The sequence below is a fragment of the Stigmatopora argus genome, chromosome 11 (assembly GCF_051989625.1).
Source record: "Stigmatopora argus isolate UIUO_Sarg chromosome 11, RoL_Sarg_1.0, whole genome shotgun sequence".
NCBI lineage: Eukaryota > Metazoa > Chordata > Actinopteri > Syngnathiformes > Syngnathidae > Stigmatopora > Stigmatopora argus.
Genome location: NC_135397.1, coordinates 8929849 through 9001699, shown reverse-complemented (window position 1 = coordinate 9001699; position 71851 = coordinate 8929849). Strand labels below are relative to the sequence as shown.

General features: G+C 38.8%; 4 protein-coding genes and 1 long non-coding RNA gene across 6 annotated transcripts; 3 read left to right on the top strand and 2 right to left on the bottom strand.

Moving 5' to 3' along the window:
- Positions 1-10403: 10403 nt before the first annotated feature.
- On the bottom strand, positions 10404-16615 carry pwwp2b (PWWP domain containing 2B). Its single transcript, XM_077613674.1, has 3 exons — positions 16190-16615; positions 12747-14481; positions 10404-11928 (listed from the first exon to the last, which is right to left on the bottom strand). The coding sequence occupies exons 1-2, from the start codon at positions 16327-16329 to the stop codon at positions 12747-12749; spliced, it is 1875 nt and encodes a 624-aa protein (XP_077469800.1). The 5' UTR covers positions 16330-16615; the 3' UTR covers positions 10404-11928.
- A 3605-nt stretch (positions 16616-20220) lies between these two features.
- stk32c (serine/threonine kinase 32C) lies at positions 20221-47633 on the top strand. Of its 2 annotated transcripts, none has more exons than XM_077613907.1 (12): positions 20221-20706; positions 28107-28162; positions 32831-32982; positions 37506-37679; positions 39762-39799; positions 40107-40196; positions 40589-40692; positions 40850-40966; positions 42308-42433; positions 42681-42809; positions 43636-43703; positions 44249-47633. In XM_077613907.1, exons 1-12 carry the CDS (start codon positions 20625-20627, stop codon positions 44433-44435), a joined length of 1323 nt encoding a protein of 440 aa, XP_077470033.1. In that variant the 5' UTR covers positions 20221-20624; the 3' UTR covers positions 44436-47633. The 2 variants fall into 2 exon arrangements, with proteins under 2 accessions (XP_077470033.1, XP_077470034.1); XM_077613908.1 differs by lacking the exon at positions 20221-20706 and adding an exon at positions 20723-21289.
- LOC144085000 (uncharacterized) lies at positions 47152-50668 on the bottom strand. The gene is made up of 3 exons (XR_013303979.1): positions 50058-50668; positions 48450-48541; positions 47152-48217 (listed from the first exon to the last, which is right to left on the bottom strand). It is a non-coding gene; the product is annotated as an uncharacterized LOC144085000 (long non-coding RNA).
- Positions 50669-51628: 960 nt separating this feature from the next.
- On the top strand, positions 51629-61800 carry LOC144084997 (L-threonine ammonia-lyase). The gene is made up of 11 exons (XM_077613906.1): positions 51629-51904; positions 54706-55036; positions 55153-55269; positions 55408-55649; positions 56272-56437; positions 57048-57147; positions 57295-57370; positions 58024-58149; positions 58576-58743; positions 58846-58903; positions 59494-61800. Exons 1-11 carry the CDS (start codon positions 51789-51791, stop codon positions 59590-59592), a joined length of 1599 nt encoding a protein of 532 aa, XP_077470032.1. The 5' UTR covers positions 51629-51788; the 3' UTR covers positions 59593-61800.
- A 1103-nt stretch (positions 61801-62903) lies between these two features.
- LOC144084829 (homeobox protein ttx-1-like) lies at positions 62904-69553 on the top strand. The gene is made up of 4 exons (XM_077613604.1): positions 62904-64177; positions 67316-67469; positions 68353-68537; positions 68876-69553. The coding sequence occupies exons 1-4, from the start codon at positions 64109-64111 to the stop codon at positions 69551-69553; spliced, it is 1086 nt and encodes a 361-aa protein (XP_077469730.1). The 5' UTR covers positions 62904-64108.
- Positions 69554-71851: the final 2298 nt, after the last annotated feature.

Below are 71851 nucleotides of genomic sequence, written 5' to 3'. Positions count from 1 at the left end.
GTGCTTTAGCCTGAAAGTATTTTACACCAAGATTCTAATGGCCTATGTGACTGAAATAGTACCAGTTTTGAACTACTTTAGACCTAAAATATACAGAACGGGGACATGATATTGCACCCTCCCTGCAGAGTCTTCAAGGTCACAAAAGTTCCCAAGCTGTGGGCATCACTCGATTTCATGTGCCCTCCTATTTCTGTTGGGTCAGTTCCCAAAGATAGTCTTTTCTGCTTTGATTGGATCCTCAAATTGCTGGCATATTTCTCCACCACTCTTGCAGCCAGCAAGTGAATCCCACTGCGATGAGGCCTATTTTGGAGATTCCACTGGGTGCTTTATAATGTTGCCCTGACTCATTTATCCTCCCTTACCAATTAATTTGGAGCATATTGTTCCTTTTGGTACAAAGGTCAGGTTTTTTCTTTAAGAGTTTGGCAGTGACCCATTTTACGCTGAGGGAGATAACAAGGATTTTCTGTCTTTGACTCATAGTTTATCATTTTACCCTGATCAAATTCTTTGAAAACACCATTCTTTCAGTGAAGCGTGATGTTGGCAACATCATCTTTTGAGGCGGTTTGTTTTTTGGTTGTTTTTTTTTCAGTTGTAACTGGGGCGTTTGCAGAGGAAAAAACTGGTAGAGGGAAAACTGATTTGATACATCACACCCCAACGTGAACATTTCCATGAGGCTGGCCTTCATTTTGTCTCGATGTGTCTCATTTAATCGCCTGTTCATTTAAAGCATAATTGGCAAAAGGCAGTAATCAACCCTGTGAGCCAGCGTGCAATTTGAGGTTTGTACTAAATATAAATTGAGATGATTAGGCCCTTTTTTATCTTCATGTCAAACAGAGAGCTCCCGAAGGTGCTGAAAACAGGCCGGAGTGTATCTAGGAAACGTCTGGTGCCAGAATAAAAAACAACACCGACTCTGTACTTCTGTCCGTACCCGTTTGTAAATGTCTGAACAGAGAAGGGATTTAATTGGCATCAACTGGTGCCAGTCCCAACCTGACCAAAAATAACAACATCATTCCACCTAGGGCTTAGGATATGTTTACTTAAAGAATCATAATGGAATCTTCATTTCCAATGTGTTTATATATATTTCAGCTCACGTCAGTGTGGAAACGGTCTCCTAGTAATGCTTAGTTTTTGTTACAAAACACACATAAAGCATAAAACAATCTTCTTTCAAGTCAAGTAAAACATGTCCCTTGTAATTATACATTCATAGGGATGACTGAAAATTGGCAAAATACTTAAAATCCCAGACTTTCATCTGCAAATGTTTCCAGATATTTGTAGTCCTCCATTAAACCATGTTTTTCATCGGAATAGGACATTTACAAACTTCTGTAACAATGGATAATGTTTGCCTATTTTCTCAGGTGTACTTCACCAGTGATTTGCAATTAAACTCACAATTGGAATAGTACACACGTTTGTGTCTGTGTGTGAGTGTGTGTGTGCGTGACTGTGTGTGAATGTGTGTGTGTGTGTGTTTGTGTGTGTTTGTGTGTGTGAGTGTGTGTGTGAGTGTGTGTGTGAGTGTGTGTGTGAGTGTGTGGTTGAGTGTGTTTGTGTGTGTGAGTGTGTTTGTGTGTGTGAGTGTGTGTGTGCGTGAGTGAGTGTGTGAGTGAGTGAGTGAGTGAGTGTGTGTGTGTTTGTGTGTGTGAGTGAGTTTGTGTGTGTGCGTGAGTGAGTGTGTGAGTGAGTGAGTGAGTGAGTGAGTGAGTGTGTGTGTGTGTGTGTGTGTGAGTGAGTGTGTGTGTGTGAGTGTGTGAGTGAGTGTGTGTGAGTGTGTGTGTGTGTGTGTGTGTGTGTGTGTGTGTGTGTGTGTGTGTGTGTGTGTGTGAGAGAGAGTGTGTGTGTTTTTTATTCATGGAATGTTACTGCTTATCTCAGAATGTAGTCTCTAAGGCATTCTTGCAGTATTGCTTTGTTTCCAGTAGAGGACAGCAGAGTTGAACTTGTTGCAGTTTGTTTGCAGCGCCTATGTATTTAGGTTTTTCTACATATTATTATCTTTATGTTTGAAAGTTGACTGTTGGAAAGGGTAGAAAAAATATATATGAAACGGTCTATACACATCATAAAGATATGAATTAAAAACAATATGAATGTGATGTCCCTTATTAAATAAACCAAACTCAAATCAAACTCAAAGATCCCATTTTATTTTACGTGGTGGGCACAGTATTTTATGCAAAGTGTCATTTTTAGTGAACACCTATAAATCTTTACGTGACATTCACAAATTCTTGATTTGACCGCATCTTTAAAGGCATAATTTTCCATATTAAATATATACTTGCCTGTGCAATGCTGGATGTATGTCAATAAATGTTGTGGAATTGTTCATGAAATTGAGTTGTTTTTAAGAACGGACCTAGGAATGGTTTAATTAAGACATATTTTAAAATCATAACTCGAATTCCTCCAGTCTAGCTGTACCCCTGAATGGCTTCTTCTGCACAGGTCCTCCTTCAATACCATCTTGATCATAATTAAAGCTTCAAACGGTCGGCTAACTCATAACATCAGTTATTCCACTAGGTGACGGTATTGGATTAATTTTCCTCTTGCTAATTGCCATTTGCACAAATTTATCTAAGCATCACTAGGCTGGTTATTTTATCTGTAAAGCCTCAATAAAGTCAAATTATTATTGTGCCTTCTAATTTACATTTCGGATCAATCACTTATTAGTAATATTACACTACTTTGTTCCCTATGATCAAGCTACAACAAGTAGTAGGCCTAGGGGCAATAGATAATAAACATAAATATTATTGAATTCAGGATGAAATTCACAGTATCCCAGCTGAGATGTTGCAGATGTCAATGAGGAATCTCAAAACTACAGTTGAAGAATGCATTTGGCCAGGAAACATGATCAGGATTAAAAACAAAAATATATATTAAAGAGTAGGCATAAAAATCAGCATCTTATATACCAGAACATGTGAAACCATGGGGGTGGGAGTGAGAACCCAAAACGTATCCTGCTGAAGGTCCAATAAAGGCTTGGACCAGCACTAGTTGTGTCTAATGGCAGCAGTGTTCTCTGGCCCATTAAACAGTCCAGATGAGCCAGCATGATAACACATGAGTGACAGCTCTGCAGCAGCTGTGTGCTTCTGCCCATAGTTGGCTGGCATAGGCTGCAGCACCCCCCACGTCCCTTGCGAGGATAAGCCTTTTGGAAAATGAATGAATATATAAAGCATGCTTTTATCTTTATTTGTTTTCAAATGACACATTTTAAAGTGGCAAATACACTGGCACCACACAAACTGCTTTTTGGGGGCTGTCATAAAGCATCAACCAGTAGGAAAATTGAAATACGTATGTAATTATGAAATCTAAAAAAAAAAAGTCCATGAAGTAGTGTGCAAGGTCTTTATACAGCTTGCTTTGCATTTAAACAGGTGCAGCTTTTGAGTACAAAATGCGTCACACACAAGCCTACTGACTCATCATTTCCTCTGAATGCCAAATGCACTGGTTTGCCTCAATATTGTAATCTTTGATAAACACTCTTTCACAGAGCTGTGGCCAGCATTCTTACTCGTGTAACGTGGAATTCATTAGTTTTGTTTGCATTCATTAATAAACATCGGCTCACATATTTACAGTTCATGTTTATTTTACGAACCGTCATCATTTTGTTTCAAGTTTATGAGAGTCAGCAACGAGATTGTTTTACGATTGTCTAAATGCATCCACCAGAGGCTGTTACAGCTCTGTGGGAGTCTTTCCCGTAAATGGACAATGTCTTTGCCTAATTGCAAACATAGAATGCTCCTGCCCTCCACGTACACAGAATCTATCCATTCATTTCAAACTCTTAAAGAAAGCTGTCACTATTTAATTGAACACAGATTTATCCAACCCCACAGAGGACTTGTCCCTAAGGCTCCCAAAAACCTACAAATAAGTTCAATAGTAAAATGCAGATACCATCAAATGATTCTAAACACACAAACACACCCACACACATATTTTGTATCACTCATAAAATGAGTGATGAATAGAAAATTGTAAGATTCCACAATAAAATATCAGCATTTTAGTGGATTAAATTTGGCACAAAGGGTGCAAAGAAAAAAAGACCATTTATTTTTTCCATCTTTAGAGGAAGAAAATGTAGGCCGGACCAAAGAATAAAACAAGCATCACCGTGCACTTTGGAAATGAAGGCAATATATAGTATTATGAATACTCTGTTGGGGCATTTCTCTAGGGATATTGCAGTGGCCTCCAGAGGCCTTAACAGTCTCCACTTATTATCATTCTCCTGTGGAGCAACATCTGATGGCGATCTACCCTACAAGGCGAAAGAATGTCAAATATGAGGGTGGGCAGGAATTGCAAAAAGTGAGCTTCTCCTTCTTTTGCTTGACTAAATGGACACATTCACTGTGCATAGCTGTGTGAGTTGAAGGATGAAAACAAAAACCCGCATGCTCCAGCACACAAAGGACACACATAGTGAAATATTGACAAATGAACAGTTCCCAAGCCTCGGGAGGTGGAAGCTGTGCTAGCTCAGCTGCTCCTGACTTAGACCCAGCAAGTAAACCCATTCGTGGAACAACAACTCCTGCCCAAATCTGTTTTCTTTTCTTTCTGTAATACGAGCAAAAATCATTTGCTTAGGATTTGCTTTGAATTCCTTAGCTAATGTTTCAACTGAAAACAACAAAATGCCAATTTGAAAATGCCTACACAGTTGAACACTGTCATTGCAAGGCAAACATTGTAGACACACTAACTGAAGGAGAAAATTTACAATATAGAGATACCATATGAAAAACATGTTTTGATAAAAACGGTACCCTTCCTACAGTCCTGAAACATATTTGACACACCGACATCACAGGTGCTGCTGGTGTTTAAACTTAACAATAACAATCTGGATGGTTCATTTCCTCTTTTTCCCAATGGAACCAAAATTTACACCACTTCAGTTGGACTGTTTTTGTTCATTTAAAAGTATAATGTTCAGGTAACAATATTTTCATAATTGTATATGAAGAGAATGTCCAATGACTTAAAGCCAATATCTAACACAATATACAAACATATTATCTCTACTTTGTGTGAAAAATGCATGCCGACACCATTTCCCCCAAATTTCTTGCGGCATGGCTTATCAATAAAATGATGTCTTCAAATCCAGTTTATCTTAAAATGATAGCCACAGATGACGCAGAATAAAGATGGAATGTTTTTGTGTTTTCACTATTTCAAATAGCTAAAGCAAATTGAGTGTTCCCAAACTATCATGGCTGTGATTTATTTCAGTTTGCTGAGTTGAATAAGTAAATTGGATCCAGATAGCAATTTCCTGCTGCCACTATGTAAAACAGCGATGGCAGATGGTGGTAGAATGTTTTTGGGGTACGAGGTATCGCCTCATTGCACCAGACTGGAATCACATTTTATTACATCAGTGGATGAAATCTTGAATCTGATGATTCACGTTAAGTTCGTTAGGCATGTATTGTGTGATGGCATAAAATGTAAAGTATGTACAAACCTGAATGTGACTCGAATGAGGCAAATTCAATTTTGGCCTCACTGTCAGCCCAGAGTGCACCCACCCCATTATGAGCAGGCATTAATCCACTAGATCCTGTTAACTTCACACACATGCATCCCTTATGCCTCCTCCCAATTCCTTATGAAGTAACTAGATTACAGTCCATTTGGTGGTGAAAGTTTCTGAAGCTTTTATAAGTTCCAAGATTGAATCATAGTTGTGATGCAATGTTAAAAGTCCAGGATTAGTGAGACATAGGTGGTGGTTATGAAATCATGCTGTGCAGAGCAAAGTTCGCCGATTGGATGAGCATTGCGACAAGCCTGCATCCACACACAACTAATACATTTTGCACGATTCATTTCTAGAAGAAAAAAATATTGCAAGACCTTTGGGAATGTGTAGTCGTTCAAAATGAGATTCCAGAAGCTACATGAGATACAAGCAACAAAAAAGAAGTCTCAAAATACCTGAAGAAAACAACAGAAAAAACAAGTGCAGCAAGCACTATAGTTTCTCAACCAAAGTTAAAACTATCAATGTCAGAAATCCCACAACTAGTGCTGGGCAAAAGATGCTGCTTTTTTAAAATGTAGCTACAAATGAATTATATCATCTAGTGTAAACACGTTCAACTCTACCCCTGTCTCTACACATCCCTACGTGATTGAACAAAGATGTGTTATTTTTAGGTCATAATAATTCTAGGACCAAATGACCGACTTTAAACAATTTCCAAATCATAGGCACTCTAGTTGGTCATATATTCATGTAAAAATCCACACAATGAGCCAGATTAAATATGTGCCAGAAGTCATCTCCACAATGTAAACAACACCTTCAAACTCATTAACATTTAATCCATGGCAACCTGTTACACTACTGATACAGCTCTCTTGAGAAATATTAAATTTGCCCAAACACTTCAAAGGGAGCTGTAAGGGAAATTCAAAATCATTGAAGGCTATCTTTTGCTTGATTGTGGATTTGGAAGAAAAAAACATCTCCAGTATGATGACAATTCAGGAACTCTATAAGAGAAGCAAACAAGAATTTGGGGAAATAGAAACACACACAATCAGAAAACTGAAACAAAACCACTTGTGTTACATTCCTTGGCATCAACCACTGATTCGGCATACTGCCTGCACATTCCTTGTAAATAAAATGCATTTTCCAAGAAGTTACCCTCTGTGTTACTGCATGTTATATGCCTCCACAAGGAAGCCCATCCCCCTTTAGGCCTCACAGAAGTGAGAGCAGGCAGGCTGGTGAGGTTGGGGGCAGGGCGATTCTCTTTAGGGTCTCCAGAGCCCACTGACAGCTGCTCAAGGAGGCCTGAGGCTGCAGCTTGCTGGGCCGAGGCACAACCACATCCTGAGGGAGGACTCATGCATGCTCACGGCCACATTCATAGCAAAGCAATTGAAATGAAGGCATCAGCAATGTTGACTCAATCTGTCCACAAAAGGAAATATTTGAGGAGTCACCAAAGGGAGGAGAATCACTAGATAAACACTCTTTAAAGGTTTTCTGGAGCATTGTGACTAGAGGTCGGTTCTTGTAGGAGTCCATTCTCATGATAGAGACCACACGCCTTACTAATGGTCCGTCGTCTACTGTAAATTGTCCGAAGTCAAATTCTTGAAAAATGCATCACGTCTACTCGATTTGTTCCCAAAAGATCACAAGTTTATAGGAAAAAAAAGTCAGAGATGAAAAATATTACACAATAGCATAACGCAAAATAGATTGTCTACTTTTAAATACTAGTAATACGAATGCTTTCATTGTAATACAAGTCTTTGCCAAATTTGGTGTTACTATGTTAAATCCTTCAAAAATGTGGGTTACAGTTGCAATCAGAATAATAACAAAGAACAAACAAAGCAATTGAACATGCTTATAGTATAAGAATTACTGTTCAGCAAGGCTGGTAAATTTTGTCTAGCACATTCCATAAGAATGCATGACACACATGAGGGAAATTGAATTATTGGCTGCCTGCTTTAGTATTCTGACCTCTAACCCGTATTTACAAAATAGGTCAATAAGACAGTCATTAACAGGATGCTAACAAGTCAATAAGCACATGATGTAGGAAGAGGAAGTAGCAAGATAGTTTTACTGTTAGATACAGTATCAATTCTAAAAGGTTAATTTTCCAAATCTGCACACTTGCTATATATATTTTTACGAATTTAGTATTTGTGGTCTTACATTTTGTATTTTCTGTATTGAGAGAAGCTTCTATTTCTTCCTATCTGTTGTAAAATGGCAAAAAAAGGAAATTCTGATTCTGACCAGGGATGTCAGGCGTGTGAGGCATTCCACCATCAGGGAGCTTTCTAGATATGTACTAGAATTTATATACTAGGTGTACTATAACCCTCCTTTTTAGTGTTTTGTTTCGGGTATCTCACATGAGGCCATCAGCATTCGATAGTTGAGCTTTGTAGTTCTTGTATGTACATCATTCCTTTGCCAAAAGTATTTCCACACCTTTAATATGAGCATATGTTACATCAGATCATCTATCGTGTCTAATTTAAGGATGCAGCCATGTCTTGAATATTATCCAAGGTTTGTTTCCTCGCTTTTGCCTTTCAGACTTTTCTTGCTGCAATCTTTACATACAGGATGGGCTTCCACTGAAATTAATTATTGCCACAGCTTGCATAGAGGCATATCATTAGCCGTAATTGCGCATGGCATCCCTCTGCCATTTGCCTCGGCTGTTTGTCCCAGATTTATGCTGTGCTCATCTGTGAAGGAGTGACTGCAATTCTCATGGAGGGAATATAGCACAGGATCGGATCTGTCTTCAAGTGTGTGCTGCTATAAGACAGGATTACTGCGTTTATGTACGTATAAGCATACTCATATGTTTTCAGTAAAAACAGGGTAGGAGCAGCTTTTTAGAAAATGGAAAAACCGGTTCGTTCCTGCTGAATCATGATCCGTGGCTTTTTAAATTCCAAACGGTAAACATTGTGGCTGTAGTACATTAACACAGCACCTGTACGGAAATAGCGCTGTGCCAGGAAGTAAAGCCTTAACATTAAAATGACCCTGAAATGTTCTCGGTAGCTACATTATTTAAACGGAAATTAGACTCTACAATAATGATGTGGTTGGTGGCTTTTTATTACTCATTTTGAAAGAATTCTAGTAATCAACAAGCATTCTCACAGCTCAAATATATTATTAAAGATGAATTCCTGACATTAGCGAAGCAGACTTAAAAAAAAAAAAAGAATAACAAAGAGCCCCAGCTATAACAGCTATTTCTTTGCAGGAATTTTATCCCCAGCTATGAATATAATCTAATCTATCAATCTCAGTGTGTCAGACAGAGATGGAATGTTTGCCTCAAATCCCACAGGGAATAAACTGCAGCTGCCATTTTGCTCTTAAACATTGGGCAAATTAAGAGAACGAAAATGGAAAGTGATTAGTTGCTCGTTGCTCACCATCACTGCTGTTCCAAGTGTGCAAAGTCTCAATGCACTTCACACATTTCAATGAGTGGAACTGCAGCTCGTCTCTCTGCTCTACTATGCCCCCCTTTCACCTGCACAGGGTTTCCTAAACCAATCAACCTACTCAGAAAGCGAGGCATTGCCTGGGGGAGGCTTGGCACAAATGCTGCAACTAAAACATACAGACAAAATAAAAAAGGAGCCCAAATTGAGGTTTTCTTTTCAATGTAGACATCTTAATGCACTGTAAGTGCAGTTGCTAGTTTATTCTAATCAAAAGCTACCCTCATGCGACTAACGAGACAAATTTGCTGTGGCGTCAGATGAAAATAGACTTGAATCGAAATCTTTTGTGTCGTAGCCAGAGAAGGTCCTATAGTGATTGAATCTCTAAAGCTAAATACTAAACCCATAATCTGAAACTTTGCTCTGTTTCAAAATGTAATTGCTTCAAGCTTTTGGGCCCATATAACAAAACTGGTAGCAGTCTTCCTGTTTTCCTACTAATGGGGACATTAGTGGATGTAATAAAACGCTAAAATCACTCAATGCTTGCTAAGGAGACATTGCGCCTGCAGAAAGAAAGTGTTGTGAAATATGTGACAAGAGACGGAGTCAGATACGAAATAAGAGTAGGCATGCAAAGAGGCCTTTTTGTACAGCTGAAATGTTGCAAAATGTGGATATCAAGTGATAGCAGGACAGAGGCATGAGGCACAGCTCACCTTGAATAGTACGTCCACTGAGCTACCACTGTGCAAACAGATCTTATGAAACCTGAAGACCACAACTATTTGTGGCGTAGCTGGGAAAGGCCTGGAGGAAGGCTGATGGAAGATGAGAAAAAAAGACAGTGCCTCAAGCAAAAATGAACAAAAATGCAGTCCAAATTCTGTGCTGCAAATATAATCGATAGGTCTTCATTAGAAATTTGTGCCCAACGGTCATTGATGTTTCACATCAACAAACAAAAATGGTACTCCTGTTTAAACATTTTTAAATTTAAAGTGAACCAAGAGTATTGTGCATAACTCTGTGTACTACGATTCGATGAACTTGAAATCAGATTTTTTTTAAATCTTAATCTGTTTTGGCCATCACCCCTGCATGGGAAGTTCCTAGTATAACCAGAAATGTTAATTCAGATGTTATGCTCACAAAAACAAGTCTAATTTTGTTTTATGGCTACACTTAAATCCCAAAGCCAGTCTGTTAGCATTGTAAGAAACTGCCAGGCACTAGTAAAATATACCTGTTTAACACAAAATGATATATTTTTTTGCATTTAAACAAATGTTTTCCCATGAAAAGCAAGTTTATACCAAATGTTAACAAAGCGATGATATAGCCACACCAAGCCACAAAAGCACTGATATTGCTTGTATATTTTATTTTATGCACTGTACATGTACAAAAAAAGAAGACAAAGTAGCCAATAACATTGACCAATATGGGCAACAGTTGATAGCCATGTTGCACATACATGGGCCACGTTTCCCCTCTCAGGCATACATACATTTATATCTTGTGTAAGGCTGCCTGGAAAACTAGCCGGGCTTGATGGCAGTCAAAGCACAGAGCATCACAATGGTGGTTGTCTGCTCCCCTTAAAAAGAAATAGAAAAAAACTTCCCTCGTTGGCAATCAATGAACCGTTTTTCCGCTTTGATCACAGCTAAGCTTTTGGAGCAAAGCGGAAATTAGAAAGACTGTGTGCAGTTTTAGGGACTGTGCTTAACAGCAGCCCTCTCTGCTTTACTCTGCCCCCTCCCTTACTCAAACAATGCTAATTTCAACACTACGGACAGATGAATTCACAGTTTTCTTACAGCATGTTATTCTAGCCTTCCCAAATTCAATCATAAAGCTTTTACTGTTACTGCATAGGGAGTGTTGACACATACAGTATTTTACCCATGTCTGTCCAGTGGAAATGTCACGTCTGGATTGTTGTAGTGTGTGTGGTAGATGAGCAAACAATACAGTGTACACAACCATCCAAAAACAGGAAAAACTGTTGATGAGACTACAATAAAGATTTTTCCTCCCCTATCTCCAAGGCCATGGATAGTCAACCACAAATATTTCCTAACGCCCCTGCTGCCTATCAAGGCTGTAACTCACAATAGCGTTTCAAACCGTGAGCTTACAGCAGGCCACCAAGGTACAGATAAAGTGCTTTTTTTCTTAATGCTTTAAATAATTACAAGGGATGGAAACATTTTCAAGGAAAGCAAGGAGGGCTTGACACATAAAGTTCGAAGTGAAATGTAAGGGTGACATAAAAAGGATGACCGTCAGTATAAACATGCACTAATCCAAGTAATGTCGGATGGAACACTGGTCACTTGAGAGTAAGAACAGGTAAAACTGTCACAGGCGTGAAGCTGTTCACATTTTGAAGATGTTAGGTTGTAGAAAAGGAAAAACAAAAAAAGGGATAAGACTTTCTGAACCCTTCCTTCCGTTAAATTTCCTAGTATTAACGGCGGGTGGGCGGCGCTCAAAGGTGAGTCATGACAGCAGCACACTGGGATGTTTTTTTCCAGATAGAAAGATGGATTTTGAAAATATAACATAATAAATACATTCTGGTTCTTGTTATGCCGCTCCTTGTTCGATTGAAATAGGGGAGGGGAGTTTGGGGGGGGCAGGTAATTGTCTCAACAGACCATGAGGTTGCATGGCCCTGATTTGCTCCCATGTCCTGAACATCCCTCCATCTTGGCAGCCATTTTACAACAGCCTTGTGAAAAATAACTGAAAGAAGGGGGTGGGGGAAACAGCATATAAATAGTCGCCGAGGCAACCGCACATACTCCCTCCTGGGTCTTGATGACAGGGTCTGAGAATTCACAAAAAAACCTCAGAGACCTCCCGTCAGCGCTCAGCCTCCTGCGCAAGATGGAAACAAGAACAATCACAAAGTCAAGACAGTGAGCAAACAAGGCAGGTTTAATATTTACAACAATGATGTCAAAGACTGCAGACTAGATCTGCAAAGGAAATAATAGCTTCGCATATACTGGCCTTTTAGATGTCGCAGAATAAGACAAGAAAAAACAAGAAGTTACAATGAAGGAACAGCGTAGGTCATTACTAAGAAGTTAAGAGTTAATGGTTGAAAGGACTGGTTTACTTTCAACTACTACTTGAAGTGAGTTTTGAAGGTTTGTAATGTGGGACAGTCCCTGATAACGAGTGGAAGACTGTTCCAGATCCTACTGACTTTTACAGAAAGAGCATTTTGTCCAAACACTAACGCCAGCACAATGCCTCACAGTTCTAAGATCAAGGGTTCAGTACTGTACTCAATTTTCTTCCCACACACACCCCAAAAAGGAACGCTAGGTTGATTGAATACTCTAAATTCTCCGACAGTATGATTACAAGTCTGCAAGGTTGTTTGCATATTTTTGCTCTACGATTGGCTGATAACCAGTTCAGGGTGTACTCTTCCACCTGCCCTTTGTCACCTGGAATAGGCTCCAGCACTCCTAATACTCTCGTAAGGATAATATATTAAACAAATATATGAACGTATTATTAACGCCTGACACTACCGACCAGTTTCATTAGAATGGTCTTTTTGCAAAAAGTTCAGTTCTATATGTTTATAAAAAATAATAATTTCTTGTCAATAATTTTGCACTAAAAATACAAGCATTAGTTTATTCAACCAGCTTTATAAACTCAGCGTATTGTCAACTAACCTATGTATCGCTGTGAGAAAGTAGCGATGTAATCTCTGGGCTCATGTGTCCAACAGCCTTGGCTGCCTCCAAGATGGCTCTCCGGTACATCCCTTTCTTTTTGCGGTTAAAACGGGACCTGAAGAACTCTCTGAAAGGTGAAAGTTTGGCAACAGAGAGCTGAGATGTGGTAGGGGAACCAAACCAGGCCACCTTTGCCTGGGGCCACTGAGCCTCACAGGTGGCAGTCTCCTCTTTGCGGGTGCCACTGATGCTGAGGACACGGGCCGGCCACCAAGGGAAGCCATGGATTTTGCCCCACACTATGTCTCCCACAGCCACAGCGTGACCTTCTTCTGTCACACATTTGGTCATGCTGCGAGTGTGTAGCCGCACAGTGATTGGGGGCACCGTCTTGCAATCGTCCCGTGAAGGTATAGAAGACGAAGTTACAGAAAGGTCTTCACCGGGGGCCAAATCGCAGAGCTCGGGTGACGTGCCATCAGAACTGAAGGATTTGGACTCGTCCAGGCTGTCACTGCTGCAAACCGACAAGCTGGAGGAATCTGCTTTTCGCTTGCGGAAATTGATGAGAAGGGTTAGGTCGTTGTGGCCACGCTCCGCTTCCTCCCCAGAACTTCCGGACCACAACTCCATAGCGTTCTTGCCTTCGCCCGAGTCCTCAGAGTGGGTGAGGCAGGGTCCGGGTGCCCTTGGACTTCGCCTCCTTGCATTTCCTACAAGTTCCGCCTCGTACTCAACCATGCGCTCATCGTGCTCCCCCCTCTTTGGGTGTCTCAGGAGGATATTTGGAGACGGTATATCCTGACACACGGTGGTGAACGGCCTTGTCAGTTTGAGTTTGGGAATAGATACAGTAAGACCAGACCGTCGAGCATCTAAAATGTGTCTTTGCTCCTTCGTAGCATTAGAAGGTATCTTGCCGTTCTCTGTCAAGCCATTATGCGTTAGCTGCTTTGGACAGAATGGTTTTATTGAACCGTGGACTCGTGAAGGGATCTTCATTACCTCCCCTTTGCCCTGTGGTGTGCTGTATGAAATCTTTATGACAGGACTGTGGGGGATAACGTCACTTCCAGGGAACTTTTCCCCTTCCGCTTCACTCCTTTTGTCTTTCCTGAGGCGCTTGCTGTCAATGCTGGTGCCATTTTCCCGTCTTTTATTGTCCTTGGCTACAACTCCATCAGTTTTCTTTGAGAGCTTATTAGGTGTGTCTTTGTCATCTCCGTCATCGTCACTATGTAGTGTGTTTTCTTTTCTGGAGTTTTTTGCATTGTTTAAACCATCTTTGCTGTCCTCCTCACTATTCACGGTGTTTTTACACTTTTCACAAAGTACCTGCCGTGGCCGCAAACGGATAGTACTCATCGTCATGCGACCAGGCTCTCGTGTCCGCCTCTTCTTTCTTTTGATGGGCCTCGGAGGGGGCTGTGGTACCCATTGGCTGTAGCTGTGACGTACCCATAAAGGCTGGGGGAATGGTGCTCCTTCAAAATAAGGAGGGTATGGCGTCTGCCCAGCTGGCACTGGAGTGGGAATAGGGCAAAGTGGAGGTGCAGTAGCTATACTACTGCTTTTGGAGAGAGTGTTTTCATCCTTTGGTCTTTGTGATTCCAGGCTGGGAGAGTTGGAATCCTGCTCTTCACCTTGAACATCTGGCATTTCACATGTTGTATTAGATACCACAAAGTCGACTGGTTTTCTTGTGAATTCAGGTAAACAGAACAGCCCGGTCCTGAAATGATGAACAGAAGGGGTGGGGGGAAGAAACGACAATCAATCACCACTGCAGCAGCATATCACAATAAATTATATTCAAATATTCCAAATACATGGTTCCTTTGTGAGTTTTAACAAGCAATTAAATACATATACAATTAGCTGGTTCTAGATCTTTTCCCCCCATTTGTTTAACTTTGAGTGGACAAACTGTGGGATGCTTCTATTTTAGATTGAAAATTAATGATTTATGGGAGTTCGGTCACAAACGTGTAATATGGTAATATGAATATGCAATAAAAGAAGGTTGTCAATCTTATCTAAAAAACCCAAAAGCCTTTGAGATAGCTGTTATTTCGGTCACTTTCATTACAGAACAAAGGATAGTAAAGGGACGCCACGGATGCTCTTTATCCCTAAATCTCGTGAATGCAAAAAATAATTCCATGAATCACTTGGGATTCTGAGCTATACTCTTGATAAGGAGTCAGGGGATGTTTTTTTCTGTTCTAAATTACTTACACAACCCCTCTTCTACTTTGGTGTTATATGTGGTAATTCATTAGCGTACGATTAGGGAGCTGATCAGCCCCTGGAGAAAAAACATTCACTGCTGAAGCCAAGTCTCTTGATGCTTTCGCCTCCATTGATATGACACTAAGGAACCAGAAAAGTCATTGGCTTTTACAGAGACTTTACAGCACACTCTCCTTGCCTGTGACAGAGATCCAGGGGGGCTGGTCAAGCATAATACAAGGATATAATAATTAATACAATGTATGTTCATATAATATACCGTGTAAGTAAAGGTTTAAAGAAAGACAAGGTGAAATAGTCTTTGTGAAATTAACAACAACGTATGTTATTAGGACAGAGTCAATAGTTTGTGACCTTACGATGAGGCCTATTTGACTGAAGGGTCACATTAAAAGCAATCTAAGCAGACACTTGAGTGGAATTCTGTTCTATTAATAGTAAAAAGTCAGAAGCTTTGGGAAAAAGGTGCCCAACGTTTACAAGAGGGCTTACAAGTGACATACACAGACAGGCAAAGAAGACATTATTACACATTGATACATGCCTACAATGTAGGCCTTTATGGCCCCTCTTTCTCAGGTGGACTGTCACAGAGAAGCCAGTGTTTTTGGAAATCATCTAAAGTCAAACTGTAATCAACCATGTTCACGTTAAATCATAATACGACTCTAGCTATAGAATGAACAAAAATATGGCTAATTACCTGCCCTGCTAAAACCCCTGTTTATGTCAAGAGACAACACTTTAGACGATCATTCACATTAAATGAAGGCACGTTTTAACACGTCATAGTTACTGAATGCCGTAAAGTCAATTCTTTATTTTCCCCAGAATACGTGGGATCTGATCTATATGATTAGGGCTAACAATAAGCTATGGATGAACCTACTGACATTAGCTATTGTTCATCTTAACTCATTCTCCATCTCAGAATATTGGCCGCCCACCTTGACATACATGACAGCCATGGGGTGAAATGACGCGATTAACTATGTTATTAAAAGCAATTATGAAAACATGGTTGTTAGCTCTGATGCTAACAAGCTATCTGCCCTGTCAGCTACAATAACCCACAAGCCTTTCGTATCGCGGCCCGGGCTGCTAACTAGCTAGCGTTACTAGTTAGCATCTAAGTCAAATTAATTTGAGCCATGAATGATCAAGTGAAGCAAATAAATGACACTCACTTTTTGTTGCAATCAAGTAATATCCCCGTGTAGCTCCTTTCTCGGTAGGTCAGCGTCACCAATAGCGTATCGTTAACTATTTGATCGATAGTGACAGGTAGCCGAGAGCCGGCCAGCAGCTCCTCGGCCGCAGCCTCCATGTTTCCCGTGGTGAGGTGTCCGACTTGGCGGTGCTCGACCCGGGCTAAGGGAGCCACCGTCGTGTCGGTTAAAGCTCCGTCTCCCCTGCGCTATTGAAGCAGGAGGCTACAGCGGGGCATAAAATGACGCCATCACCCCTACCAAGTCAATTACACAAGTACTGCCACCGCTGACATCACACTGCCTGAGCAAGCAGGAGAAGCAACAATCTCTCAAGACAAGGCCTTCCCTTTCGCTGCCTCACTTTGACTTGAAAGTCATGATTGGCAACCCTTCGCCTCGAAAATGTCGGGCTTTTTATGCTATATTCGTTTGCACAATCATTGAAATGAAGATTCGCTGGAGTAAATAAAATACACTGTGCAAAAACAACACTAGCATTTGTTTTTGTTTTTTTGCAATACCAATCACAATTTGATCTAAAATCACCTTTTATTGTGTGTTTTGGAAGGTTCATTTTATAAAGTCACACACTGGAGTTAAATTGAATTTATTTTGCTCTGGATTAAAAATCACAATGTGTTATGCCCTCTGATCTGCAGTAAATGTTAAATACGTATTGCCATTTTAGTTAATGCATTTGTTAAATGTACAGCAGTCACTTGTAAAGAGATTTGTAGTTGGCTACAAAGTTTTGGTTATTCATTATTATTATTTTCATTGGTAATTGATATTTAATATGATTATTTGGCTAGTATACTGTATATCTAATGATCAAAAAATAATTTTCATAATTTCTACCCCTACATGCAATTTCCTAAATGTTATGAAGAAAAAGGAGTCAAAGCCATTAAATTAATATCTAATAATACCAACTTGCTTATACTAATGAAATCAGTCAAACCACCTCCACATCTTGAAGTACCACTGCTGCAATGCTCAACAGCTGCAGCATCTTTTATTCTGTATTACCATGGCCCCCATGCTGCCATTTTAAATCTTTCTCAGCTGATGTAGAAAGGCCTTTTAAAGGTAGATTCTATGCCATGATTAATTTTGGAGTGATTCCCAACCAGGATGCCATCTCACACTCATAAGCCATGATAAATTATTTGTGGTTCCAGGGTAAATAGTCTAGTTTCACCATATATTTCAGAAAATGTGATTTATTGATTTTAAAAGACGAATCTCTCTTATCTATCAACGGCAGCAACATATTTTAATGCAAAACCCCTTCCTTTGTATAATATAATATGCAATTAGGCTTTATCCATGTGATATTTGTGCCATTTTTATGGTGATATTGTGAGATCTTTGATAAAATAGGTGTTCTCGTACAATAAACTTAAGAAAACACAGCATTTTGTGTACATATCTGGACCATGTTCTCAGGACGTTTGGAACATTTTCTTTCATGTCACTGATTCAACAACGGGTAAAATATTGTCTTTTATTGAAACTAGAACTGTGTAACTGGTTACATATTTTTTTAATGCTTAAAAACAGTGGAACAAAGAGCATTGCTGATATGCTTTTGCAGGTTTAAAAAAACTCCACTAGATGGCTCTAGTTTACCAGTGGCACTGAAAAAACAAGGGTCGAGGTTTTCTCATCTCATTTTCTGAACTGCTTTATGTATTCTCATTAGGGTCGCGGGGGTGCTGGAGCCCATCCCAGCTGACTCCAGGCCAAAGGCGGGGACACCCTGAATTGGTGGCTAGCCGAGGCTTAAGGTTTTGCTGGTATAAATTGTATATACCAGAGGTCTCCAAGGTCCACAGTTTTTGCTTGTAAAGTCCAGCAATCCAGTACAAGAACCGTATGATAAAATCTCTAATTGGAAATATATACTAATTACACTGTATGCCAATAAAAGAAGGTACTGGCATACTTAAGTAGTTCCTAATATTTTAGTTACCATACGCAAAGGTCAAAGCAGATGTTTGATATACATTATACAAATACACCCCCCCCCCCACACACACACTTACACACACGCTCTCATATGAATAATGAAAAATTACCAGTGTTTTCAACTTTACGTTGCTCTTTTGAAACTCAAATTTTGACATAGTATTATTAAAAAGTGGTTGTTATAATTACTTTTATATGGTATGGCAAGCATTAAGTAGTATTCACTGTGTGTATGGTTGTCCGTCTCCTTGTGGCTTGTGATTGGCTGGCCACCGATTCAGGGTGTCCCCCGCCTCTGGCCCGGAGTCATCTGGGATAGGCTCCAGGACCCCCTGCGACCCTAAGGATAAAGCGGTTCAGAAAATGAGAGAGAGAGAGATGAGAGAGATTTATCCTCCTGCATTGGCCTTCCAGGCCATGTCAGTAGAGCAGTCGTTTCTCCATGGATAATTACTAATACTTATCAGCTTCAGCAAGAATTTTGACATATTTTGTTTTCAGGTTGTCTATAATTTTTTGAACATATTAAACAGACACCTTCATGCATCAGGAAATTGCTCCAGAGGATGAATCAGACTTTTCGAAAGTCTTCAATTATAGTGACATTTACTATTCTGTGATTGTGAGGAATTTGGTTGGACCTAGATGTAGTGCTTGGCTGCCCCCTTGTGGTATGTAGTTAACAGCAACACAAAACTGCATTTTGCATTTCATATTTTAACAATAGATCACGAGCCAGTGTTTTTTTCCCTCTCTCCCTGCATCTGAACGTGTAAAAATGTTTCAATGGTTCGCTTATGCACAATAATTGTGATGATAACGCTGTACATGTTAAAGCTTAGGTGTGCCACACACTCATTTCATAAAGATCAAATCAAAGACAATTAAAGTAGCAGATTTCCCCCAGGAGATTGCAGACCTGTCTTTTTCAATAACCTTGACGGTAGTGAGATGAGCAATGGTTATGGTCATCTTGCAGCAGCAGGCTCTCCCGCGGAGGGCTGTCTTGGCCTCCTCACAGTGATTAGCCACAGACAGCTCTTGGCGAGGGTGTTTCCGTTTTGCACCCGCGGGTTATCGATCTTTTTTCAACTGGCTAAAAATATTACAGCGTTTTAACTGCGAGGACTCAACTGTGTGGCACATGACATCTCCAAGGGAACAGAGGTGACACTGGAGAAGCAGGCCGGCCAGCTATTTCAGTGGACAGCCTCTGTTTCATTGAACAGGGAGCAGATGGCAAGGATGCACGTACATAGTGAGCGAATCTTTTCTCAAAGTAAAGGTGCCTTTGGTTCACCTGGATGTCTCCAACCCACTGCTTGCTTAGCCAGCAGGCCTGTCTGTTAATGAAGCACTCATGCACAATGTCAGGTGAAGGGGAAAATCCCCATCACCCAAGTTAACTGCTTGTAAAACTGTATTTAGCTCCTCTAAACAGTATTCCAAATTCCAATAAATAAATCCATCATTAAAAGCTGTAAATAAATGTGTTTGTTAATACGGAAGATATATATTTTTTAAAAATCAATTCATTCTATTTATAGGCAATCCGGAGCTTCAATCGAACATCTAATCTCATCTCATTTCATCTCATCGAATTTTCTGAACCGCCCTATCGTCATTAGGGTCGCGTGGGGTGCTGGAGCCTATCCCAGCTGACTTCGGGCCAGAGGCAAGGGACAGCCTGAATTGGTGGCCAGCCAATCACAGGGCACAAGGAGACAAACAACTATTCACGCTCACACTCATACCTAAGGGCAATTTAGAGTGTCCAATAAGCCTACCATGCATGTCTTTGGAATGTGGGTGGAAACCAGAGTATACCTAGAGAAAACCCCCGCGGGCCCGCCATTCATACATTTAATCCAAAATATTTGATCAAATATAAAACGACCATCTATGACTATGACATTGTTCTGTTCAAACTGCCCAGTACAATCAACAATTTAACAGTTGTTTCATTTATGTATTGATGTATTTAGTTTAGTTTAAATATACGCTCCTCCTGTTTGTGTTAGTTTGAAAGGGCTGCATTTAACAATTTCCGGTTTGGTAACCACGTTCCCTTCACTAGGAGCCTGAGAGGCTGCACGAGAGAAGTCCGTGTGTTTCTTTCTCTGACACTGCCAAAGACAGCCGACCATCATCGACACCGAGAGGCGATCTTATCGTTCCCGTGGAACTTGCTTTAAAAGATTTCACGTCACAGCCGTGACTCTTTTTTTTGTGGACTGTCGTGACAAAAAAGGACTTCCAACTCGCTCTGCCCTTACATCCGCCTCAATAAATAACTAACACGAGCGCGATATGAAACAAACAAACCACGGACACGTTTTTGCGTGAAATGTGTGGCGAGTTGTTACAGTTTACCACTTGGAGACTTCCACTTTGAGGTATACTTTCTCTTCAAGAGGCGAGGAATGCTATCTGAGCATCCATGTTTCACTGGGGAAAGTGGAAGAAGAGAATGGGAGCAAATAGTTCTTCAAAAAGACCCGTTTTTGACGAGAAGGAAGATGGTAAGTGACTGCAAAGTGTCACAACACTCATTTTGCAGCTTTTGTGCGGGTGTCATTCTTTCCAGTCACATCGATTGTCATCCATTTGCAATAATTCTCATTAGTTTGGAAGATTATTGAATACTACACTGAGTTCACCAAGTTTGTTTTTACTAAAACTAATAATAGTTTTCTTTCAGAATAACAATGCTCAAAATCCTCTTGTGCATACACAGTGGAAACTGGAAAGTACATTATTACTACCCAGTCACTGTGAAAAATATGCCCACGCTTGAATGAACCCTTTGAGACAGGAAGTAGTGGAAGAGCAAGAGTTAATTGCATAATTAAGGCAAGATTACTGTCTTGCATGGAAGTAATGGTAATCCATGATGGCTTGTCAGTGGAATGGAAATAAGCCTCTCTTAAGTCTGCTGCTGAATCTTGTTGATAAAGTCTAAGAGGTCCAGTGTTCAAAGGAATTCATGGGAAAACTTGAGGAAATCGGGTCATTTTACCTCTGGGATATGGTCATTTTGGTTCCAGAACACCATCCCTTCAACCTGAAATAAACCATTTGAACCTCTTCCCTCTTGATTGTAAGGTAATGTCCAATTTTAATATTCTATACTCCTAACTGTAATTACCTCTGTTATAAATTTGTAACACCAACAGTGGCATTTGTAACATTTGTTTATTGTTTGATTTATTTGCCTAATTCACTGCTGACAATTTTTTTTCCCACAATAAAATATCTGACTGACTCTTATGTCCTGTCTCATGAAGTCTGAAATAAAGAAAATGTAACTGTTTGCTGATCCGTATTGAGTAAAAACAACCACATTATTTTCATCTTCCAAGCCACTTATCTTGACGGTAGTTCCAGCGGTGCTAAAGTTTATCCCAGTTAACTATAGGCAGTACAGGGTGATGAACTACGCACGTCCATACGCAGAGACCATTTGGAGTCTTCAAACAGCATATCATGCATGTTTTTGGAATGTGGGAGGAAACCGCAGTACCTGGAGAAAACCCACACAGGCACAGGGAGAACATGCAAACTCCACACAAGAAGGTCGGAGCCGGCGATTGAACCCCCTGATCACAAAATTGTGAGGTGGGCGTGCTAACCACTCTTCCTTCGAGCCGCCACCAAAATATAAGCACATTTTATTTAGACCATGTACACGTCTAAATATGTGTCTCTTGGTTCTGCTTTATATGTTTGTCAACTACCAAAGTTGCTAACCAGCAATTTGGCCTGTCAGACTTATTTGTCTGACGTTTTCTTGGCAATTCATTCTCTTAATTAAGAAGGGATATATCGACATTGAATCCAATTTACTGTTAATGGCAATCTGTTCCCCTTGAAAACATTACAAGTGTGGATTTTGCAGTAAAGCAGTGTGTTCGCTTTTATTATGTTTTTTTTCCAGAGCACTGACACAGAAACGGTTTGACATTGATGAAGTGTAATCGATGCACAAGTAACCACAACAGTAGTCAGATGATGACTTGCATTTCCCCCACTAGTTGGATTTTTTTGGGGGGGATTTGCAGCGATATACAAACCATTACCCTCCATACCCTCCAGTTCTTGAGCTTCTAACTACTGCCACCTTAGTTTTTCTGTATTTTTACCAAATGTAGCCCACACGTACAATAGATTTCCAACAGATATAGTATATGGCACCCACAGATGACAGCATCTACAACACTGCACCACTCTGAGATTTCTAGTTCCGAGCCTGTATGTGTGTGCCTTAGAGCTCTGCTGTGAGTAACAAATAAACAGCACATTAGGGCTTTTGACACCAAATATTTTTAGAATCATGGACTGTGTCACTTTTTCATTAATTAATTGCATAATAATGGATTCTGCATAAAAATGCATCTTAACATCAATTGTTAACTCTTGGCAAATCTAATTATTGGTACCTTTTTGGTCTACTTCACTTATGTTGTCCTTGCCACAAAAAGTGAACACTTTTCTTGTTTGACTAGTCATCTTTGAAAATATGTTTCATTAGATATCTTTATTTCTTTTCATTTTTATTTAGAATACTTCAATTGTCGGTTTTGAATTGGTATTTGTGTTGGGTTGCTTCAAGAAAAGGCCTGATTCACATACACTTTATTGTTAATATCCATGTGATGTGTGACGTATTATATTTTAGTTGTGTATTTGCAATGGTCCTTGTTAAAGCCAGAGGCAAATTTCCGCTAATGTGGACAATAAGCTTCCATTCTTGTTATGTGCTCTTCTACGCCTGTGTGTCTGCCTGAATGTCTGAGTGTGCGTGACTGCTCTTCCTGTCAAGGATAAGTATATGAGGCAATGAAAGCAAATTTTGGTGTGGATAAAGATAGCTGCAGAGAGATGGCTGATTACTTGCACTGAATGCTGAGGCACCCACTTGCTTTCATCTCAGTTACAAACTCCCAGTTTCACTGCTTTTATTCGACTCCACTCCATGGCTGCCTGAAGCTATTGGCCTCATAAATAGACCACCATAATTGCCCTTAGCGGAGAACAGCAATAACGTGAGTACTACGGTTACCGTCTTATGCTGCGTTCACACTAAACTTAATCTATAGTGCGAAAAGGCATCACCAAAAGCAATTTCACACGGTTTCACAGTGTTCAGACAGAATCGATGCTGCCAAAAGTCAACGTCTACGCAGTCTAAACAACTTCTTGTTCACATAATGTAGGAATAATTAATAGAATGATTTTAATCTCATTCTCACAACTTTCTTCTTAATTTCACTCTCACCTAATATTACGCCAAAGCGAGTTTTGTGTTCATGCATACCTTGTGATTAACACACATTTAGCAAAAAGGACCTAAATCTTTCACGCTTGTAGATAATATTTAGACATCACAGAAATGTTTAGAAGCAAGATAAAAACTCGTACACTGGTGTTTATTTTTGTGTAGAGGAAGGACAAGTTCATAAAATTGGGTTAAGAAAGGGTATTATAGTGCACCTCCGTATAAAATACGATAACAAGGTTAATGTAAGTGCCATGTTTACATGTTGTAAGGCAGTAATAACATTTTCGTTCTACCCTAACTCTATTTTGCCTTCCCTTCTCAGGGCTTCAAATTTGATTATTTCACACAAGGATATTTTACACAAGGCACAAACACAAACACAAGCACAAGTAATACTTTTTGATGCAAGTCGCCGCTGAAAAGCTCCACTCTTAAGACCTCTGGCTTGTGTCTGCTGTGACCATTTTTATTTTTCACATGATGGGTTTCCCGTTAGGGCGGCCCAGTGGAGCGAGTGGTTAGCGCGTCGGCCTCACAGCTGGGGTCCTGGGTTCAAATCCAGGTCATGTCCATCTGTGTGGAGTTTGCATGTTCTCCCTGGGCCTGCGTGGGTTTCCTCAGGGTACTCTGGTTTCCTCCCACATTCCAAAAACATGCATGGTAGGCTGATTGGACACTCTAAAATTGCCCCTAGGTATGGGTGTGAGCGTGCATGGTTGTCCATATCCTTGTGCCCTGTGATCGGCTGGCGACCAATTCAAGGTGTGGTCCCCTGCCTCTGGCCTGTAGACAGCTGGGATTGGCTCCAGCACCCCCCGCGACCCTAACGAGGATAAAGCGGTTCAGAAAATGAGATGAGGTGAGATGGGTTTCCCGTTACCATTTCAATTCATTTCTGACTAATATCAGCTGGAATAAGCTACAGAACACCCGTGTGTCTGAACAGGATAATAGGTGTTGATGAGATGGTATTGAAGGAAGGCTAAGTGTGGTAATATGTAAGGGTTCTGGAAGGTGCTCTTTCACCTAATTGAGAATTTAGAATTGATGGTCATAATTCATTTGAGATCAATAACAGTTACATGTATCTGGGTCAGAAAATGTGTGGGGGCAGAAGTAGCCCCTTGATTGCAGTGATACACTACTGTTTCACAATTATGGAGCCTTTTTCAGGATTTCCCGCTGTTATTTCATAGTTTAACTGCTAATTTTGCTTGATTAAAATGTTGTTAAATAGAGTTGTGGATGATTCACTGATGGTGTTGTGGAACATTCGCCAGACCCAATTTCCAGTGAGTGACGATCTGAATGGGAGTGTGAAAGTTAACCCTGCGGCTGAATGGCTACCAAACCGTCTTTTGCCCAAAGCCAGCTGTCAAATGCCCAAGAATAGAAAATACGCTGATGGAGTTCAGAATTAATTCATATAATGTGCATCTGAAATAGACTGTTAATTATCGCACTGAGAGGCTTCTCCCGAACATCACCTCTCATGGTCAATATTTAAAACAAATATAATATATGCTGTCATTAACAAATAAAATGAAATAAATAATAGAATAATATTATCCATTCACACAACCATACAAGGAATGAATACAAAAGTACTGTGGCTCACAAGTTCAGCCTATTTTTTATTTGTTGGTTTATGAAATAAGAAATGTGATGACTAAACAATGGAAGTTACCTTCTGTTTTGCATGTTAACAATCAATGAATTGTCAAGCTCTATCTGTAATCCAATATACCTGGTAGAACTCAGATAATTATACTTTTTAAATAGTCATTTAAATTACATTTGTCCAGCAGAGAATATAAACCATGTAGGCCCTACCTGTATTTATATCCCCATACATTGTGGTAAATTACAAATGCACATGTAATATTGCACCATTAAGATACAAATACCTTCAGGCATTCTCCCCTCATGGGTGACTCAATACTCTAAATTTGAGTAATGTTGCTCGGATTGAAGCATAATGTGGATGTAAACATATTTTTGTCCAATTATCTCTTGAAATTCATAACAGCAACTGTTGCACTCCAATGATAAGCTTTGTAGTGCTGATGAATATTTATGAGCACTGTAAAGAGAGCCAAGTGACTACATTACGGTAGTATTAAAGTCAAGCACAGGATTGTGGCTACTAATTGATACAAAAAATTCTAGTGAACAGAATAGTCAAAGGTGCATTTCAGCATTTTCACTGGCATTTTGTGATTAAGTCAATGGTGATTGCTTGTTTTTGTAAGCGTAAATGTTTAATGCAAAATGATCTCCTTAATGCGGAAATATCACAACAACATGATTTATAAGAAGCACTTCAGAAAGGAATATCAGCCTTTCAAAGAGGGCTGCCCCTAAATGTAAAGTATTTCAAGCTACACTATACTTCATTACCATTCAAAACATGTATAGCTGAGTAGTCCAAGGATTCAGGATGCAGTGAAGATCAAAGATCAGTGGAAGGTCACAGTGCTCATTTTTTTCCAGTTTTTACATTATCTTTCAAGGAGCAGGAAAATCCCTGAGGCAAATTGAATTTGAAAGTTAAAATGTTACCAATACCGCATGTACATCTACTGTTTAGAATTGAGCTCCAGTGGTGGAGTGACTATGTGACAGGATAATAAATATTGCTTCGCAGTACAATAAAATGTCACCACAGAGAAAATAGTATGTAAAATGTGTCTTCATTTTAAGAAGGCTATATGTTTTCGCAGCCAGATGTGTGTTTCTCTTGTGGGTTGATAACACATTGGCTAGAGGGCACAATCTCCAAAGGCAGAGCAGCAGCAAGGTATTGATTTCAAGAGGGGTTTTGATCCCACCCCAAAGACACAACTGCAGTATCAAGTTAGTTTGCTCTACAGTCATACGACATCTGGTCTACAATTCTATGGTACGTTAACAATTCGAAGCTGACTTTAGTTACTTTCAAGCAGCATTCCCTGCAAATTGCCACATCAGTGACATGACACACAAGCTAAGATTTATTGCCTAGTCTGTTACAGGTAGGACCTACTGAAGCATCTTATTGCCAAAGCCTAGGCAAAATCCCATTTTCAGATCATTAAATGCTCGGCAATGTCAGAGCGACATTGACAGTTCTGTTCAAAACAAAAGAGATAGGGTTGTTTTTATGAACCCATGGGCTCTTACCATTACATTTTGGTTATGTTATTCCTTATTTGGGAGAGTGAGAGAGTAGGTCAGAGAAACAGAACGATGTTAGAGTGACAACAAGTTCAATTTGAAAAATAGTTTCAATTTTTGGCTCACAGAGTGAGCTTTTTCAGGTGGCTGTGCATATTCCTTGTGTCAGGATTACTTTGTTTTTGTTAGACAGTTCTTGCGTTAGACATTTCCTTCCTCATTCATTTATAATTGAAGTATATTCCAATGCATTTTGTTAGACTCTCAATCACAAGTGAATCAGGAGTTGCATGATAGTACTCTTAAATGTAAGAATGCATTGCTCCGTCCTAATGACAACGGTATCAAGTTACCCCCATTAGATGATGGTTTGCCTGCTTTACAGTCTTTGGTATCATTGGTACACAGCTTGATGCATTCATTCCAGCTGATGGGGGAACTGTATACCTTTTTCAGGTTATTGATCATGTTAGGATTCTCTTTTAGCAGTAGTCTCCTGAGTGTGAAACTGGAAGCCTTGTAATGGAGAATATAATATGGACAGAAATTTAACTTGCTCAATGCAACTTGGTAATTTCTCTCAAAGCAAACTCAAGCCTAGTTTCTTTTTTTGTTCAAATTATACACAGATTCTTCCAGTCTGGTATTCATTTGTACTTCTTTGAAGAACCTGCCTTTTGTTTCCTTGCTTTAGCAAAAAAAAAAATTACCAGGTAACGTTGAATGAGTCATTTAAAAAAATAACCTCAGTAGCAATTTTTGTGTTGCAAAGTGAACACTACACAATAGCCACATCCACATTTTTCTAACATTGCCCCTTTAGAAACAGGTTTTCAAGCACTTTCCATCTAAAAAATATTCTGAAAACATTCACATGAACTAGAAAGTGTTTTTTAAACTATTTTTTAAAAGAACTTTAATGTCGACTCTTAGTTTTAGAATAAATAGCACGTAGTGTACCACGATATGGGCTTCTTGCCAGTAGCAGCTCCTCCACAGGAGCCAATCTCCCACTGCGGACGCCTGTGGAGTCCTCTCAACATATCAGCCTGGTGTGTCAGCAGCTTTCTGACCCAATGAGCGAAGGAGTTGTTCTTTCACATTTTCTTCCTCGTTCTTGATCGATGAAATCCTGTTACCCTGCATAATGCAAGGTTCATCATAGTCCTTCTAAAACATCCACTCAAACCTGCAATGATCTTTCCCTGAATTTCTATTATTTTTAGGTACATTTCAAGTAATATAGATACTGTTTGAACTAATAAGAATCTTCAAACGTCCAAAAGAGAAATTCATTCAACACTTTAGGGCAATAATTGAAAAAAGCTCACGTTAGGGTTGAATAGCATCCTGATTTTGGGGAGAAAAAAGCAGAAACAAATTGGTAAAAATGCCGCCATTATGTAAAATGTCAGTGATGTATGTTCATTGCAATGTAATATGACAAATTTCTTTTTGATCACATGCTTTTTCTTCTTTTTGCAGTGAACTTTGACCACTTTCAGATATTGCGAGCAATTGGGAAGGGCAGCTTTGGAAAGGTAATGCATCCTCTAGCTTTTTAGTAGTACCGGTATCATGTGCACCCTTGATTTTTAGAAGTTTGTTGTGTGCATGCCATTGGCCATCACAGGCTTTATCTCTGCCAAAGAGTGAAAGAACTCTTGATTGCATTGGACTTCTCATCACATTAAGCTTAAAGCTTACAAGATATACTGCTTTCTGAATTTTAAAGACTAATTAATAAGAGTCACTTAGAGGTGAGTCAATTTGCTTTTCAGCGTATGCCAACAAACTTGCTGTTTTTTAACACATCTAAATCTACATTTAATGACAGAGAGCAGTACAATACTGTCTGGTTGGGCTAAATAAAGTAGAACATTGAGACAATGTTACTGTGTCAACAGAATCGAGCTCAAGAGATTATGGTAGTTTGTCTTCATTTTGTATCATAAATATGGTGGTTAATATTTGTTAAGCCTTTCGTCGCTGCATGTTTTTGCGAATTCATTCTGTTTTGCTCCTCTCTTAAAGACCCCCCTCCGAATATGTCCCTTTGTTGTGAAAAGTCATCCCCAGTGCTGAATACATTTCCATGCAAGATTATGTTAATGTGATGTATTGCTTTGTTCCACCAAGATGCTGTCACTTTCCTTGTGATACAGAAAGGAATACACTACGTGCATCCAAGTGGGGTCTTCCAAATTCCTATAAATCATGATACATCTAACATAGTGGTTCAGTTGTTTATTTAATAGTGTGTACAAAACACCAGAAGTTGGTAAAAAAATCATAGACTAACTTAATAAATAAAAAGAGCACTGTATTATTTAACCAATACACTTAAAGATAAATACAAAATAAGACCAAGTGATTTAATAAAGAAAAAAATAGACCAGAAGTAAACTGTAGTATTATATGTGCACCCTTAAGGAGTTTGGCCAAGCGAGTGAAGTTTCAGTGTGCTTGCCTCAATTTGTCAATTTATAGTCTGTGTTTCAGCATCTGTGTCTTATGGCCGGCTATAGATCGTTGTGAATTTTAGTTAATATGGCCGTATGTTCTTCACTCAAATGTTAGTAAATTGGGTTTAATGTTTATTAGAATAAGAAGTTTGAGTGTTAGCAATATAGAACTAACATTAATGTCACTGTGTTTTACTATGCTGGAAATGAGAGGTGCTCTGTCCTCTACACAAGATGTGTGTACAGTTTGCTTACACAATGTTTTCTTTGTTCTTCAACACTCTTTTACTTGCAACTCCCTCATCCACTTACTTTATTATCACGGTTCATCTCAACACCCACTTTCCAGCCTCCGCAGGCTATAAAGATTCCAGATTTTTTGTTTAATTTGATGGTTTCTAAGGAGATATGCAATTAGTCTTGAGGCTACACTTTACGACCATGCTGTTGATTCCCCACAAATATACCTAGATCCTCAATGACAGAAGTATCAAACTGAACTTTTCTTTAGTGTATTCAGCAAAAAAAAGTACAGCTACTCAAAAAGTTGCAACTAATCATCATTAATAAAACATTTCAAGATTCAGATTATGACTTTGTAGTTGAAAATCTCATCTTTATTATCTGCCCCCTTCCCTGGATCATTTTTTTTCCTCCAAGATGGTACAATGCTGCAATTGTAACCACAGGAGTGGTTGGTATATTGCAGCTCATTTGTAACACACCTGCCATAGGGCTTGATGGCCATGCAGTGCTTCGAAGAGATAATTGCCTGCAGCCACCATCTTCCCCCTTTCCGCATGTGTATTAGCCCCCTCAGTAGTTGGTTTCTAGGAGGTGTTGGAGACAGCTATCTCCACCAAAGTGCTCATTAAGACCTTCAGATGGAGACTAAAACCTGAGAGACATGACAGTCCACTCACACTCACATGAGTTTTGTGAAAGCTTTTCAATACCAACAGTCGGATGGAAAAAAAAATAACACAGGGAGGCTTTTGATGGACAAAGACAAGGAAAGTCAGAAATACTACTCCAAGAGCTCAGCTACTGGTTCCTTTTCTCCGAACACGCACTCACCAATAATAGCAAGTGCTCATTAGACTGAAGTGTCAAACAGTCATACAGGTATAGACCGGGGATGAGATCTGGATGAGCAGAAGACAGCGATATAGGCTTTATGTCAGTAGACACAATTTTTTTTTTTTGCAAAGGGCAGATGTTGAATAAGTTGTTTGTTTTTCCTTTATTGCTTTTAAGGGAACCTGGCAGGATTTTTAACTGTTTTTATGCCTTTAAAAACGAAGACAGTTTTATAATTCAAATTCAGGGACATGTTCAGAAATATGAAAGCAATAACATGAGTGGTGATTTTTGTTGTAGAACTTTGGGAAATAAATGAATGACTCAGGAATTTAATTCTTGACTTGGCTGACGTTACGTAATAATACCATGAATCAGTCAGCGTTGAAATGAGAAAATTATTTCCTCTGCTCACTGAATGATATATTAACTAGACTCTGAAGGTCTGTTTGCCTTTTCTCCTTCAGAGTCCTTACAAAGTCAGGATTAGTCTGATAGTGCCTGTGTTGATGAGTGGTTGGTTGAATTGGTGAGGGTTTAAGCTAACACAATCACATTTCAACAGGCCAGCCTCTCCCTACCCAATTCTTTTTTAGTTACTCCTCACAAACATTGTAATTTAAACCAATTGTCCTAACACTGATTTACTAGGGATGCTATTATTCCAGTTTAGTTGAATAGGACTGAGATGCCTGCATGTAGAGTCTTCTCTGGGAATATATCTGACCTGTAAAACAGAAAATCTCAAACTTTTGATATCCTATTTCCCCTCCTTTAAGATCTATTTTCTCATTTTGAATGCTTTGTTGTCCACGGAGCTTATACCTCTCTGCCAACCAAATCATACTTTATAGCAGAAATTCCTAACCACTGTGTTGTGGCACTGTTGTCTCCCGTGAAGGATTATAAAACCTGAAGATAAACACAGAGGTGCTCCAATTTCTAAATTACATTAGATCTTTGTTAAAACAGTGATACATCAGAACGTTAATGCTTGAACTGTGACAGAACTAGTTAAATTACACATGTCAATATTCATGTCTGATATACTTCACTAAGATTTGCTGCAATCTTTCAACTGTTCTATATTTCAGGTTTGGGTGAAAATGACTCCATTTATATGCAAATAGCTTTGAAGACATTCAAGAAAATCTGCCTCACATTTCTGGACTCTAAATTAATGTTTTTCTTTGCCAGACTAAGCTAGTTTAATGCATTCAATTGCTTATATTTTCATGAATATATGAATGAATCCTTTTGAATTGAGGTATTCCAGGTAATCCAAAGATACTTTTACTTGCCTGACTGTAATACCCTGACCATAAATCTATTTTAAAAGGCTGGTGCAGAAACCTCAGCATATGAAGAATATAATAAACCATACATAAAGATGTTGATCAGCACGTCATGTTTATGATTTGAATTTGAATTAAGACTGCACCATTTTGACCCAAAGAAGCTAATTTTTTAATTTCTGTTTTTCATGCCATAATTTAGAGCAATTTTGTTTCTACTGATAATCATCACGTCGCTATAATTTATTCCACTGATTACTACTGTAAGTGCGTGTCAAACGTGTAGAGAGTGAGTTTATAGCACAAGGTAGAGCTGCCTGTGTTTAGCATCTAGTACAGTGCAGACAAACGTCTTTCCTTCCATTACCATTTCTGTTTGGCCACTAAAACCGGGAACGGGAGGCCCAATGCTAATTGGTAAATATGTCACTCAAATGCGAGAGTGGCAAATTAAAAAAAAAAGGATAATTATAATAATTCATGAGATTAAACAATGGCAGCAGTGAAAACTGAATCGTCATTCATTCAGCTGTAATTTGAATTATTTTCCTTTATTTGAATGTTGTTATTGACTTTCAATATCATGTTTCACATTTCATCTCAGTGCAGATGGCCTTGCTTAGAGCTAAGAGAAACTGGGTCTGTGATGAGTGCAATGATCATTTTACTATAAGGGATGGCCTAGAGCTGTGAGTTGTAAAAAGCATTGTGAAAAAACTAATGTAAAAAAATGAAACAGTAGATTTTTATCAATTTAGAACTCATTCTTTTGAAGGCAGATTTTATTCCAAGTACAATTAGCGATCTCACAATAAATTGCTAAATTGCTGTTCAGCATCCTGGAAAGGACATCCATGATTTAAGGTGTTTTTCTTCCAAATATGTCACATTACAGTTACATTACAAGTTATCAGTGCTCTACTGGGCCTGGTTTATTTTCTACTGAAGCTTTTATATACAGTCTTGTTAATGTATAGTCTTTTTTATACCGTATGTTATTTTCACAAATTGCCAAGCAATAGCCCTATTGAGGCTGTCACGCTACAGGTTGTTTACTTTTGACTGAAGCGTTTCAAATGGGAAATGTTTTTACTGCCCTGCAGCCTCTACTGCAGCATTGGTTTTGAAAGACTGATAGTGGTGTCTCTGAAGATAATGTTAGACCCGTTTTCTTGAGCATAAACATTTATCTTAGGGACCTCATTAGCCGTATTTAGGCAATTCATTCCAACTCTGCACCCGATACTGTATGTATTGTCATTTTCTTTCAAATTGATTACTTACCAGTGAATTTTCTCTCTCTCCCTCTCTCTCTTCCCAACACCCCTTCCCTATTCCCTTAACACATCGTTCTGTCACTATACTCCAGGTATGCATCGTGCAAAAAAGAGACACAGAGAAGATGTACGCCATGAAGTACATGAACAAACAACAATGTATAGAAAGAGATGAGGTCCGAAACGTCTTTAGAGAGCTTGAGATTCTACAGGAAATCGAACATGTGTTTTTAGTAAATCTCTGGTGATTATCTCGTGTTTTTCACTTTCAATGTGTTATGCAAAGCTTTGTCTGTTGTCTGCATGTTTGTCCAGCCAAAGGACTTCTCATGGGACACATGTTAAGTCTGAAGCCTGAAATAGCTATATTCTTTTCGGAGATAACGCACCTGATATTGCAAACACTGGGGAAGAAAAGCTTTACAAGTACTTTGCAGAGATCACGAGTAATACCTTTGAAAATTCACACAAGACATTTTGGACTCAAGAAGCACGCATACACATCTGATAATTAGTGAGCTTTTAAATGACCTCAGTTCTCCCTAGAGTTGGATAAGCCTGTGAGTGGCGGCTGCTTTCATTATTCAAAGCTCATCTCCGAGAGGGACACATTTCTAAATGTAATTGGGGACCTGGCACGCCATTCATGGCATATTGCACAAAGCACTTTACTCTCTTGTAATTGGTAGCATGATATTGCATGCATCCATCTTTTCCAGACACCTATAGCGAGAACACTTTGTCTCTCACACATCATGCATGATGACCCAATAATGTGCTGTTTGTAACTAAACATCTGGCGACAAAGCATATACAGTTGTCTCATGATGAGAGGTTATAGACCCCTTCAGAGCCCCTCTATATTGCAATAGATCAAACTGAGTACATTTTAATAAGGGTAAATTATCAAGCCTTGACCAAAATTGCGTTCTAGTTTGCCATGTGCCATGATCATCTGCTTACTCCCTCAGCTGCAGATACAGAATTAGCCTAAACACCTTCCAGTGGTCCACTTACATAGCCACTTGGGGGTTGGAGGTTATATCAATCTGGATCGATATATCGATTTATTTTGCATTAGCAAATTAACATCCCATATGCCAAGTTGTTAAAAACGTTCTTTATGAGATGATGTTGAGTCTTGTTTAATCTGCATACCGTTTTAATCTACTTAAGTTAGTTGCTGCTTGACGGCTTCTTTATCGTACAGGTACTGTACAATAGACAGGACTAATGCAGCCGATGCGTCATCATACGGATGTCTCTTTTGTTTTAATAACGGCTAGAAATTTAACCAATTCAGTGAGTGTGAATGTAAGCACACTGCATCTAATACATTCCATCTCCATAGGCTTACCCTTTAGTATTGTCCTTTCTGTTGCTTAGCAATTGGGAAAGCCAGTAATTGTTCATGGATGTAAAAGAGAGAGCCCCTAGGGAATTGGGAATCTCTATACTTAAAGGGAAACATGCAAAAAGACACCAGTTCTGATATCATTTTAGAAGTGTTTTTCTTGAGACCATGCCAGGAGAGAACCACATAAACAGCTGCAGGCATCGTGAAGTTAGGAATACACTGAACAGCTGTCACCGGAAATAATGATTTCTACAGTAGTGGAGAAAGGTATAACAGGAAGGTTCTTGAAGCCATTTTGGGAAAGTATTTTTCGTATCGGATGTACAGTATCAAGACCAGATACCTAGATTCCCCCATCTTTAACAAACACACATGCAGTTAATGGTGCTATTTGTTTAAAATCTTTTGGACTGCAGTATACTTCAAATTCATTTAGAGGTTGCCTTGTAAATTCAAATCAGTTAAATAAAGGCTTCCCAAAGAAGAGTTAATATTGAGTGTACAGCACACTGGGACTGTTACAACCAGTTTCTTACTGCATATCTATGTGTAGGAGTCGAGGTCACATTAAAAGAATTACCTTGTAGAAGTCAAAATTAAATGTATTGTACATGTCAATTGCACAAATCCCTCCAAGGTTTGGGATATGGAAAGAATGACTTCATTCTTTTCATATAGTCAAACCTAGAGTTCAGCAGTCATATGATGTGTTGGTCATTGATTGATTAATAAACATTATTTTGCCCAGAGAATAACCACAAATCCCTCAAACACGAACAATGTGACAAAAGTGAGGGTAGCTTTTTCCCCTCGTTTCTCATTCTTTTATCAGAATCCAATTGACCGAGAGGAGTGGAGAGGATTGATGTGCTGTGTCCTGCACAGACTCCATTAGGAATATTGATTTCAGGCTGAATCAAGGCCTGATTGTCGAACAAAGTAACCCTTTACTCATCCAGTTGGGATTCATTGGAGGTTGACATTTCACAACTTTGATGTCTTTTTCCTCAAAAGTCACCTCTCTCATATAGTACTATTATAATCACCTGTGTTAAGTCAGTGATACTCTGTTGCTGGTTTTAGACTACTGTCTATAAATCACAGCATTACAGTAGTATTTTTAACTGGAGAAAGTCCATGTGAAACAGAGTGATGGAAGCTTCAGTAGCTAGTACCTTTTCAAGCCCTGAGAGCAGGAATAGTGAAAGAAGAAATTTCTTGTGATGGAATGATGCAGCCATTTTGAACTTGCCCATTGTCAACTTTATATAGGTCACCCAAACTTTGCAGATGGCTCACCACCAACAGGATAGCATATTTGTGTTTTTCATTTGCTCAAAACTGTTCTCCTATTCTCTCTCTCTTGTACTTCCCTACCTCCCTGCGCTCATTTGTCACACTGGCCCGATTACTTCAGCCATTTCCTTGTTCTCTTTGTAGCCAGATAACCCGCTTTTCATTGCTATGCCTATATTAGCAGTTCTGTCCTAACCTTTTACCAAGTTCTTCTCGAATTTGGATACCTCAGGTTTTTGCTGAGCAGTCATTTCTTCACAAAGACTTTAATGATGATAGAAAATTATAACAGGATTCCCCTATAAAAGTTTGCAAAGCCTATAAAGTAGAGAAACCCACAGGTGGTCCACTGTTTTTAGAAACAAGTAAAAATGTTAAGTTGACAGGAATTTTGAACTCATGACCACTATGAGCTATTACAACTCATGTAATAGCAATGCTTAAATTAAGACTAAAACAAAAAAAACAGTATTGAAATAGTTTTAACCAAAATGCAATGAAATGGTAGCAAGCTGGCACAGCTTTTGCACATATTGAGCACAAGATGCCACTATTGTGTTTTTAAGTGCATCACCCAAAGTGGTTAAAATTTGTTGTTGCTTGATCACTACAGCCTAAAAAACACCATAACAGGCTGTCGGTGGTTAGAGAAAGAGAAAAAAAAACATATCTAAATTGCACTTCAGTGTTAGTCGCAGGCTCAGCCAAACTATGAGTGCGACTTATAGTCCGGTATATACGGTATGTATTGGGTATGCAAGCAGGGCGTTGAATGTGGGATAACGAGATGGAAAGTGCCACGGCAGGGGAGGCTGTCTTCTCAAGTGCCTCCTGTGAGTCATATAGTGACCATGAGGTGATAAAAAGGTGACAGTGAAGAATGCTGTATCCTGGGGCCAGCCATCTGCTTGGAGCCTCTTGTAGGGTGAAGATATTTACATTTTTAGCCTTGCTAGCCTTCATTTTTTTCATACAAAGACTGGCCAACCATTTGTATGCATGAGAAAATGTAATTTTGAATTATTTAATAGCAACATAAAAGCAGCAGTACCCATTATCTGTCCTCTCACATGAAAGTCAAGGAGAAGTCAAACGCTTTCAGAAGATGCAACAAACAGACCTTCAAAAACTGTTTCTCTTTCCTTTTAAGCCAAGACATGTTTTTGTCCTTGGATTAATTTTCACTTTCTGAAAAAAAAACCCACACATTTTCTTGTTTATTGATGCAGGGCATTGCAAACGAAGACAGTATACTAGTAATTATGTAAATAGGCGCTACAAAAGAAGGCTTCATCAGAAAAATTCAAATGGAAAATAAGAAATATAACAACATCACGTCCCTGCAAATTTTTGACTGAAAACATTTAGCTTGCTTTTTTGAATATATATATATATATATATATATATATATATATATATATATATATATATATATATATATATATATATATATATATATATATATATATATATATATATGTATATATGTGTGTATGTATATAGTATATATACTATATATGTATATATATATACACTATCTATATATATGTTTTACTGAAAACATTGATATTTATAATATATTTATATTGGAATTTTTTTACACAGTTTGTTCATCCATGTGCTTAATGGATTGGCCCATTTACGGAGCACAATTCATGTTTTCAAACCCCCTCCTTCTCACTGAGAGCCAGAGTTTTAATTTGATGTGAATGGTTCAGTAAGCCCGATTAACAAAACTGTCAAACGTGGAGCAAAAGCGGCTTTCAATTAAGGCACATCAAGCAAAGATGGGGTCCATGCTAGCTTTCACTCAACAAGCGTCTCAGCTCCTTGCATGCCCTCAAATAAATATATCCAAGCATATTGTAGTGTTTATTTACCCCCTTCCAATGGAAGCTAAGATGCATGCATCTACAGATGTGAAATAGGCTAATGTGTCAATGCACATTTTTAAATCAATTCATTACTGGTTTTTAAACATGTTTTTTATGCGTTGCACTTGTGATGCATGCTTTGCTATAATGTCATTGCATTGTGTGCATCTTTGCTTTTTTGTGGGCTGCTTGTGTAAAAACCCATGTGTAACTTGGAACTGTAACCTCCTCCCTCCCCAGGTATTCATTCCAGGATGAGGAAGACATGTTTATGGTGGTGGATCTCCTGCTTGGAGGAGACCTTCGTTACCACCTGCAGCAGAATGTCTCATTCAGCGAGGACGCTGTTAAACTTTACCTTTGTGAAATGACACTAGCACTAAACTACCTGCAAAGCCAACACATCATTCATAGGTATGGGGTCAATCTATTTTATATTATTTACTCATTTTTTAAACACATTTTTATAGACATTGTTTATTTTGATCATGTCTGCAATAAGCAGCTTTACCATAACGAGGTAGTCATCTCAACATTTTTTACATTGTGGATGTAGCTTTTTACCAAAACTGCACAGATGGCAGTCAGGAACAATGTTTTGACACGAGCCGTTCGGCATGTCAGTAGAATGAAAAGAGCGATAACACTCAAATTAACTGCTGGCAAATTGAGGTAGGCAGGCATGGAGTTCAACTAATCCTTGCTTAAAGCAACTGACAGAGGTGTTGAACGCTGTGTGCTATCTCAGTAACCCAAGCCTGGGATTTTTCTATGGGAACTGTCAAGCGATAACTATGCGCTATCTCGTCCTATAATGTTGTCTGGCTGAGGGAGTTTAAAGTTGTTGGAGGGAAACCATGGATTAAGAGTAAAATTTACTCTCCCACAAACAACCAGATTCATATCAATATAAAAACATTTTTTTCCAGCATGGATATCTATCTTAAAATGTGCAGGTATTTAGTTTTATTATAAGACCATATCATCAATTGTTGGTGTAAATGGGACATCTGTTTCAAAATGATAATGCAACTTTCCAATGCGCTTATCTGCTTTCAATGTTCAGTGCAATGGATGATTTCATGTGTTTTAATTTCATTTCTATGAATATAAGTTCACTGAAAGGTCTCATATGGAAGACTCAGTTAAGCGTTTGTCATCTTCAGCCATGGTGCATTTTCAGTCTGCAGCCTTTGTTCAAATGTGCTGAGCATACTATAAATTGTTAGCCAGTGAAAGCACTAGGTCCCTGCAGACATGGATTTAGAACCGAGAGAGACAGAAAAAGAGTTTGAACCCTGTTCAAAACACTCATTTGGGCTGCAATGGAGGGAAAGAGGGGTGGTGGGTGCACCAAATACTATTCTCTTGTGTCTCTGCTAGAAATGTGTTTATGTCCAGCCCTTTTTTATTTGAATTGAAATTCCACATCAGTATATGAGTTGTATTGGTTTGTTTCTTCCTTTTTGCTTCATGACAGTTGACACTTTAGAGCGTACTGAGCTAATCAAGAAAATACCCAACTGCTTTTACTTTACCTTTTTTACAATTTACTCTGATAGCCTTAATCCAAAACCTTGACCACCCTTAGCTTCTCAATTTTGTTCCACCCTGCAAGTTTTTGAGAGGAGAATACCACACAATTATTTTGTTGCACTAGCTGAAGGAAGAAGGTCTCTGGTCTCCTAGCAACAGTCAGCTGCTGCCACTATGCCCGAGGAGGCAAAATTAGTTCTTTTAGCAAGGAAGAAAAGGGGGTGAGTCCCTCTTGTGTAGCTTCTATCAGAATTTTTGTGCACCAACAACCTAACCCAGAGTATTTCTGGTTCAACAAAAGAAGTAATGTCTTGCCTTCTTGATTGATATGGAACTCCTTAAATGTAAAGGGAGTTTTATTTGTTAAATCCATAAATAACAGTGTGTGAAAAAGCCTCTCCACCTTGCATCATGCCAGCCCTCCTTCCTTTGACAGACAAAGTTAGCATTTGGTTCTGATAACACTGGAAATATTGGTCCATAAATGCTTTGTGTATGTGGTATAATTCATTTGGCATTCAAGACAATGACAGGCTCGGCTGTGATGGGAACTGCTAAAATATCATGCTTGAATATGTGTCAGCATTGTCGATGATGATGATGATGAGCCTGTGCTAAAAACCTGCATGAGCTTTTCTAGGGTCTTCTGATCTGTTCTGCAAGTATTTTAATTTAAGAAGGACAATGAGTCTCCCTGATATCCTCAGCTGGTCACATTTATACACACACACTTTAATCTGTTGCAACAACGTGGAATTCAAGCTTGCAAATAGGCCTTGAAACACCCACAGATTTTCACATATAATTCATATTCTGTAATATAATCTGTGTTTACTGGACCAATACCAGTAATGAAAACAATGCTGTATGCAAGCATACTGTATGCATATCTATCACAGCATTGGTTTTATGTTTTGAATAAAGCTATTTTCTTGTTCTATTTTCGTTTTTCTCCTTTAGAGATATCAAACCAGACAACATTCTTTTGGATGAGCAAGGTAGGAATGGATTTTTTTAAAAGCATTTTGGTTGTTTTCGCTCCAGTTATTTGCTGCAGGGCACTAATCCTTTTTCGTTACATTATGTTGGAGTACATGAGAGGAATGATAATATTTAAATAAATAAGAGTTTCTTATTGAATTATGTATAGCACAGAAGCATTGCTCTCTCCGATTTTTGTTTGTTTGTTTGTTTTTACAAATAGATGGAATACAGTAGACTTTATGAATACCTTTTGTGTAAAATCCCCCAGGATGACAAGAAATAAAAATGTCTTGTTTTTTCTGCTTTGGATAATTTGGACAGGCCATGCTCATTTGACAGACTTCAACATTGCGACAATAATAAAGGATGGAGAGCGAGCAACAGCCTTAGCTGGAACCAAGCCGTACATGGGTAATGTTGCTTGCTGTATTATGTCAGTTGAACCACCGCACTCTGAATGCTTAAACTATAAAATGGCATGCTTGACATGCCTGCCTTTCAACATCAGAATACAATTAGAAGGCGGTTCCTTTTCTTTTCTGCCAAGATTGTGTAATGCCTCTGCCCTATCAATAATTAACATGCAAATATTCATTACGCAGTTTTGGCTTCCGGAATTGCTAGCATGGTGTTTGGCAGATTACAGACGAGTGCATATACAACTGAAAACCCTCCACTAATGTGACAAAGACACTGTATTAAGCCTCTGCGTGTCTAAGTCAAATGCCTGTTTGTTTAGAAACACTTATAGTCCATGTGCTTGGTGTGTATTTGTGAACAGAACTGTCTGTGTTCCCTTTCAGCGCCCGAGATCTTTCACTCTTTTATGAACGGCGGGATGGGCTATGCCTTTGAGGTTGACTGGTGGTCATTAGGGGTGACCATCTTCGAAGTTCTGCGGGGATGGGTAAGTCTTGGAGAGAGTCGGAGACGCATTTTTTTTTTCCATGGCTCAAAAAGGTTTCTTCAACTATTAAATTTGAATAAAATTACTGTATAAGTACTGTGCTGTACTGAAAGATTTACTTTAGTTGGTAGTCAATGTCCTCCTTTCCTCCTTCTAGAGACCCTATGACATTCATGCCAATAACTCGCTAGAGTCTCTCATCCAGCTTTTCAGCACAGTCAGTGTGCAGTACAGCCCGGCCTGGCCTAAAGACCTTGTGTCTCTCTTGAGAAAGGTGAGTGGGAAATGTCAGTCAATCTTTGTGAGTGACTAGTATGTTGCAGGTTCACATGCAATTATAATTTTAACATGGATTTTCTTTTAGTTTTTCTTAAGTAACTAGTTAACCTTTTTTTAAACAATGTTCAGATGCTTTCACATAAATTTAATAAGCTTTTTTATGTTTTTTTTGTGTGCAAGCATATTGGTTTGGGGCTTTGGATAATGAACCATCATAAACAAGCAGAATGTAAGACATTAAGCTTTGTAAAATCGAAACATAATGAAATCAATGTCAAGTGAAGGGAAGGCTGAAAGGAGAAGAGGAAAACAGGCATATAAAAGGGTTATATATCAGAGGTTGTGTTGTGGTCGGGTAGAAGGTCGATGTGAAATGGGTAGGCTCGAGCTTCGGGGAGGATAAGTACAAACCCTCAGGACAAAAGAGAAGAGACACAGTAGGTGAGGAATATCTGAGATTAAGGCAGAAAAACTGAATGTGAACATCCATTTGTGTGGATTTTTGTGTGTTTTGAAGAGGACCCTTACCTAAATAAAACTTCAATTTAGCTTTGCTAATGAAAATATCCAATTTGACTTCTCTACAATTTGAATTCAGTTTGTTGAAGTGCTGGAATAGTACTTTTTATCCGAAAACAATTATTTATGGTCATTAACTGTATTGTTCAATAATAAGACTTGAAAATTACTTAGCTAAACAGTGTGAAAATGCACTTCATTTTGTTGAATGTTGTGGACAGTGTTGATCTTTTCCACCCTCTCGCTAATCGATTACTCTATCAGGACGCCAACGGGGCAAAATAATCTGGCCCTGGAAACTGTACAATATTGTTTCAGACAGCACAAGAGTGTTGCTATGACAACCAAAGCTACACACCATTGTCCAAAATTCTCCCATCAAGTGATTCATGGGGAGCAATATCCGCTAATATTTCCACTATGTTCCACTGTTTGTGATCCAATTTCAGATCCTGTGAAGCAAATGACTCATTGGATTAATACTACCCCCTGTTGGTTCATTCTTTAAAAGATCCCTGAAAGCATTTCAGACACTTTTGAAATAGAGATGGGATCCCAAATAACATGCAAGCATCTTTGTGGTTAACTTATTTCACATTTCACATGAAAAAAATATTTGTCATACATTATATTGTTACATGTAAGCTTGAAATGTATATACACAGTATGAAAAAATATCCTTTCTGAAAACTGATATATTTTTGACTTGTAATTATTTTCACTTTGAGTAAAGCAACAACAATCATTAGTCTTTATTTGGAGACTGCTTTGTCAAAAATGCCTTTGTTGTACACATGTCTGTCTCTGCCTCCACCAGTTACTTACGGTGAACCCCGAGCATCGTTACTCCAGCCTGTCTGACATGCAGACCTCACCCTACCTCGCTGGCATCAACTGGGACATAATTTACGAAAAGAAGATGAATGCTGGATTTGTTCCGAATGTTAGTTTCGAGCAACTCAATGCCAATACACTCGCAATGCATTTTACAGCCCCTAAAAATCAGTTGTCACCACCAATTATTCAAGGATATCCAATCATAATGACTTTTTTTACCTCCTATTGGTATTTCTCTGTATTGGGTTTGCATTGTAGATCCCTTGGAGGTCTATATATATCACTGCTGTTTTCCATGCTTTTATTATTTCGTTTGTAATCGTCTCCTTTGGATTCCTGCTCTGGTTGTGCAGAAGGGCCGCCTCCACTGTGACCCCACCTTTGAGCTGGAGGAGATGATCTTGGAATCACGTCCCCTGCACAAGAAGAAGAAAAGACTGGCAAAGAGCCGATCTCGAGACAACAGCAAAGATTCACAGTCTGTGAGTAAAATTCATGTCTAATTTCAACTCGTCGATTCAAGCACTTCAAACAGTATTTCATTCTGCACAGGGAAGCAAATTCCTTTTATCCTTCTACTGATATCTGCCAGTTTTAAATTTTTCAAAAATGTAATGTATTCATTCATTTTTTTGTTCCGCTTATCCTCACAAGGGTCGGGGAAGGGGTGCTTCAGCCTGCCCACTATGTTATATCCTGTTTAGACTCCCCAGCTTACATCTAACTGCATAGTTGTGTGATGTCTTCTCTTTGAGTCATGCGTAACAAAAACACACAAAGTGGAAATAAAATTTCCCCCTGTGTATTGAATACTTTACATTAAAAACAAAAGAAAAGAAAGGAGCTGTTTTCCATTCAAAGTAATTTCAGTGTTTGCGGTTTTACAACCTCCTTTTTCTATAAAGTCTACAGTCCAAGATTAAACTAGTAATTCAAACTATACTTTTCACCCTTATCTTGCATTTTTTATTTATGAGGTCTCACACAGCTTCCTCTAGAATACCAGTCTTATGCAACTTTTTCACAATGATGCTGTGCAAGCGTAGCCCTCATTGAATTTTCATTATGTTTTTTGGGTTATTAAATTATTTGAGTGATGCACCATTTTAGACTTGAGATTTTTGTTCAGCATTTGTAAAATGACGTGGCATTCTCTGGAAAGAAAACAAAACTCATCTCAGTGGTTGTTTTTGGATACCAACTGATTCAAATTGTCATTTGTATGAGGGTAATGATTCTGGTCATTTTACTGCGTGAGATGAAAATTGATTCACACTGATTCGTTTGATTTTTTTTCCCCCTCACCAGGAGAATGATTATCTACAGGAGTGCCTTGAAGCAGTACAGCAAGAGTTCATGATCTTCAACCGTGAGCGGTAAGGAAAAGCTGCACCAACTGAGGCTTGCTTTGCGCTACTTGGTGTACATGACACACGTCTGATTCACTGCTGCCAAGTGGCATAATTTAAATGTGGGTCATGGACAGTGATGTCAGTAACAGGTTACTTTGTTGCATGCTATTCATTTTTGATACTCTTGGCAGCAGTGAGTAATCTGATTTTTATGGTTACTTGAAAGGGTCAAAGGGATTCACATATCGGTACAGTATGTTGTGGTTCCATCATTTATGGGTTCGTCTCCTCCCTCATCGGTTCAGCCCCTCTTTAAGACATTGCCTCATTTATCATGGACCCAGGTCTGACATTGTAGCAATACTTTAACAGAAATGAGGCGTTTTATCCTAATTTGGTGAATATTGATGAGTGCTATTTATAATGTGGTGCATAATATCACAGCAGAAGTGCTCTCATTAAACTTTCAAGGATATGTCTGATATTCTACATAACCTATTACGTTCTTGACCTTAAAATAAAGAAAAAATTTATCATGTTTCATTCAAGGTGTATTTTTTTTCTCTCAGGCTGAAAAAGCGTCAAGAAGGTCATAGTGAGGCTGGAGGTGAGGTCAGAGACGAAGAGGCGGAAACGGGCATCACCGACGACGATGCGGCCGAGCCTGAACCGGAACCAGAACCTGAGCCCGAGCCCAAGTTCTCTTCCAAATTGGGCATGTGTGGTTCTGTGTGCTCCTCCCCTGGCAGCTGCTAGTGTCACATCTGGGTTAAAAAATGGTCTCTCAGTGCCATACCAATAGATATATATTCTTCTCTCCACTCTCATTTGCAGTAGCCAGGAAGGGAGGAAGCACACAACAGGGGGACTGACACACTGGCGGACCCAATTAGTTTTTCTCTGTAGCAGCCTTTCCTGGTAAGGCAAAAATGAAGCAGATTCACCACCTCCGTTCTCCGCCCTTCACATTGCTCCAACTTCTATGCAACGTTATACTTCCTTCACAGCATGACAAACAGTGAGTGTCACACACTAGGAGATGAAGCAGAATGCTCGGCCATGATGATGACATCCTGAGCAATGGCTTGTTTGTGATATTTTCGTAGCTTTGGTGGTTTTAGTAGAAATGCCTCGCTCCCCTTCTTCAGAATGAGCCTGGGATGACTGAATTATTCAACATGCAGAGGCAGTTTTACAGTTTTAGCCTGTCTCTACTTTACTCTCCCTCAGCTTCTCTTATGCCAGCAATGCCCTAATTCAGAGCAATTGTTTTTCTGCATAGTACTTTTAATCCCGCACCTTCAAAAGGTCGCTCACAATGATCAAATCGTGAAAAACAAATATTCTTTTGGTTGACATATATTTGCATTATTTTTATTCAAACTAACAATTACGAAGGTCAATAAGACACCTGACTATCATTTACATGCTCATTAATTAATGAAATAAAATCTCCATAATTAGTGCATCCATGGACATGGTCAGTGTCGCCAATGTCAATATGAAGTAAGTTTTTCTTGGCAAAGTTCTTTGGTGGTATACGGTGAAGATCAACTTCCTGCAGTTTTCCTTCGGAGGATTAAAGTGACTCGCTGGCTGTATTTCCAATTCTTTTCAAAATCTACTACAGTGGTACAATTAAGTTAGGACCCTTTTCATTTTAAGCATGTTGGAACATGTAGCAATGATCCCCCTTAAATTCCGTCCGTAAATGAAGAATATGTATATAGTACACATTGTAGGTAAATAACTTCACCACAGTTTTATGTGGGATTGAGAAAGTCGATATATTTCAACTCAACTAAAAGAAGCATGTGAAGTCAACCCTTCACGTTGCTTCATTCTGCTATCTGCTCCAAGTGTGCAGGCACATCTTGTAGGCAAAATAGGCCAAAGCTTTTTCTACCATTTGCATAACCATTTCTGAATGTGTGAATGTACGTCTTTCCTCTTTCTCTATATGTCCAATATCCAATCTTTAACAATATGTAGAAACAGTCATGAATCAGGTATGGAACGAATTTAATAACATGCAGAACAGCTGAAAGAATTAAAATAGTAATTAAAAGTAGCGATGTTGAGAAATGACCTTACAGTTAAACCCAAATTGGATTTATACTGTGACATAAGAGTTTAAAATGATCTTGGCAGCATATCGTGGCAACAATGTAGTTGTCTTTACTATTTTCAGCACACAGGTACATTTATTAACGTAATAATAAAGAAATCTGTTATATTCTGATAATTAACTAAGCTAAACATCTGATCTCACAGGATGTTTGTTTAGGGTTTTGTATGGGAAACAATTTATTAAAACTCGTGAAACTAAATGTATTCTTATCAATTTACACTATTGTGGGAATAGGGTAACCACTCTATGGTATAGCGCCAATATGCTTTATTCATCTCATTTCTGACCATTACTCCTGCATTGGCTCTGATCCTAACATATAACGTTTAGGTTTTTTACAATGTCAAAAAGTCTTGCTCAAATACCACCGTATTAGCTGATTTTCTTTGGATTGTTTTCTATTTTTGTCCCCAAAGTGATTCTTGTACAAGGATTTACTGTGTAATGTAGTTTATTATGCACTAGGTCACTTTGTGCTTCCGACACACCTCCGTGCATGTCCAATCAACATTAAATATTTAAATTGTTTGGAGCCAGCCACATTGAGAATCCAGCTGTTTGCAGGGGCAAGAAAACAAATAAAGCCAAGATAGCATACATTTTCTTGCCAACCTAATCAAATCAAAGATAATGAAATATTTATATGCACATGCAAACTCATATTTACGGTATATGTTAGGCAAAACGTAGCTTCATCTAAATATTTCACATGGAGTATATTTGAATTTGAAAAAAAATCATTTTTTAAATAAAATATTTTACTTTTTAAACTTTTTAAAATTCTATTGTTTTGAATAGGCCTTTGCCGAATAAGCCTGATTTTGCCTAAGCCTGGTGCTTGAGCTTTATGGCTAATTTGTGGCATGTAGAAGATGATAAAATTATACCTCACTCCTTATACTATTGTTGACCATGCTTGACTCTAAGTGCATCTTCCCTGCGTGGTTGATCCTGAACATTTAATTGTAGAGAGCCGCATGAACCCGCAGTTATATAGACGGCATAGTATTGTTATACAGAATGAATTATACCTTATAGGAGCCGATGGGATGTCTTGATACACCTCCTTTTTACGTAAAAGTGAGAATGTGGGTCCCCCTACATTTGATGGCCTGTGATTATGGTCCAGTATTAGACCTTTAATTTTAGTGAGCATCATATTTGTCGTTAAAGACACATTTTGTTATTATCAAACTGATTCATCAAAATAGCTGTTATTTTAGCATTAATTTACGGCTTGTTGCAGGGTGGCCCTTTCACATGATGAAAACATTACATAGTTGTGGAAGATCTTTAAAACACCATCTCAATCAATTCAAGCCTTTGTGTATTATGCTGTATTTCTTTTTTTCGATAAATCGTGAGAACTGATTTGGAGGATTAAATGTATCTTTGAGTGCTTTTTTGAGGGGGATAGCAGTGATTTCCCAGAAAGACATTGCTTGCTTACACTCCTGATATGTTCCTTTAAATTGTTAAGATTTTGGATGCTCTTAGGTGTTTTCAAAGCAATCTGTGCTTGTACGTGACCAGAAAAGCATGTATCCTAAACGGCCGTGGTCCAGTCGATGCCAACAAGGTATGCAAAATTGTATGTGTTGTAATGCTGTTGATTGCAGTTTGAAAGTTGGTGCAGTTATTATTTGGTACTGATGATGCAATTTCTGTTGCTCTTTCCCCCCATATTGTCCTACAGTGCATTTGGTGCTATAGGATTTTTATGATGGGTTTGGTGCGAGGCCTTGTACTTAAACTGCTTGTGTGTTCAAAACATCCAGCTTGAACTGCTTTCATATGGAAATAAAAGTCTTTCTTGAAAGGTGTCATTTTGGTGTTTGTCCTCGGGAGCAAGACTGATGAAGAGATCAAAACAGGTGAATCTGAAGTATCGTATATTCTAAGGCTTAGAATATAATAAGCAGTTCCATGTTAATATGTGTCATTTTAATTTTAATCTGTTCTTCTAATGTTTCAGATTTTAGCATCCAGCGTCACTTTGTTGCGAGTTTATGACCAAATTATTTGTCACAGAGTTTCTATTTCAGTTCAGTTAATTCATGATTTAGTTGGGTGGCGATTACTTTTTTTCACACAGAGTTAGGTACTTTTGAATAAGTTCCTTTAAATGAAATATACCACCAGTGGTCACTGCAATGGAGGAGTTATAAAAACACTTGAGAAAATAATCAAGTTATATGTCTACTTGGGTTATCTCTTATCATGACTGCTGTTTTTTTATGGTTAAAATTCTCTAATGTCTAATATGTGACTTTATGTTCCTGGGATCCTCCAAGATGTCAACTGTTGTTCCTGCATTATCCAATTGGAGGCTCCACTTTGTGTCTTCAATGTTCTCCAGAAGAGCCTTCACCTCAGCCTCCAACTTACCCACTGCGTCCTCCACTTTCTGCAAAATACAGAGGGTATGTTTTTGTGCCTGGAGACTAAATAATACATTAATAAGATGTTTAATGAATAATGGAATCATCATTCATACATTATACAATTCTTGATGCATATAAATAATACAGTTGCCATACTGGTTAGTTAAGGAAGGTCAAATGAAGTAAAATAAAATCGCAAAGAGAAACCGAATGCTGTGGTGAGCCTCACACTTTGAGAAGAAGAAAAAAAATCACCTTTTCCACAACATCCAAGCGCTTATGAAGACTTGTATGCTCTTGACATGGACTTGAAGGCACGGCTCGAGGTAACCGCTTGGAATCCACTGCTGTGAATGAAATAGAATTTAAACTGTTTTGTTTCAAATTTATTAATTAATATAAATTATTTCCCTATTGTGTTTTGTTAAGTTCAACAGCTCTTTTCCGATGCAACTGATATTATTGGACCAATTTGGATGCTGTTTGGCACATCCTAGCACTTAAATGTTGGTGGAGTACTGACAATAATGCTTGACATCTTTGAAGATACTAGCTCCTCATATGAGCCTCCATCTGGCTGTCAGGTACAGGAGATACTCGCTTCTTGTTTAGACCGCTTAATGAAGCTTCTGGTTTAGACCGCTTAATGAAGGTTCTTGTTTAGACAGCTCAGTGAAGCATTAGCTGTGTGCTCGCTCCCTGGTGGTTGGCTGGCATAGAAAAAGCTGCCTCATTAGATGTGCAGCAGAGCTGGCTTTTTTTATTTCAAAGATCATTAACAATCAGGTTGATTTTATTGTGGCTTGTGAAATTGTGATCTGATTAAGAGCCAAAAAACTGCTCCTCTCTGCAAATACAACTGTAGGCTCGCTGTGCTCCTACATTGGAGTGCTTGTGGTATCAGCACGCAGAAAAGCAGTTTGTAGTAGAAAAAAATGCCACTGTAAGCAGGATGCTTATGTTCAAGATGAACTACGCATACACTGTTTTTCACAAGGACACAAAGTTGTTGCAAAATAGCTAACAAGATGTTCCATTACATCATTCAGCTGTCTCTAAGATTTCATGCATTTTTGTTTGTGTTGGCTGATGTTTTTGTAAAGCTGGATGAAGAGTTTTGTTTATTATTATCAAAAATGAACATTGTGATTCCGCCAGAGGTCGTGGGTGAATGAGATTCAGTGTGTATGTGTTTGTATGTTCCGCCCTACAGGCACAAGGGAGATGAGCCAACTTCCATTTGAGAAGATGAGGCAAAGCAGCAGTTTGAGTTTGTCCAGCATATATACTGTATATACTAAACGGTAAGCTACTAAAAGGCTCCCATCCCTAAACATATCTATTTAATAAAAGCTCAAAACTCAACTTAAAAGTTAATGTCCCCTTAATTTTGACAATTTAACTGGAAACTTACTATTCCAGTGTTGGCTTACTTAAATTATTGTTCAGTAATGTATACCGTCATTGAAGTTGTCAATTGAGCATAATGTTATGATTCTTTCATGGCATTTAGGTCAAATGAATGCACACTCAAAACGCATGAAATACTTTCCAATTGTACTTTTGTGAAATAAAGCTACACAATCTGGTTAGAGTCAAATAACTGAACACGACAGAGGAAAGGAAGAATTGTTTTTACAACATGAATTTAAGGAAACTACAGCTGCAGTCAATTACAACCATGTGTGCTGTAATACATGCAGACTTTTTAAAAGTGCACTCACTGTGTTATTTTGTACAATTTGTAACATAGTTACGATTATGTAAGAATCGTACACCTCCCACCAATGTGTAAATATTCACAAAATAACTCCCACCTCCTGTCAACACTGCCACCGCCCCTCTGCAAGCTACTTTTCTTACCTGCCACAGTGCAGCCAATCAAGAAGATGAGTCCAATTGCGCTTGATGGGCGGATCATAGTTTTTTTTTAAGGAAGAAATTAGTAAACAAATCTTTTTCAGAGAAATTCTTCCTTCACTATCGCCACAATCTTTCCTCCAATCTGGTTGCACCAAGTTTCCGAATGAAAACATGGAATGCCGAGCAGAAAGCTCAGTATCTGGGAAGGGGTGGAATGTTTGTACTGGGGAGGGGAATGACATATTGGTCGGCCTTACTAAACATGAATAGACTTTTAAAGAGAGAGCCTCAACACAACTTTATTTCACTCAGACTTCCTAGTCCCCTTTTCAGTCATGGATTGAGGATTTGGTGCATTTGTGATTATAAATCTTATACCAAGTTGGTATCAGTCGACTCTCTGTTCCATTTTTAGTGTGACTTGATAAAATCAAGAGAATAAAAGTTCAAGGAAGGTGCCTTTTTTTCAGAGAAATTCTCTTTCCTGCGGGAAGTCTGTCCAATCAAATCAATTCCGCTGCAACGAAAGCTCTCTGTAGTTATATTGATTGCTTCCTTTTTTTCACTCTGAATTTTGTTTTTTTCTTTCTAACTCACACATCCACACACACACACACTTGCCAGTGCACACAACCTGGTCGTAGTAAGCATGGTGATCTTCTTTAAGCCAGACTGTCTTCAGCCGCATGTACTGCACACTTGTCTGGCCTCTTAAGCAGATCTACAGGTTAAGCAGTGGAAAAAACAAAAGTGGGGGAAAAGTGAAACCGAAACAGGCTGTGGTATTAATGTGTTTCAGTTCACGTGACAGATGAACAATATAGTTGCTCAATATCCCTGGGCGCATAGCTTTCCACATGAGTTCAAGGCAAGAGGATGACTCCATCTCGTAGTTGTGTTCATGTTTCAAAGTGACAAACTGCTAAAGGCAAAGGCCACCTTCTCTATCTATTTCAGTGCACTTTTCTACTTTGTCCTGTATGTCAACATGCAAAAAATATTACACCCACTTGATAGGACAGTCTTAAAGTTCAAGGTTCAGAGTTGCGTTTGGAGGCAAGATTGAGAAAAGGATTACCTCTGAGTGCAGGTCATACTAGAGGTTGATTCAAGTTGATTTAGGGTTTAAAGAAGGGTAATGTCTACTTTGTGTACACAGAGGTCACTGATTACCGTATTTGTCCTTGCATTTGTGGTGTTATAACACTCTTGGCATCAAAGTCACCTGGAGATGTCCCTGAGAACAGGAAAGTACCCAAAATCCCGGTTTGAAAAAATTCAGGCGTGGAGTACTAAAGTCAACTTCTCCTTTTAGGGTCTCCTTCACATATTCTTTAATTCATGTTCTACTCCTATTCTCACTTTACCCCTATGTGGTTGAGTCTTTGGATGACTCCTTCTTAGATAAACCGTACTGTAAGTCTGCAACGATCCCTTTAGACCGTCTGATTTGTTCTACGTCACTGAAAGTGGACGTAATCCTGGTCTGGACCAGGAATAGAATGCTGGGAGTGGCCAAGCCACCGGAGAGACTCACCCGAGTCACCGTGCATGTGTCCCTAGATAATCCCTTCTTAAACAGCTTCTGAGCTGGGTAAGAGTTTGGGGACTCGCTCTGCAGACATTTGACCGTGGGAGCTGCACTGGATAGTAATCCCACACCTCAATACCTGAGGACCATACACAAATAGGGAACTGTTTGGATTTTAGAAGGAATCTGCTCCAACCAGGATGAACTTTGCTGCCCAGTTATTCTACTCAAGCTACTTGAATGAGCGACTGGAGCGATTGTTTTCACCAAAGCCTGCAATTAAAGCAACTGAAGAAAATGACCCCTTTTGGCACAGGTGGGAAACATGTAGTCACCCCAACCCATCAGAACTCCCTTCTACCCAAATCAGACCAGTAGTGATGCATTGTCTTTGTGACAAAAAATTACAACCATCAGCGCAGAAAAAAGATGATACTTCCAGTGTAAGAACAGTTCCTACCCCGGTCCTTCCTCACGTTTCTGCTCAAGCTGTAACAAATATCCTTCACCCCAGAAGAGATTTGTTTTCACAACCTTCCCTTCTTGAAGACAGCGAAAAAAAATATACCTTTTGGCAGATGTGGGATGCATCATGTGAGCCAGAATCTACAAAGGTCTCTACAGTCCTTCCCAAACTAGAAATGATGCCTGCTCTTTCTGACAAATCTCAACTGCTAGTCAAAAAGTCTTCTAGAGTGAGACCAATTTCAGGCTCTCTTGTTTCTTCTCCACTTGTTGGGCCGTCACGAATAAATAACCTTCATTCCAAAATACAATCAACAAAACAATTGGTTTGTCTTCCAAATCAAGATTTGACTGACTCCATTTCCAAACTTCCCTGCAACAATTCTCTTCCTTCAGAAGTTCCCAAAGCTTTTCCAGATTCCTCTGAGCCCCTAACAGCAGCAACCTCTTGCATCTGGCTAGCTTCTAAAACCCCAATCCCACATATAGATGAAGTACTCCCTTCCCTTCATTTCCTGGTAGACTTTCTTCTCCGTTTGGCAATTTATGTTGTTCTTCTCATTTTTGACAGGTAATGCCACAATTTTTATCTAAAATAATAATAGTAACAACAATGTAAGTGCTTGTGTTTCACCTGAAAACTAATGATGTTTACTTTCATGCCGAGGTTTACATATACTAAAATGATTCATTGACAAAGTTATAAGTGACATATACTCTTAGGGTTATTGAACAATATTTGCTTGCTATTATACTACCTTGTTCCAGTTTGTGTCTGTTTAGGATGTCACTTCTGTTTCTATTGGAAAAAATATGAAGAATTCTCCCGCTCAACTTTCCACACATTTACTACTCCTCATCACTAGCATAGAAACAATCGGCAAGGCATTGCATTAGAGTCAGATTGATACATTTAGGAATCTGATAGAAGTGTGTTTTTGCTGTGTAGTTAAAAACATGCAGGTCTTCTGATTGACCTTAAATGGAGGCATTTTGCTCCTAAAATATGACATGCGACAAGTGCATTTTACATTTACTTTACTCATACATGTGCATCTAGCAACCCTGCTATTTTTAAGTTATTCTGTTTTCAATCTATACGAAAAAATAACTTGCTGACAAAGTCCTATTGTTGTTGACACTGCACAAATGTGCGTGTACTCTTGTGTGCTTCTCTAGTGAGGCATAGTACTGTCTTATTCGCTTTGGGCTTTTTGTAATTTTCTGTTTTGCACAATTTGCGTGCTGTTTTATGATACAGTTCAGGCAGTGCATGTCACTGACTACATACAATTGTTTTTTTTTTACCCCAGAAAATGCACATGCTAATGTCAGAGGAACCTATTACTAAAACTGAGCTGGACTCTTGGGCTTTTCCGCTCACTATGTTACTGAGTGAATAATGGACAGCGGGTCTCTGATAAGTGGGGCAGAGTGCAATAATGAAGCCTTGTGACAAGAGTGCAAAGGTCAAAGAATTGTGATTTAAATAGCAGCAGCTTTGAAAGAAAGGCAGCCTGGCTGTTTACAACACTAACTCTACCCTGACGTTTCTTATTAGAAAAAAATACCAAAGCTCAAGAGAATATTGAATCATTTTTAATACACTATCTGACAGCCACCCTCTTCACTGAAGTATAGTTCTAATTACCAGTGCACAGGCTCTATTCCATGCACTATAACTAGAGATTCAAACCTTGCTGTTAACCAAATGTGATCTTCTTTCACGTCTAGGTGACGGGGCTAATCTCCAAAGGCTATAAGCCTATTATTATGTTTATACTGTGTGAAAGGTCCTCTAACTGGCAATGGCAAAAGCGGCTAAGAAAGTTTAATGTTTCCAAAAATCCTTTTAAATCATTTTTACGGTTTCAATATTTTTTCGCTTTCAAATCTTTTTTTTTACGGTTTCAATGTTTTTTTTTGCTTTTAAATCATGTTTTATGGTGTAAATTTTTTTTTCTATTTTCAAGGAGTTTCTACATGAATCAGATTATATGATGATGATATATATAATACAATTGGGCTGTTTAAAAGACTATACCATTTCATTTGAACCCAATTTAGTGAGCAGCAGTACATCAACCTGCCCCGCTTCTGGCCGATAATTGCCACTTTAATCATTTTGTGAGACTTGAAAAGAAAAATGGACATGTAATGAATCATGAATTGACTCGTATATACAATATTTCACAGTGAATAGAAACCGTTGGCACAAAAGGTGAATCAATTTATCATTCACAGAAAAGAGCGTTGTTGTTCATATCATTTTTAGGAATTAGTTCATATTAATTTTAATCAGGCAGGTTCAGAAGAGTTTTACTTTCAAACTCTAAAATTCTAAAACTGATAATTTAGACATTAACTTTCATACATTTAATCATTAATGTTGCCGAAACATTACCAGGCAGTTCTCCCAGGTTGGACCTGTGTTATTTTTAATAGTGGCTAATGAGTTAATTTTGTGCAGTTCGTTTTCTGGTATTGTTTCCTGAGTACCTATTACAGAACTTGTCGCATCACAGCGAGGTTATGAAGTGCGGAATATTATCTTTTATGATCCACGCCATGTGTTGCTTTGTGGAACAAAATAATAATTGCAGATGTACATGTGTATAGTGCTCTGAAAATCTGAGGAATTCTTCTTTCTAGAGAGGAGCTGCATCCTGGTCCAGCAAATCCATGTGACTCTTACAAAGGAGTGCCGATCAGTAATGGCGGCGTGGGCCGCAGGCCAACCCTCATTGAACCAGAAAGACTCCAAGACTTTGGTGAAGAGGAACTCCTCAACGGGAATGTCAAGGTCCATGAACCAAGGGTGGTGGTCGAAGCACCTGTAATCACACTTAAGGAACCGCCAAAAACCAGACGAGTCAGCGAGTTCCGGATCGTCCCCAGACCGACTCTTCTGTACCTTCGCTTCGAGGACATTAGCGCTGCCGCCTTCACCATCCAATCGGGGATACAGAAAACGCCCTGCACGGTAATCAAACACAACAACAATACATGGACATTATTTCATGTTGCATAACTGGGCTGCATTTTATATTTGAAGTGGGGTCAATAAATGAGTGACGAAAGCCCTCTTGTGTTTCTCAGTACTCCCGACTATCCAAACAGTATAGCATGGAGATTTATCTGAAGAAGGAGCAGCTACATTATACAGGCTCAGTGAAGGAGAGAGGAGCATTGTACCTGCTATCTTCCCTCACACAGGTAAAACAGGATCATCACATCCTTTCTATGAGGTCACGTGACTTGAGAAATCTGCAGTCAGTGCGATGTATAGCGCCACACTAATAATAGCCATGGTTGGTTTATTACACATTGACGACTCCATACACATATTTTCAGGAGCAACAAAGGAAGGGTGTGATTGTTGCCACTGACTGTAACTTCTCCCTGGCTGTGGCCCACCATGCAGTGGAGCTGAAGATCCCTGTGTTTGCCATCATGCCATCATGTTGTTCGTCGCCTCGTCTGAGGATCTACAGAGACTACGGTGCCATGGTCATCTCGTATGGCAGCGCCAGTCATGACTCTAAGAACCATGCCCGGCATCTGGCTAACGACAATGGTTATCTCTATTTGGAAGAGTGAGTCATTTATTCTCATTTTGTTTTTCTGTACATGTCTAAGTATTCAGGTTGTACTTGATGTATATTGATGCTCCTGTGGTCATTGCATATTCAAGGGTCTTAGGTTGTATCTGTATACATATTTTTCCAATGTTTTTCCTCAAATGATTCCAAACTAGACCTTCAAGTCACAGGTTCTGTAACTCAACATTGTGCAACTCAATAACTTTACCTTACCTTAGGCAAACTTAGTTGTTTTATAGAGTGAGTCTTCCACTTCAGTGATGTGGTTCACTTCAGTTCAAATCATTGTTATTTATTTTACACAACAGCTTTGTTGTTGGTTTATAGTCTACATTATATTTACACAGCACCATTTATATTTTTTTGTAACCCTTTAAGGACATCTGACAATGTTTACATGTTAAATCATTTTGTCAATAAATTAAAATGATTAACATTTGCTACAAAACTTGGCATGCAGCAGTCATTGCCAGCCTTTTACAGTCAGAATGAATTGGACATCTAGTGCCATGAATACAAGCCAATGTGTAAAATGAGTGTATAAAGGTCTATAAAGGGTTTCTTTTTACATTACTACATTATATCTAATTGAAAGTACTGTTTTGACTTTTTTTAGGGATGAAAGTGCAACCTACCTCGCAGGACTGGGCACAGTGGGTATGGAGATCTATGAACAGGTGCCCAAGCTGGATGCTGTGTTGGTGCCTGCAGCTGGACAGTATGGTCTACTTGCAGGCACGGCGGCAGCCATTAAGCATCTCAGCTCACATATTCTTGTCATAGTAAGTTAATGTGCACGAAAATAGAATGTACAAAATTCTCTCTTCATTTACAGTGCGCCTCAAAATTAGGTCACATCTCCCTTAAAGCCGTTCCTTTTTATTCTGAAGAAAAGTTGTTGCTCGCCTCCCACCTTTCTTTGGTGTTGATCCAAGGATGTGTCCCATTGCACTTGCCTTCTTTTTAACAAGATAAATGTATTTGATGTTACCCGCTGTTTTTCTTAGTTCAATTATCTGCCCACTGCTGAAAGTCTGACAGCGTTAAGTCTGTTTACACCCACCAGAGTAAAAGGATGAGCCTCTTACTTTTCATCTGAAATACATAATGCAGTCTTCTGGCTTCACCAAGTGCTTTACATTTTAACACATGGGGGCTGGTGGAGGTGAATTTACTCACATGCACTTACTAATTTACTGTGATCAAAGAATTAAATGCACGGATAAATCTTTCTGCAGCTCGTTTTAATATAGCGGCTCGGTGACTGTGAGGGGGTTGTGCATATGAGGGCGGCCTGACAGAAGATTTTATAGTTATAATATTTATTTCATGTGATACAAAAAAGCGCTCCAGTGCACATCAGAATTCTGTGTATGGTCTCTCTTTCTACAGGGAATAGAACCTCAAGGTTTCCCTTTGCTGCTGCAATCTCTAAAGACAGATGGCCCCATCAAAGACATTCACAGCAATCCCAATACCAAACTATATGGAGGTAAACATATTGAACATGAAAAAAATGTAAATCAAGGATGAAATGTGTTGTTCAACTCTATTAGAATGTTAAATGAACATTGGTTCAATACTATTTGGGTCCAGCTCTTTTTGTTACGCTGCTAGTTTCTCTTCTGTTTGTTGTCAGATCTTATGGAGAGCTCACTCGGTAACAACACTTTCCAGTTGGCAAAGAAACTTGTCGATAAAGTCATCTCTGTCAGGTAATCTACCAAATCTTAAAATGGAAATTATTAGTTTTGTTATAATTGTATTTTTCACACTAGTCGTTTTGACACATGCATACAAAATACAGTAAGATTCCAAAGTATTTGGATGGATAGCATATATTTTGTTATTTGGCTTTTCCACACAAGTGCAAAAAAATAAAACTCAATGCCCGACATTCTAGTTAAAATGGAATGGATGTCTGTCTCAACAAACTTTGCAGAACAAAAAGCAAATGTCCAGCGTAAGCAATAAATAAATAAATAAAATCATAACTGAGAGACAAATGCATTGGATTAATTTAATATACATTTATCATATAACACAGAATACTGAAAATCTACAGTTTCGTACTTTTATTTTAACATGCTGTATGTCTTTGACCCCTAAGCTAATATTGATGCACTGTTTAAGTGACTATTTCCATCTCATGTTAAAACTGAGAAGTGCAACAGAATGTAATCTAAACTCAAGGCTGTTGTGCGAGCCATATTTAATGATATTTTAATAATTTTCTTCAGACCAATCTAATGCAAACTGCGAAGCAGGGTGTCCATGGGGCGTAGTTTTTCCACCTCTAGTCAAATGTGTTTTGAATCTGGCTCATTTCAAGCCATTTTTATTAAAGTGATGTGCCTTTCACTCGCAGTGAGGAAGATTCTTTAGTGGCAATGTTGAGGTTTCAAGAGTTTGAGCGCTCCACTGTGGACACAGAGGGAGCCATGGGATTGGCTGCCATTTTAGCTGGACAACTGCCAGAACTGAGAGGCAAAAGGTGTGTTTACATGTTTTAATACAGTCTGATTTCATCATATGCAACCGCCAGACTGCTTCTGCCAGCTGCTTCCCTCGTAGTTAGAGGAAGCATAGTGCTCATTTGCATCCTAACTCAATCATATTTGAGCAATATTGTGCAGGATGCCTCACTTCCATCGCTTCAATTCTGTCACACTGCATGATGAATTGTAAACAACAAACTTTGGTGACTCACAGTCCACACAAATTGGATTGTGCCACACTGTCCTTGTTTCCAAAGTTTGCTACAATTATTTGAATTATTTGACTACTTGGTTTATGAGTTTTCCATGAGATATTTCATGAGCAAAGCTACTTTATTAGGATATGTATATGGGTGCATGGGAAATGAGAATAGAAGGATGTTTTTTAGCCATATGGCACAACAAAATTGTTGCGTGGGCAGGGTGGCAGTGGTGGTGAGCAGCGCAAACATGGAACTGGATCTGGTGAGGCAGTGTGTGGATCGAGCCCTGGTGTTGGAAGATCGCGTCAGCAAGTTCTCAGTGCAGCTGGGAGAATGGCCAGGAGATATGGCCAAGCTACTGGACCTCCTGTCCAGGGAGGACGTCAGGTGATGGACTTTATTGATATCTACGAGGCTGTATTTTTTTTACAAATTCTATTTCCTGCCCTGCTTATCATAAAGGGTTCAATTTCTCACTTCCCTTCTCAGGTTGCTGGACGTCAGCCATCGGAGGCACAGTGACAAATCCGACCTTTTCACGGCAAAGGTGAGCAGTCAATTAGTCTTCTTAATGACAGTTGACATCGGCCAGCCCCGATTACAGAGTATGTACTGTGGTAGTAACTAAATGAGGGGAATTGATTTTGAAAACGTTTGAGGGCAATAAATGTCCGATCCATTTAAACTGAAATGATTGCTTGTAGCCATTTCAAATGAATTGGACAACTATTGCCATTAAAAGGCAGCCAATGAGTAAAACTATGTGAAGGTCACAAGAGTTTTATAAATGAAAAGATAATGTATACAAAGAAAAATATACACGCTTTTTGATTTTTTATCTAACGTAATACAATGTTTTAATTTATTTTTTGATGTTACTATTTAATTCACAACTTGTATTATTCATAACTTAAGTTTGCTTTTTTCTAAATTCTTTATTTGATATAAACGGGATAAAAATCATAATTTTCAGCATCTGTTTCAACAGTATCAACCAAAATGCGTTCAATAAATAAATAAATAAAAAAACACGCAAAAGCCTTCTTTGCCTAGATAAAGCTGTCAGAAGCATTGGTCTAAATGTATTTATTTCTCCCCAACAGTCCAACCTCTTCTTCCTGTTCTCTCTGTTGACAGGTAGAATGTGTGGTGGAAACCAGAGATAAGACGCAAAGCGCTCAGCTGCGGAAGACACTGAGCGAACGCTACCCGTCCCTATGCTGGCTGGAGCGGTGATCAGTCACCATAAAGATCAATATGATGATGAAATGACACATCTATAACGTGTGAGAACAGCAATCACATTCAGACACAGGATGTTCATCATCACTGACATTAGAAAAGCAACACAATTTAAGCGCAAATACTCTAGATCAGGGGTGGCCAAATCAGGTCCTATAGAGCCCCTATCCAGTCTTTTCTCCCTCCTTTAACAGACCTGACTCAAATGATCAACTCAACAGGAAGCTGTCCAGATACTTCATACCGATCCCAATTATTTGATACAGGTATGTTGGTGGAGGGTGACAAGGAAAAAAGACTGGATAGGGGCTCTCGGGGACCAGCCCTGGCAACCCCTGCGCCTAACCCTAACTCTAACCCTAAAGCTGACCTTAAAGCTGACCCTAACCCCAAACGTAACCCTACCCCTAAATGTAACCCTAACCCTAAACGTAACCCTAAACGTAACCCTAACTCTAAACCTAACCCAGCGCAGTAGGAGACATGGAAAAAAGAGTGAATAGGGATCTCGAGGACCGGACTTGGCCACCCTTGCGGCTAACCCTAACTCTAAACTTAACCCTAAACGTAACGCTAAATCTAACCCTAAACGTAACCCTAACTCTAACCCGAAAAGTAACGCTAAATCTAAACCTAAACGTAACCCTAACCCTAAATGTAACCCTAACCCTAACCGTTTACCCCTGAAGAATTAGATTCCCAAATAAGGTAAATTACCATGAAAACAAACCGATCTTTTCTAAAGAAAAAAGCAAAACGAAATAGAAATATTAAATGGAACCTGATGACTTGTCGTCCGTGCACCTGAAAGTTCTTTGAACATCCTTCTCTTACACTACCTAACCCTAACCATAAACCTAACCCTAACGCAGCGCAGTAGGAGACGTGGAAAAAAGAGTGGATTGGGGATCTCGAGGACCGGACGTGGCCACCCCTGCGGCTAACCCTAACTCTAACCCTAAACCTAACCCAACACAGTAAAGATGTTAGGGTCTTTACCATGTTGGGTGAGGTTTAGGTTTAGCAAGCTTTCCTCCAGAAGCTTCATACCGATGCCGATTATTTGATTCATGTGTGTTGGTGGAGGGAGACATGGAAAACAGACTGGATAGGGGCTCTCGAGGACCGGACTTGGCCACCCCTGGTCTATATTATATTGTTTCATCACTTATTCATACGGAGTACAATGGATTAGGTAGTGAGGTTGTATATACGTAGCTCATGTAGTTTCCATTCTATCCAAGATTGCATTTAGCAATGCATAAAAAAGTACAGCAAGTGAGCATGTACTTGTAACAATGAGCATTAGTTGCACATACAATCAACTGGAATTGCTAACAAAAGCTTTTTATAAAAAAACATTCTGCATTTACATATTAAAGTACAGGTGGAATTTTTGATGCAGTTCTTGCATTTCATTCAATTGTGCTTGTGCAACCAACAATGTCTGTTGAGTGTATATACAGAATATCATGTATTTCATGTATAAATACTAAGATGCCTATTTTTGAAATTCACATTGTACATATGTTTCAGTATTATTTATACAATTGTATTTGGTGGCATAGTATTGCTCCTAGCTGAAACATTATTAAAATAGAGTATTACCAAACATATCGTGTTAACTAAAGTTGACATCCATTGGCACTGATAATAGTACGAGTAAAATATGCTTATACCATTCACACTCACAAATCGCACAGCCACCCAGTGGGAATCGATCCCACAAAGTCAGGCAGCCAGAAAAGCAATTGAATTGTTATTTTTTTTATTTCATATCTTAGCAGTAAAAACAGCAAGTGCAATATATTTGATGAAAGATCACAGCAACTAGAAGATTATCATTATCTCTGGAATGTAAACAATCATGAATGTGTGAAAACATTCCACAAAATTGTCCTGCATTTTCTGCTGGTTAGTTAAGCACTCCAAACTATTTTACGTATTAATAACCATTCTCCCCAATACAACAAGAGTGATCACAGCAGCACAGGATTCAAGTTAACCAGATCCTTGTCTAATACTTCACTAGTTTAAAGAAACAATTGTATGGGAGGAAAAGGCACTAGTGTCATCATATGTTCCTAGGTCATACATAGTGTTCTCAGAGTGGCATCAATGTTGTTTGGGTCTATCTGGGTTGTATTTAATGAGAAGACCCAGAGATGCGAATCCAAAAATAAAAGTCTGAAAGAACCACAAGCAGCTGGTGGGCATGGTGATGCCTTTGTTCCTGAAAGAGATACCACACAAAGCATTAAATTTCCATTCGATACCACAGCCCCCCCTAGTGGAATATTGTATTCTTCTTACCTGCAAACTTTCAAGGACACTAAAGCCTCTCCAACATGGATTGCCCAGGTTGCCCACCACCTGAATACCACATCAGATCAATAAGAAAAAAATCATCAAAACATGTGAACGAGGGTGTTTATATAACAAAATAATCCATATTTTTGTGAATTGGCCCAATTTCTTAAGACGTGATCAGATCGGTGGCATCCCTTAGATTTATACTTTCCATTGAGAGGTAGGATGTGAGAATTGAACACAAGGACCACCTAAATCATCTGTCCTGTTCGTCACATGATCAGCCAACATGACATTACTACCCCCACCTAGCAAAGCCATTGTTGTCATTATTGTTAAACTGCAATCATGTGACAACATACGCTGGCATCAAATAAGGTTATAATGATCTCGGAAGCAGCCTTGATTAAACAGTGAAAAAGTATGCTAAATTATCTTCGAACAGACAGACCTTATGTTCATCATATGGACTATAGAGCAAGGGTGTCAGACTTGGGTTGGTTCACGGGCCGCATTAACGTCAACTCGGTTTCATGTGGGCCGGACCATTTTAGATATATATTTTTTTAATAAATGGATTAAAAGAACTGGATCAAAAGCCCTGAATATTCAGTTTTTTATAGATCTAAAACAATGTTTACTTTAGCTTTTTTTAAATATTTTTTTTTAGATTTTACAAAATGATTTTTGAACTAAAAACACAGAAAAAATGGATTTAAAAAATTACAATTATTGATTTAAGAGGGGGAAAATCAGAAAATTTAATATACATCTATACCGTTCATTTTAATTTGATCCTAAAACAGAAAGTTGGCACTCATGATTTACTTTCCGGGCCACACAAAATGATGCGGCGGGCAAGATTCAAAAGCCCTGAATATTCCATTTTTTTTAATAGATTTAAAACAATGTTTATTTGTGCTTTTTAAAAATATATTTTTAGATTTTACAAAATGATTTTTGAACTAAAAAAACAGAAAAAATGGATTAAAAAATACAATTATTGATTTAAGAGGGGGGAAATCGGGAAATGTAATATACATCTATACTTCATTTTAATTTGATCCTAAAACAGAAAGTCGGCACTCATGATTTACTTTCCCGGGCCACACAAAATAATGCGGCAGGCCAGATTTGGCCCCCGGGCTGCCACTTTGACACGTGCTATAGAGTGTTATCAGATATTATTTAACTGCATTAATTTTACAAAAAAGTGGCTGCTGCACTTATTTTATTTTATAGATGAATAATGGCAATGTCTCAGAGTAGCACTTACCCCTTATACAAGGTGCTGGCATGGTTGTCGACAAGATACTTGCAGAAAGCACCAAAAGGGCCCATGAGATGACATGGTATTACTTCGGGCACAAACACAATGCACTGCAACAGAAAAAGTAGATTCTTATGACAGCCTCATAAAACACAAAAACTCTCAGTGAATACTGATCTAGGACATTACTCTTTTTAACGGTCAAATATGTGGGCAAATAAGCCCTTTCAAAAGAACATAACTTACTTTTGTAATTCCCGGAAACCGCACAGAACATCAGATAATCTTCTCTTAAGTGATTGGTTGACACAACTAGCTGTGACGCCAATTCAACACTAGTCATGTTTGTTCATTTTGGGATGCTGTGGATGGGTTTTGTGCGTGACTGCATTTACTGAATGGAGAACAAGACTAGTGCCTATTTGAGAAAAGTTCTTGAAATTGGAATTTCATGCACCTCTTGTGGGAAATGATCTCATGGTCAGATAACCATCATCCTAGTGATGATAATGACAAGACTAAAAAGCTGTTAGAGCAAGAGAATATTTTGGTAATTTTAAAAAACATTCCTAGAGTACTGGCAAAATTCAGATGTTTACCTGCATTTTTAATGCAATTCCTTATAAACAATTAAATATTTTTAGCTGAAAAGATCATGTTTTATTTAGCTGGCATACCGTATATTATGTCTTGCGTGTGTAAATGTGTCACCTGGCTCATGTCAAGTGTGGACAATAGTGATGCTGCGTTCACAATATAAAAGGTTCATTGTAAATAAGGGCCCCTTCACGTAGCCACGGTCATTGTGTATTTCTCGGGTAAATTGCGTCAAAAAAACTGGAAAACTAACACAAACAAAAACTTTTTCGCTATTGCAAAAAAAGGTTTGATTTTAAAGGGCTTTGAGTTGCGAAGATATTTTTTTCAAACATGGACTGGATCCCCATTGAGTTTGTTTCCCGAATACCAAAACGCACCACCGTGCAACGTGGCAACAAGGTAACAATGTTCATTGGTGCGTATTGAAAGACAGCACAGTAATGTAAATACAGACTACGAATCACATTTTCAACAAATGCGGACAATAGTCACGCTTAATATTTGAAATATGTCAAGTTTTGAAAGAAGTGTCTTAACGCATGGTTAACATTTTTTAAGTCATTGAGACGTGTTCACTTGCACGTTGGACTTTGTGCAAAACTCCAAATGTGTTTTCTAACTAAATCTGATAAGATAAAAAGTCGAACGACAAACAATGACAATAGCCCCGGAAGCTCCTCTTACGCTAAAATAACACAGCAACAAAATAATAAGGAATTCGAGCAAGTGCTACAACGCCTTTTACTCATTTACTATACTTCGAATCTCAATTTTAGTGGGTTCTCCAAACGCAACACACGACGACGAGTAAAAACATACTAATTTCCAACTTTACCATACATTTACTTACAGTGAAATAGATCAACCCAAACAAAACGGAGACGATCCAAAAGAGGCTGGTTCTTTTAAAATAGTCACTTCCATCACTTTTAGCCATTGCTTCTACTGCGATTGCTGCAGCTGTTGACGACTGGTCCTGCTGTCAAATGGGTCCGTAAAACACTGCCCGTACTGCAGCGCACTGCCGGTCACAATGCATATATCAGATATATACTACTTTATAGGTAGAAATATATATTTTATTGGATTTGCTTAGAAGTACTATACAATATACTACTGGACCTTATTTAGGAACTGTTTTCCACTCCAGCTCATCCGTAACATTTTATCGAGCAGGAAGTTGTATAAAAGTCATTTACTATATTAGCGCCCTCTCGTGGTCGTGGATTTTTATGGATTAATAAAATACCTAAGTGTTTTCTGCACGGATAGGCAGCGTTCCTGCCAAAATAACATTAGCTAAAAAACTGTTGTAGAAAGAGCAACAGTATCTTTGAGAGAGGGAACCGGTTCAGACCTAATGTCCAATATAACATTTAAGTTTCAATAATTAAAAAAGTCCTGCACCAGCCTGCATATTTACAAAATTGTGTATTATATTGTGTACTACAGGGGTGAACAAACACATTCACGCCATTAAATGTAAACAAATAGATATCCAGTAAATATCATGTTGATACAAACTTTTGCGCACCTTTTGGTTCAATATTCCGTATCCTGGATGTCACAACATAACTCACCTTTGTGTTTGTTTCATTATGTTTGGCCTACTTACTATGTGTCCTGCGCATGTATTGATGTGAGTGTGTGCTCATAGATAGGGAATGTCATTATAGGTGTAAAGATAATCTTCTCTAAACAGTGTTGCATTTTACTATTGCGTATAATTTGAAGTTTCAGTGCAAATCTGCTTTTTGTAATTTACTTTTTTATGAACTAGCCTGACTTTTATGTTTTAGTGTATACATTTTTATTCCAAACAAACAAAAAAAGAGTCAATTAGAAAAATGCTAAATGTTATGTCTGTTTTCCGTTGTTTTTGGGACATTCTAACTTATCAAAATGTTGCGATAGGATTTGCATGAATTGTATGGCGAGTTGGTGGGACTTTGAGGAGTCGTCTTCACTTGACGTCATTGATTACGGGGGTTGCCCAGCTACAGATTAAAGATTGTCTCAGTTTGTTTAGCTACTATGGTTCACCTTCACACTGCACTATTATTTAACACAGGCAAATACAACTTTGGCTGTTACCAATGCGTGGCTTTTCAGTATGTTTGAATTGATTTCCTCCAGTTTACTGGCTCCTGAATCAACATGTTGTGCATGAAAATAACAGTAATCACATTTTGGCAGCTCAGTACATTGGAGACTGAGGGGTTAAAGGTCAGAACATTTGCACACAACCTGGAAAAGGCCTCAGCATGTTGAAGTGGTTGACATGCTTTCCAATGAATTCAATGCGGCTCTTGGTGGTGTAATGAGGCTGCACAGAGGATCAGCTAAGCATCCAGTTAATCATTGAATCATTAGTCACCTTTGTCTTTCCTCCTGTGATAGCAGTAAGCAGCTTTGCATATGAAGAGAAAAGAAGAGACACTGATAGGTTTCACATCACAAGGCTACTTTTGCAGGGTTTTTCTTTTACACTATTGTTGTTGATTAATGTTTGCAAATCCTCAAACGTTTGTTCGGAGATTTGTCATGTGACTATCAGGAGTCATGTTGTCATCGGGAACGTGTTTGTTTCGAAAAGACATACAGTGTAAAGTATTTATACAGTATTAAATGGATCGGATTTTATTTATTTATATATATATATAATATAATGCAACTATTTGCACAGTGTTGCACATATGTATGTATTTAGTTTTTTATTTCGATATATGTCATCTGTATTTTGGGTTTGTTTGCTTTCAATTGCCTTGCCTGAATAACTAAAGGTTAAATTCAAACTGCAAATAAATATATATATATATATATATATATATATATATATATATATATATATATATATATATATATATATATATATATATATATATATATATATATATATATATATATATATATATATATATATATATACCACAACTACTATACAAAACAGTTGGAATAAATATGTCCTTTTAAATAACTGAAACATATTATTATTTATAATCAGTTTTCTTTTGTACATATTTATTTAAACATAATATTTTAATTGGAAAACGATATCACAAAATTAATTTTGAAAATTGTGCTGACATTTTCTTATTGCAAGGACATTTAAGTACTTTGCTTCCTAACATGAGCAGAAAAAAATAGACAAAATAAATATTCACCCCCAAAAAATCATACTGTATAGCTAAATGACAAAATCTTGTCAAATCTAACTTTTAAAATGAATCTCTGTGTGAGTGTTTTGCAGTATTATTACTGGGACATTCTTTTCTGATATGCAAAAAGCCTCAAAAAACAGCCAAACTCACACACACACACAAAGGCAACAGCCATGTTGAGTACTTTGTTAAGTGGTATCGATGAGGCAATTCCTCAGTTTTTTTCTTGATGTCATAAGAGCTGTCGACCTTGATAATCCTTTGAAAAAGATGGGGTGGTTACAGGGGAGCGTGTGCATGCACGCTGATGCTTCTTCTGCTGACCCGCGTCCTGAAGAATAAACCCCTCCCCAACACTGTCTTGCTACTTTCCAAGGCCTCAGCTGATCAATATATAAGGTATCCTAAAATAAGCAGTGGACACACCGAGAGTCACAGAGGCCACACAACCATCCTGACTGAACTCTGTCACGTGGGGGATCTGGGCATTTTATTTAAAAGTCCTGCCATGTGGAAAGACTCAACTAATGGTAAGCAGAAATTACATTACCCACTGTTTGTTCATTTTTGTCCATGTGTGCGGATAAATATTAGTTTCGTCAAATTATTATATTTTATTCTTTTTGTGGGGTCCAAACTTAACTGTCCACCTTGGAAAACTATCCAAAAGTTCACACTTAAAACTTTCAACACTTTCCAGAGCAAATGTTAGCAATTATTTTCTTTTTTTATATATTTCATTTTTCTGTGCTCCTTAACCTTACAAGGGTTGCGGGAGGTGCTGGAGCCTATCCTAGCTAACTATGGGCAGTAGGTTGGCAACACTCTGAATTGGTGGCCAGCCAATCGCAGGGCACAAGAAGGCAAATAATCAATCATTCATGCCTAGGGGCAATTTAGAGTGTTCAAACAGCCTACTATGCATGTTTTTGGGATGTGGGAGGAAACCAGAGAACCTGGAGAAAACCCACACAAGCACAGAGAGAACATGCAAACTCCACACAGAGAGGATCCGCCTGGAATCGAACCCTCGACCCAAGAACTGTGGGGCCGACATGCTAAATGTTAATTAAGGCTAAAATTAAGCAAAGAAGAAAAATGGAAATACACTTTGGTTTGCAGACATACTAATTAACACTATAAAGCACATTCTTTTTTTCTTACTGGTGTTCAACTCACATGCCATTAACAGGTCTAGATGTCCGATTCTTTTATCCTGGAAGGTCTGGCTGTGATTGCTCAACTTTTAGTTCCATTGACACTAGATGTCTAATCATATTTGACTTGGAGAGGCAAATAAATTGTAATGGTAGACAAAACAATAAAATGTGTGCATGAAATTGATAACAGCAAATGTCAGACTCACGGAAAACACATTTTTGGAGCTTGCAACCTACCATTTTCTATTCTCAGATGACCCCAGAGCCACTGCCTGCAGCGGGGGCTCCTCTCGCAGTGCCAGCCGCAGGAAGAGGACCAGCTTTTCCAAAGAGCACGTTGAACTCCTGCGGGTCACCTTTGAGACCGACCCCTACCCTGGCATCAGCCTCAGAGAGAGTCTATCTCAGACCACGGGCCTTCCAGAGTCCCGCATCCAGGTATAATGCAATAATTCTGTCTTCAAAATTTGACAAATTACTCATTTAGTCTTCCAAGAAAGATTGTGGAAAGTTCCAAACCTAGTTAGATGTTGTGATTTAAATTCCTATCTTCGGAAGGTCTGTTTTCAAAGAGCTGATACTGTTCTCACTCTATCACTTTGTTTCTTTCAAGAAAAGATGACACAAGCACTTTTTATCAGCATTTTGTTTGAGAATCGAGAAGGCACAGCAACCAGGCCAAGTGATGCTCCCTTAATCTTAAACCAGAAAATGATTAACAGAGCAAATGTATTTGTTTGTGTTGCTCTTTCAAATATCACCTCTTCTTTTTCCAGGTGTGGTTTCAGAACAGGCGAGCTCGTACGCTAAAGTGCAAAGGCGCCAAGAAAGCACTATGGCAGGCTGATAGTCCAATCCCAAACGCTTCAGGTTCACATCCCACTGCGCCCAGGGGCGCTCACAGTGGTCCACTCTCCATGGGGCGACAATGTCCCCCGCCATCCTACCCTACCCGCGTGAAGGAAGAGAGAGAGGAATCCTGCTTTTGCGGACCGTGCCCTCCATTGTACCCCACCGTCGAGGAGCATCAGCATTACAGCTCTATGTATGGCCTCTATCACAGCTCGCCATTGGGCCACAGCTCCAGCCATAACCCGAGAGGCTATTGGGGCCAGCCGAGCTTCCAAACAGACCCAATGACCCCGCTGGGCTACGGGCCACACAACTACATGGCCTGCCCCGGTTCTCACTCCTCCAGCCCCGACACCCCCGATTCGGGATACTGGGACGTCAACATCGAAAGCAGCCCGCCCCCGGAGAGTCATTTCTCGCAGAGGGATGATTCGTGGAACGTTCAGGAAGGTTGCAGGGCCTCGGGATTTCCATCGCTGGTCCAACAGGCGCCTTTGCCTGAGCTGTCTCTACAAGAGATTCTCAGGGAGTTGGATGAGACTTGGCTGGAGGGTGAAGGACTGGACAGCCATGCCACTCACGAGAAAATGGCTCAGTGCTGATGACTCGGTAACATTCTCTTTTTAAAGAATCAAAAATCATGTGTAATATTTAATTGTGTCTTATTTGAAACGTGTCTGTAGAAGAAAAACCCAAAGGGGATCAACAACATTCCACCATGCTGACTGCATATGAATGCTGTGCGTTTGTATATTTATTGATTCAGCCTCTATTTATTATGTGTATTTATACTTTTCTGCACTTTTATAGAAATAAATAATTGATAAATAGGATTAGTACTTTTTTTAAATTAATGGATTATAAATGTTGAGAGAAAAAACTATTCTGCGTAAGTTGTGTATTACCACTAGATGGTGCTTGTCAGTAGAACACAAATAAAATCACTGTTGGTCTTTCGCCAACCAAATGTGGAAACAACTTTTCAGTCACCTTGAGATCTGTTTTATATCAACAAAACTTCTATAGCAGAAGATTTATGATAACATGATATAGTACAAGTAAAATAAATTAACAAGTATCCTGATTATCTAATCTAAAACATATAGTAGTAATGGTTTTACTTATCAACCAAACAACAGATGAAACTTGATGTGAAAACTTGAAAACATTTATTGAGTATCTCCCATTTATCAAGAAAATATAGTAATCTGAAATCAGAAAAAAAACAGTCAAGAACTGTTAACTCCTTCAATTCCACTGACAATTATGTGGCTCTTTATAATGTGAAATAAGTGAGTTTATCACTAATAGATGTCGGATCCACTTGAAGTGTAAGTTTGCAGTGAATGAACATCCATTCATCCCTTTGCCGTCCCTCCAACTTCAAATGGTTTGGATCTTTCTTGCCTTTAGTGGCAGCCAATGAGTGTTTTCAAAAACTTGATATAATCTTTTTCTGTTTTTGTTGTTGCCTTTGGTTGTTTAACTAATCTAAGCAGTGGTATTTCAAAACAATTCAGCAATTAAAGAAAATAAAATCCGTCCAAATTTTAAACACATCCTGGGTGACACCTATTCAGCTTCAGATTTGATTTGAATTCTATTTCCCACCAAATTACAACATACATTTTAGTAAACAATAACAAAATGTCTCACGGTCACAAGAGTTTCATCAAACATATGCAGGTAGATGTTTCGCAGAAGAGAAACTGAGGTCAGGCACACATGAGTGATGGTGCTCAGCTGTTTGCCATTCTGGGCAATGAAGGTTAGGATCACTAAAAATAAAGCCTGCAATTTCACAAAACCCTCCCGGGGAGTTGACACTGGAAGCACACTGTAATTTAGAAGCTCATCTGAGCTTTTGTGATTGCACTGCTCCACTCTCGCTTATCTACTGCCTGTGTCTAGACTGTGATTAATGTTGCTTACGGTCGGGAAGGAAGTTGGTGTCAACATGCATGTGCCCACATGTGTTATTTTTAGGTTACAGCATATACTGTACGACAATACCTGAAACTAGATAGGGGAGGGGTAATGAGGAAGACATTTGTTTGCCCTTCCTAAAAATAGAACACTAAACCCCTTGCAGTGCAGACAGCTCACATAGACTCATGTCACACCTCAATGTCAAAGAGCTATATTTTGTTGTACAAATAGTCATTGAAGATGAAACAGACAAACATAATTTCATTGTAATTAGGAAAATGGATAAGGAACATTCTTAGAATTAGTTAATGACAGAAAAATCACAGAAAAACATTTTGACTAGAATAGAATTAATGATCCTTATAAAACTGCCTGTATAGGACGTTTTTCATGACGGCAACATGAATTGGACATACATTGCCATCAATGGGAGTGAAAGTAGTGCTGCTTAAAATTCAATCATTGGAATAATATTTGATCTCTACAACAGTCTGTCAGATCTGTTACACACAAAAAGGTAGGTTTCTGTTGCAGAATGCTGTAAGAAAATAATAATAAACTGAGTTTTTTTGCAGTACTATTGTCTTCATGATAAACACAGTGGATCTTTTTTTTTACCTGGCTGGTGGTAAAATAAAGAGTGCTCTTGTTACAACAAATATTGCTAGTTAAACTCTGCATTCCCAACTAATGACTTAAATTGAGAGGGAATAATACAATGTAGTTTTGCAGAAATGGATGGAAGTGGCCCCTCATCCTCACACAAATCTCAGAATATTGACTGTCTATCCATCCGAGCACAGCACAGAGAGGAGTGTCTCCAATGAAACACTTGGAGACGGAGTCTGAGGTATGAGGTAATTGTTCAGTTTGGGTCACATGACCTGCTGCAGTAGCTGTCAAACGTAATGATAGCAGGAGAATCCTCGACCGCGCCCCCTGCAACAGTCTAGGGACTGTCAACCACAATG

What these genes read in the sequence shown, in the direction of transcription:
- pwwp2b (XM_077613674.1), bottom strand. Translation starts at nt 16,329, where the DNA reads ATGGAGGCTGCGGCCGAGGAGCTGCTGGCCGGCTCTCGGCTACCTGTC. An exon ending in TTACTTGATTGCAACAAAAA is followed by an intron (nt 14,482 to 16,189) that starts GTGAGTGTCATT and finishes TCATCATTTCAG; the next exon opens with GACCGGGCTGTTCTGTTTAC.
- stk32c (XM_077613907.1), top strand. Translation starts at nt 20,625, where the DNA reads ATGTTTCACTGGGGAAAGTGGAAGAAGAGAATGGGAGCAAATAGTTCT. An exon ending in TTTTGACGAGAAGGAAGATG is followed by an intron (nt 20,707 to 28,106) that starts GTAAGTGACTGC and finishes TTCTTTTTGCAG; the next exon opens with TGAACTTTGACCACTTTCAG. An exon ending in TGGAACCAAGCCGTACATGG is followed by an intron (nt 40,197 to 40,588) that starts GTAATGTTGCTT and finishes GTTCCCTTTCAG; the next exon opens with CGCCCGAGATCTTTCACTCT.
- LOC144084997 (XM_077613906.1), top strand. Translation starts at nt 51,789, where the DNA reads ATGAACTTTGCTGCCCAGTTATTCTACTCAAGCTACTTGAATGAGCGA. An exon ending in TACAGAAAACGCCCTGCACG is followed by an intron (nt 55,037 to 55,152) that starts GTAATCAAACAC and finishes TGTGTTTCTCAG; the next exon opens with TACTCCCGACTATCCAAACA. An exon ending in CTGTCCAGGGAGGACGTCAG is followed by an intron (nt 58,744 to 58,845) that starts GTGATGGACTTT and finishes TTCCCTTCTCAG; the next exon opens with GTTGCTGGACGTCAGCCATC.
- LOC144084829 (XM_077613604.1), top strand. Translation starts at nt 64,109, where the DNA reads ATGGACTGGATCCCCATTGAGTTTGTTTCCCGAATACCAAAACGCACC. An exon ending in GTGGAAAGACTCAACTAATG is followed by an intron (nt 67,470 to 68,352) that starts GTAAGCAGAAAT and finishes TTCTATTCTCAG; the next exon opens with ATGACCCCAGAGCCACTGCC. An exon ending in TTCCAGAGTCCCGCATCCAG is followed by an intron (nt 68,538 to 68,875) that starts GTATAATGCAAT and finishes TTCTTTTTCCAG; the next exon opens with GTGTGGTTTCAGAACAGGCG.